Genomic DNA, 72,089 nt, shown 5'->3' with positions numbered 1-72,089 from the left:
GCTGTCACAAAACCTCTCTTTTACGAACCCTCTTCCTACACATACATTCATACAAATACTACCTTAATCATACAATCATAAAACCCCCCAAATCCCCAAATTATGGTTTAACCAAAATCAATGAAACAATATAAAAATGGTACAAGGATCTTACCCATAACACGACGGTCTCAACGGCGTAAAGAACTTAACGATCCGATGACTCTAGCCATTAGGATTTGCCAACAACGCGACAAGAGAGAATTACGTAACTTCTTTTTCTTTTGAAAGGTTTAGAGAGGTGAAAAGTGATTAAAGAAAATGACGGAAGCCTTTTATATTAATTTCGCGTTATTAGCAAAACCCGTCAAAACAGACCCGTAAAACACACTTACTCGATCGAGTAGGGCACTTACTCGATCGAGTGCCTCCTACTCGATCGAGTACCCAACTTACTCGATCGAGTGCCCTACAGGCAGACTACTGTTTTGTGTCAAAAACTACTTACTCGACAGAGTAAGCCCCACTCGATAGAGTACCCATAGACTCATAAAACAGTAGTATTACAGTCTTCCCTCCTTAAAAATAACTTCGTCCCCGAAGTTCAACCCATACATAAAAACAAACCTACCAACTCGATTAAGACACAACAACGCAACTAAGAACTCAAAACAAACCTCACCCTATAAAACATGAACTCTTAACACCAACTCCACCAACTACGCCTACCTCCACAACATGTCTCACGATATCGTATCAACTACATTATATCTCTCTCGACACTAACTCCATACACTACCAACACAAACGCTGCTAACTCCGTAACATATCATCCACTAGAAAATCCAATATCAAGATACTGATAACATCAAACGGAATGTTGCATTCTACCACCCTTAAAAGGAACTTCGTCCTCGAAGTTTACTCACACTCATAAACATCATCATCCAACTGCCAAAACTATCGAACTCATAATCATCATCATCCAACTGTTAACACTATCGAAATACTCTCGCACTCCTAGACATCACACTACTACATGCACGGTCATGACCTTTAATAAAATCAATCAAAATAAATATCCGTCCTTTATGCTACACCAACACTCTACTTCCAATTATATTACAATGCACAACCATCAAAATCTCTTTTATCGCATCCTACTCCTCTTAAGATAAATGTTATGTCCTCGTAACCTATACCTCCAAAATATTTAGCTTAACCAAAACTTCAATTGTTCCCTATTACTGCCAAAACGACATAATCCTCTATACCTACACCTATCTCCATACTCATAACTCACGATCCACAATTATTACATACACTCACACTAGATCCTCAAGTTCTTTTCTTTCATTACCGTAAAACTCATACATAACTTAACATGACACTAATTCCCGATACCCTACACTCACTGTCTCAACGAAAGATTATGAACCACCTGCAGCTTTCAGATCATTACCACACATGTTCTACGAATCACTTGCCATGACTATGTGCACCGATGCCTCATCTACAACAAGATCAAATGTACTGTAACAATTTCTGACAACTGTGTCCCATCAACAGAATATCACTATACCATGACAACAACGAAAACATATACAACTCTCTTTCATATCATACTCTACCCTCATTCCCAAAATGAAACTGGTAAGAAACATCAACAAACAAAACAACAGTCTACATGTTCAACCAAAACTCACAAGGAACAACATCAAACAAAACAACAATCTATGTTTAATTGGTATGTAATTTCGAAAACTCATATCATAATCATCTCGCCTACTCCACCACAACCGGTGACGGCATCGCAACACCGCCACCAACAGCCACACCGCAGTGCGAAAATACCCGCAACACAACACTAAGTACCGTGGCCGGATCACCACCCGAGGCACCACAACCACACCGATAGACATCGCAACATACACAATCCCATAAACACTGACTCAGAAATAATTTCTCGGACAAGAAAACTTACTCAAATCCACTTTACTAAATCACAACGCTACATATTATGTGAATAAACGGATAAGCACCTCATGAACATCATCCCTACCATTTCACGGAATACACACGTATTATAAATACACATACAATTATAACTAACCATGCCAGATCAATCAAACTATTACCATTTTTTTTATATCATTCAATTAGGTTAACGTACTCAACATATAGAAAATTCAGATAACAACTTTATAATTATCACACCATACTACTTCTTGTGAGGTCAAAACCTCACACAAACATTTATACAAATCATAGACCCGTAATCACAACCAACTAGTCAATCCTGATCACGTAAGTTACCATCTGATAAAGGTTACCTCTCGCCTGAGCTTAACTCGTATGCCCCTCATAACATATTCTTCCATTCGCATAACCAGCACCTTCTGCCATACATAACCATACAGCTAACACTCATTACGAGAAACCGCCTCCTAAGACTACGTCTTATACTTCCTCACGACCATACATATCAATTCGGTCTCTACAAAATCAACCTCTTTTGAATTGCCATCTTTCCTATTTATCATCACCCTTAACCACTAGTGATAGCACCTCCACACTACCACCGTTCGTACATCAAACTTCTTACACTCATCTCTAAACATCACAGTTTCTTTCCTATCTTTGGTTACCATCCCAAATAACGAACATCAAATACATCAACAAAAATCATCTCAACACTATTTCCAATTCCGTCCTTAATTGTATCGTCACCCGACTCACCACCAAGATCTCATATCGTGCAAATTCTTTACCCAACTTTTACTTTACTTAATTCCTCGAAACTCGTGATTATCATGTTGTCCTGAAACTCCTATATAACTATTAACTTAAATCCTCATGATAGTATCATACATCTCGACGATTCCTTACTTTTATATCACATAACTCCGGTGAAAATTTTCCTAGTTTTACTCCCCTCATTCTTCTCTTTTTACACTCAACAAAAGCAATTAACCATTCAACTCCTTATCACTTCTACCTAACTCTTTAGTGCTCCGGTTACCTTCTCATTGCTCCAAAACTCACATCTCATTATTTCATATCGATATCATCTCACTCTTTCTTACCATAGATATTCTCTTATTATGCTATCACTCACCCTTGCCACTAATCCATCCATAGAATCAACGTTTACTTGTTCAAACAATTGCATTTCCCTTTTTACATCTCTAGAAATCAAAATTCATTTTATACCGTTAATTGCCCAAGGAAATCACACATTAGTTTCACCTATTGATAACACAAATCCCCAAACTCACTCACTATCTGCAAATCCACGTCGCGACATGTCTCCATTAAGTTCACGATATACCACTCTTCTCAATCCCTCTAAAACGACATTTCATTATATATATTCTTAACCAACACAATTCCTAACCATCTCCCTCCATAATTTTTTACACATTTCAAGTTGCTACTATCCACATTCTTCCTTTCAATCTATTCATTCTCACGTTCCTTAGACTCACATCATCCCTTGCCCATATTTACTTACTTTTACATTACTCAACACAAAATCATATCACACATCTCTTCTCACAAAACATGTTCCATGCCTTAATAAGCCTTACCAATCCTTCTTTTCTTTTTCCACTATTCATCACAACCACATAAAACTCATGTCCTCCCACCGAATTCATACCCACCATAAGGTGCCACTCACTACACCACAATATTGGGTAACTTACGCATCAAGACCAACATACATGTAAAACAATGCATAAAGAAGCAAAATAACACCTTTGAATTAAACATAATATGCAATGAAGTCAAAAGATAAGCATATGACCCAAAACAGGGGTCACTAGATCGAGTACAAGCCACTCGATCGAGTAAGTGACTTACTCGATCGAGTAGGTGAAGGTCAGAAGCACGTAAAACAAATTACCAGGACTACTCGATCGAGTACCAAGAGGTGCACTCGATCGAGTGAGGGCCACTCGATCGAGTACCCTACGCATTTCTCAGCACTGTCCAGTTTTCGTAAAACGGTCATAACTCACTCGTTTCTTGGTCGTTTTGGGCATGTGACCTATTGTTAGAATCGTAAAAGAACAAGCTATCACCTCCAATTAGAATTACATTAAAATAATTTATGCATCTAAAGTTATAACAGTTTAAAGACAACTTTGTTGTAATCAGACGACATAACTATTTGATTTTTTCCTTTCAAACAACTTAAACATCAACAAGGTGAACAAAAGCGACTCGATACTTGTAAAACCACTATCCCCAACCACATGTTACTACCTACCAAAAGCCAGACATTGACATCTATCATGCTCATATAACACTCAACTTATCAATCATGTACTACCACATACTTTAACTTTATAACTTTTCGTAAAATAAAACATACTCATACATTACAAATCCTATTTCCATGTTACTATATATTACAAATCCACTTTGTCACCTAAACGTATATTCATAATCACGAAATTCATATTGTCATGCAATTGCTACTTCATCTTTTCCAATCAATTCACCTAATTCAATCACATTCTCCATCTAACAAGTGCATATGATACCACAGTAGACAATTATATGAACTTATTATATAACTTTACGCAAACAAAGTTATGTAAAGTCATATCAAATCCCCTAATCACATCTTACTAGTATAGACATATTAAAAATCATTCATCCTGCAACATCATTATTCATCATATATTATCATATATGAAATACTTCCTTTTTCCACCACATCATTCATCATTCTCATGTACTTTTCCAACAATTCAAAACAACATTGTAAACCAACCATCATGCAATTCATGTATTCAATCAACGACAAATATAATCATATCATCATTATCCTTCACTACATATCTCAAGTCCTCCACATGCACGCATCCATCGATTCATACAACATCTTACTATATAGATACACAACACACAAGGTAAACACATAGCGATCCCGACTCATATCCCACGTGACCGGTTCAAAATTGTAGGGCGAGTTCGCCACTTTAGGACGTCTCCCAAGCCTTTGCATTAGCTCCTACAACTTCTACCCCGGATTCATTTTAATTTGACTCCCTATATTCATTAGGTTCATTGGTTACAGGTTTCAAGATCGTCGCTCTGATACCACTTTGTGACACCCCCATACTCCAAGTACCTTACCAGGACCACTTAAGGTATAAGAGCGTCACCATCTCGGTTACCCGAGGCAATGATAATCAAATGACAATGAAGAAACATAATTTAAATAACAATATAGTTTAAAGTGATTACATGATCAAAACCAAAACTGTTAAACTGAAATACAAGGTTCTCAGACGATCTACTGATAAAACTATCAAAGCTATAAAACATCGTCTGACACAGCAGAAGACTTCTAATCGCCACATGATGACTCATCCCGGCTATCCCATACGCGTCATGTCATACCGCTCAATAATCGCTCACCATCCCCGAATGGATCACCACGCTTTTAAAACATTTAAACGGGTCGATTACTAATTACACAATCAAAGCCACACCGAAACAATCATACAAACAAACTCACACACAATCCCGCCTCCACCTCCAATCACCTCATAATCGACTACACACTAAAGTGTGTAGCCCCGCCAGAGTACCCATCGCAACAGATACTCCTCGCCGCCAGTGGGGGACCGCAGTCGTTCCCACCTAAGCCCCGCTCATCTCCATCGAGCGATAAACCCATGTTCATTAATGTGCACATCCCTTCTGTGGAGGGTTCCACACTGTAACAATCATACAAACAGCTCACACACAATCCCAGTCTCCACCTCCAATCACCTCATAACTGACTAAACACTAAAGTGTGTAGCCCTGCCAGAGTACCCATCGCAACAGATACTCCTCGCCGCCAGTGGGGGACCACAACCGTTCCCACCTAAGCCCCGCTCATCTCCATCGAGCGATAAACCCATGTTCATTAATGTGCACATCCCTTCTGTGGCGGGTTCCACAGAAGGTGAATCAAGGGCGTGAAGCCACTCCCGCAAGTGACTCCACTCAGCCAGGGACGCACCCCGAAGAACACAGACAGATAAACAGTAATCACAATACAACCTCAACAACCGTCTGAAATAATCAACAATATGAAATCACAACCGTCTGAATCAATCAACAACATGAAATCACAACCGCCTGAATCAATCAACAACCATTAACTACAGCACAATCACCACACACATCATGTAACTAATACTAAGTAGGGAAACCCTACTTGGAACAGCAATCACAGAATCAGACGATCTAGCAGATGTCACAAAACCTCTCTCCTACGAACCCTCCTCCTACACATACATTCATACAAATACTACCTTAATCATATAATCATAAAAACCCCCAAATCCCCAAATTAGGGTTTAACCAAAATCAGTGAATCAATATAAAAATGGTACAAGGATCTTACCCATAACACAACGGTCTCAACGGCGTAAAGAACTTAATGATCTGACGACTCTAGCCATTAGGATTCGCCAACAACGCGACGAGAGAGAACTACGTAACTTCTTTTTCTTTTGAAAGGTTTAGAGAGGTGAAAAGTGATTAAAGAAAATGACGGAAGCCTTTTATATTAATTTCGCGTTATTAGCAAAACCCGTCAAAACAGACCCGTAAAACACACTTACTCGATCGAGTAGGGCACTTACTCGATCGAGTGCTCCCTACTCGATCGAGTACCCAACTTACTCGATCGAGTACCCTACAGGCAGACTACTGTTTTGTGTCAAAAACTACTTACTCGACAGAGTAAGCCCCACTCGATAGAGTACCCATAGACTCATAAAACTGTAGTATTATAGTTTAAAGAAGGCGAGACGGTCCTCCTATTCAACCAACGTTTGAAACTCTTCTCGGGAAAGTTGATACCAAGATGGTCGGGACCATTCATAGTGACACGTGTTTTTCCCAATGGCACGGTGGAGGTTACTAGTGGTGATCACACTTTCAAAGTCAATGGACAAAGGTTAAAGCACTACATAGCCGGGTCACCTTTGGTGAATGAAGTATGCACATTAAATACCCGCCTGGTCTTATTTTGACGTGAGCTCCCATCCTTTCTAATTGTTAAGCTTGTACTTGAATTGTTTGCTTAGTAACTTGGTCGAGCCTACGACATAAAATAAGGGCGCTTCATGGGAGGCAGCCCATGCAATAAATTCTTTGCAAAAATTGATAACTCGACGAGGGAATATTGGTAAATTGTTTTAAGGTGAGTTCGTCGTCTAAGGAGGGGATTATCAAGTCCCGAGTGCTTGCTATTTGGCTCAAAAAGCAAAGGGAGAAGAAGGCACCATAGGTGGAAATACTTTGGAGGGGTTGAATTTTGACAAAGGAAGCAGACTTGCTATGGAAGGGTGCAATTTCATAAACTTTGCAGCCGAGAGACCTCATGATACCCGGCCGGGTATAATTGTACCCGACCGGGTAAAGTTCACTCCCTCGGCAACATGTCGAAATTCAAAAAACGGACCAAAAAGCAAAGATGCCTGACCGGGTACAATTGTATCCGACCGGGTGAAAATTGTACCCGACCGGGTACAATTGTACCTTGCTGGGCGGAGTTTACTCCCTCGGCTGCATACCCGATTTTCCCCTTATTCTTTCAACTTTTATTCAGTTTTCCACCTACCAACTTTAACCTTATCACTCCCTCTATCCTCTAAACTCAAAACACCATTAAAATACCAACAAAACTCAACATTCACCCACTATTTTTAACTACTTCCCTTTATCAAAACCTTCCCAAATTTTACCAAAATCATCCTTGCACCTTCTATTTTTAAATTCCCTAAAAATAAATCGAAGTCCACCACTCGATTTTTTTTTTATATTTTCGGGATTTGTGCTATTGTCCGGGTTGGTGAAGCTTCGTATTTTTGGGAATTTCAAGTTAAGGAAGGGGTTATAATGGCAACTCCAAGTCAAAGAGCACTTTTGATGGATGCACTCACATCCCATTCTAAGGTAAACAATCCTCCTCGCTTTACAAATAATGAGTATAATGTTTCTTTTAGCGATAAGAAACAACTTGCTTCGTTTAATAAATTTGTGGGGAAGAATTGGGAACCTACTCTGTGGCATGTGGCGCAACAATGAATCGTATGGGTATAAATAAGGAAGTAGAGGTACTATGTAGTAGAATTGGTATTTCAAAATTTTTTGATGCGGATGTTAACCCTTACCCCACCCTTGCGGCGAATTCCTCGCTACTTTTGAGGCGGTTATCGCTAATGACTATGGGGACTCGACCGTCTCTTTTCAACTAGGAGGGGTTTCGCACCATATGACTTTGGAGGATTTTGGAAACCATTTTGGTTTTAAAATTTGTCCTTGGGGAGGGTATAGACCGACTCAATCTTCCGATCACTTAAACTCCCATAGTGCCTTTTGGAAGCAAATAACCCGTAGGACGGACTTTAATAGTGGAAAAGAAAGTTCCGCGAAAATTATAAACGCCGTCCTTAGGTATTTCGCTTGGATTTTGGCCTCCTCACTTTTCTCATCGGCCGAGATACACCACAATTGTAGTGTCTTGACCCTACACTTAATATAAGACGACGTTTTCCAAAGAGAGCATTCTGTTGACCTTACAACCGCACTAGTCAAATACTTCCTTGCCATAATAGCTAAGCCTAACCCGACCATATCTTGTGGGGGTCTTATTATCATTTTGGCTAACTCTCTCGGAATTGAGCACAACCATAAAAGTGTATAAGGAAGGATATGGCTTGAGGAGACCCATTTACCTTAGCTAAGGGAGGTTAAGAGGCGTTTAATGTATGCAATTACCGAATCTCACTGCCTATTGTTACCCGATGAATTGGCCACGACCATTACCAACCCCTTGAATTGGGGAATGCCCTACCTTGAGAATGAGTATGAACTTGTGAATAGGAAGTGGAGAAAGTTAGCTCATGAGGGGGAGGATGGATTTATTTTACATGGACGGGGGATAAGGAACTCATTCAACAAGTTCTCGTCGTACCCCAACCAGAGGTTTTCCGAGATGACTTAGGGGGAGGGGGCAACCAAACCCAACCCGAGGTCCACGAACAAGAACCTAATGAGCACGAGAGGGGAAGGGGTTCACCACTCTACCTTTGATGTTGGGGGGTCTTCTAACCCCATCGAGACCGACCAACATCCAAGCGCCTCTTAACCGACGCAAAGTGCCTCCTTTGATTTCTTCTCCGACTTTGACTTTATCAACTGTGGACGTAGGCCCACCTGCGCACACTCGCTTCGATCTGCGGACAATGGCAGCGGTCTTTTAAAAGCACGCTCGGCGGCGTAAAAAAATGCTTTCGACCGGATCGTTTTAGATCGGTCGGTTTCGTCTCGGTAAGGGTCTCGAAACGATTAGAGATGTTCGGAGTCGCCACCAAGCATTTTTGGGATGCTTAGAACTCGTTCGAATCCACTTTATACCTCCGTCAAATGAAGCACAAAGCAGGGTTTGATATAGGTACTAAAGATAAGGAATCGTCCCTCTTTAGCATCTTATCTCTAGAATGACTCTCGTACACCCTGGATAAGGTCGTCCACTATCCAAAGTTTCTGAGTAAGAGGTGAAGGTACGTATTGTGAAGCCCTTTAATCAGACACCCAATCCCGCCCGCGGTAGCGGCCTCTACTGATCGATCTTGGTTGGTTGAATGCAAAAGTTGATAAAACGGTTTAAATGCATGAATGCGCATCCAATAATTTAAACCTAACATGTGAGAGCTTTCTAAGTCGGTTGATTTAATCCAAGTATCAAGTAGAAGATGTCGAGTTGGATTAATAGTTGATTTGCATGCAAGACGGAAATTAAACATCCATTTACCGTATTAGGTTTATGGTGCATAACGTGATCCATTTGTCTTAGTAAAGCATTTTGCAAATATGATTTTGAAAGAGCGAATAGTCATCTGATCCGTCCTATATCCGGGTTGGCCGGAGTTGGGATCATCCTAGACTAATGCTGGAAAGAGAACAGGCCCTTTACCAGGCGGCTACATGAGGCGCGAGCGAGTCGGCGGTATAAGGGGACCTCCCATGGTTTTGAAAATGAGAAATGAAAGGCCTGTTTAGGCGCGGGTCAACCAACGGCTGTATGCCGTGTTCTGACCATTTGGAAAACGTTGTAAATCGTGTTGAAAAACGAGTATTTGACCCGATTTGGTTTGAAAGGGTCGTTTAGACCGTATTTGTTGATTTGAAGAACGAGACTTGAATAATCCTCATTATTTTGATAATATTCGATGTCGGGTTCGACTTGACTAGCTTGACATGAATAGTTTTGAAAATAATCCCCCTTATACTAAAAGAATAAGAAAATTGAAAATTTTCCCGCTTAATGTTTTTAGCTAGAAATTGGGCCTAACTTTATTTAGATATGTATTGGACCTAATATATGGACTTTATGTGTCACAGTATCTCATTAAACACGGCAGCTTTTATAGTTGGGTCAAATGTATTTTATTCATTATTTTCTCATTAGTTCAATATATGTATTTTAAATATCGTAATATTATATTTAAACATATGCAGATTGTACTCATATTATTAAAATCAGTGTGTGTTTTTCAGTTTTTTTATTTTTTAAATTTTTTACTACGTTTAAATTCTTACTTCGTATGTTGTAACAAAAATAACAAAAATTACAAAAATAGTTATATGCCTCAAATGCGTAAAAATATGCATAAGTTTTTGTAATTAAACTAAAAATCTTATTTTTTTAAATCATGAACTTATTCCGAGTAAAAATGTAAAATTCACTCTATTTAGATTCTTAGTATTTTTACACATTAACAATTATAGATAGTTAAAAATAAAATTCACAAGTTCATTTATATATGATTATTAGTTCTAATTGTTATGTTCTCTACATATGACAATCTAAAATACCGTGCATTTGCACGGGCTCTATACTAGTTATGAACTAATTGTTTTAAGTTCATTTGAATATAATTAGTCGATACTCATCATCGTACCCGGGTTAAAATCCGGCATGGTATGTAGAACCAAGGATGACTTTGTGTTGGTGACTAATACATTTATTTGAAAATGTAAAGAAATGATGAAAGACTTTAGAATACCTCCCAAAATGTAAAGAAATTAAATAAAAGGCTTTAAATACCTTTTAAATGTTATTAACCAAATATTATCACCGAAACACGGATTTAACCGTCATGGTATTAAGAACCAAGGGTGAAAAATGTTTTATGGTTAAAACTCGTAAAAAGGAAATAAAAAGGTTTGAAAATATTTGAAATAGTAAAAACCGATTACAAATATGAAAACGGATTAAAGGGCAAAGACGAGAACAAGCACGGTTGAATTCTGACCTGGGTACCCCATTGAGGTGCGAGCCTATGTGAACAATAAGGGGCTTCTGCCTTAGGCCAAAACTCAGTTTTGGCTCGTTAATCCCATGTTTTGGATCGTATTAAGCATGTTTTAGATTGTTATAGTCATGAAACAAATAAAAACATGATAAAAGAAGGATTTTTACACCCTCATACTTACATGTTTGGTTATGGCGAGTGACCGACGTAAGTGTAACAACTCGTTTGGTCGGAAAAAACTCGGTTTAAAACCGTTTTGGTAAGTAAAAAGGGTGTAGTGGTCGAAGTGGTCGGTCAAGTGATTTAATGCACGATGACGGTACCAAACAATGTGTAAGGCTTGTATTTACGATCGGTAGGTCGTAAATACGCGTCGGATTGTGACTTAAGAAGTCGAGTCGAGAATTTTAAGGTAGAAAAGAGGGGGCGGACACTCGCGTAAGTTCTCAAATGGGGGCATTTGAGGGGTATTTATAGGAAAATGAGTGGTTGTGTGAGTTTTGAGCGACGTGACCACCTGGTCCGCTCAAAGAGGCGCGAGCCACGTCGCGGTTCTTCGAGTTGTCCTGTCACTTTCACACAAGAGCAATCATGATTTGTTCTATCCTAGGATTTATTGTCACATATTTGGTACTTGCCCATTCATGAATCCGGGAAATCTTAGTATAGAAGGCTTTGAATATTTTGTTTTTGGTGGTTGACTCGGTTTGACTCGTTGTTGGAGTCGGAATTTGAATTTTTGAGTCGGTTTTTGGTCCGGTGTCGGTTTTGACTCTAGTTAGTGTCGTTGCGACCCCGTCGTCGTGCATTAAACACTCCATGTACTTTTGAAAAGTTTTGAAATGCTTTATTTTCGAAATCGTTTTAAGTTTTCCGACGTAAAGTTGTACACAAACTGTCGATCAAACGCCGTGATTCCAAAGTAAGTTATAGTCCGATAATCATCGGGTGTTTGTTGGAGTCTCAGCAGATACTGGGTATCTACAGAGCCCCCACTTTGACTGTGGCTTGGACAGGGCAAAAGTCAAAGTAGAGCCCCCAGGTCAATCGAAGATTACAACTTGGAGACCCAAGCGACGTCGAGGCTGCTCGAAAGGATTCGGGCCAAGGACCTGCCGTCGGGAAGGGCGGCGCCAAGGCGACTCGAGGGTACGAGTCAAGAACCTGTCGTCGGGAACAATATAGAGTCTGTCGACTATCCGCGCGAGTCGTTTAAAGTCCGTTAGACTACGTACAAAGGCTCGCCAGCCATAAGAAGGAGTCATACCTGTGGCATCTTCGGATATGTCCTCGCACGTATGCGGACAAAGGCTCACCAGCTGTGATAAGGAGTTGTACTCGAGGCATCTTCGAGATATGTCCTTGAGTTGTATCTTGTTTGCGGGCAAAGGCTCGCCAGCTGTGGTGCGTATGTGAGGGGGGGCTCGCCAGCCGCGATGCGTAATAAGGCTCGCCAGCCATGGTGCGTAATAAGGCTCGCCAGCCATGATGCGTAGTAAGGCTCGTCAGCCATGATGCGTTAAAAGGCTCGCAAGCCATGATGCGTAATAAGGCTCGCCAACCATGAGCCGGTCGGTTAATTGACCGTGAGAACAGCCGCGTCGGATGGGCTTGTTTTTTAAAGTAGCGGACTCATGATGCCGCCGTGGAAATAGTGAATTTGAATTTTCACTATCACTGTTTTTGAAATAAGCGGGTTCCCCGAGGAAGCCCCCCTGTTGACATCTTTGAAGGAATAGTGAATTTTGAATCTTCACTACTCGTTTGAAGTGACGGTTTATGTGCCGCCGTTGACATGTGTAGGACATAGGGAATTTGGAATCTTCACTATTACGTTTGAAGTGACGGTTTATGTGCCGCCGTTGACATGTGAAGGAAATAGCGAATTTGGGATCTTCACTATTACGTTTGAAGTGACGGTTTATGTGCCGCCGTTGACATGTGAAGGAAATATGGGAATTTAATTTTCGACTATTATTTTGAAATTGGCAGTTTTAATTGCCGTTTGTTTGAATTTTGAAGAAATAGTGAATTTTAAATTTTCACTATTATTTTGAAATTTGACGGGAAAATGGCGGTTTTGATCGCCGTTTGTTTGAAATTTTTGAAGGAAAATAGTGAATTTTGATTTCACTATTTGCTTTTGTATTTGAAAAAATGGTGGTCCTTAATATCGTCATTGAAAACTTGAAGCTTATCACGGGAAATTGGGCCAAAGCCCAAAATTTGCTGAAAGAGCAGGGGAACGCCTGGTTTAGGCGTGAGCTATCTAGCGAACCAAGGGAGCTTCCCTATTTTTCTGTAAAAGACGCGAGGCTTGTTCGCATATCATCCTCATTCATTGTCTTCAACCTTTCGCAAAAATCCGCCATTGAAGGACCTTTGTTTGCTTCCATTCGTGCTATCAACAATAATGTCATCTCAAGGTATGTAATTCCTCTTGAATCCATTTGAATTTGTTGGTTCTTTAGCTACATTGAATTAGGGCAAAAATTTACCCTAGAAAATCGATTTGGGCATTTTTGATTGAGCCCATTTCGAGTGAAATTGATGATTGCATTAGGTTAGAAACCTGTTTAGGAGTATAGGGGTGATTTTAGTTTGCATTTTGGTCCCCGTTCCCGCTCCCTATGCTCGAAAAATGTGAGTGAGGTGGAGAAACCGTCTCATCTCACAATGCCGAGTTTATTTGCTTGGGTAGTGGGTTTCACTAGGTTGCATTGTAGTCGAGAAAGACCGTATTTGCCATTATGGACCTTTGTTGGGTATTGTGGGCAAAATTGGAATTTTTGTCTTTTGTGACTGTCTTATGTCTGACAAAATAAGCGTGTGTCTGGGCTTGAATTGAGTCAGTTTGCCTTGAAATGGACCTTATTGGTAGTTTAGGTTGCCTTGAGGCGTGATAAAATCACGTTTGCTTTTGCGGTCGTTTTTTGAATTTTTGACCGGTTTGTGCTCATACTGGCGTATAAATTGCCTTTTTGAGCCGTAGAAAATTTCCCCATTGCATTGGGAATGCATTTTGGTTTGTTGGCGGACCTTGTGTAGGTCTTGGGGTGCCGTTTTTTTTGTTGTGGTTGTTTTGACTCGTCTTTTGCTTGAAAAGAAGGGCGAGTCGTTTTTTTTGTGCGGTTTTTTTGTGAATTGTTTTTGTTTGGCTGGGTTTGGGCAGGATTGCCCTTGTTTTGCTTTGCAGGTTGTTGTTTGTTTTTGGATTTGTCTATGCGCCGTCGTAATGCCGAAATTTCGGCTGACGTTCTTTGTTTGCAGGAGAGTGTTCGGGACAGGCTGGGTCCCTTGCTGTGACTTTTGAGGAGTTGTTCGAGACGGGGCCTGTTAGTACTCCGGTCAGTGTACTCGCCGCGGTGGTGGAGGACGCTTTCGAGGAGGAGGGACCCCCTACAGAGACTGTTGGGGTCGGGAGGGTCGTTGAGGAGCCCGTCGTTGGGGCCACCGGCGCTACGAGAGCTCAGACTGGGTCTAAGGCTGGTACCTCCGGGAGGAGGGTTTCTACGAGGAGGCAGACTCCTCGGCCGACCAGACGGACGTTACAGAACGTCGTTAGGGTCGTTGAGATCCCTCCTCTCCCCCATGTCGAGGCGCGTGGTTAGGAGAGACGGAGGGCGGAGACAGTTGAGGATGACGCCGACGTCGTGAGTTAGAGAGCTAGGCGGGCTACAGTCCCGCGGGGCTGAACCTGCGGGCGGCGCCTGCTTGGGCCGAGGGTTTCAACGGTAGCCGGTTGTTCCTTCGACTGGACAGGCACATCTCCTACCGTGATCATGAGGGCTTGGTGAGTCGTGTCCCTTGATTGAACTTTCGTCACTTTTGAAGTGTCAGACCTGAATAGGTGTCCTGACGGTGTTTGTTTTTGATTTCAGGAGATCGGCACCATGAGGACTTTCTCGGGCTTCACTACCTGCTTGGGCCTTTACGACGTTCTCCGAGCCGGGACGAGGGCGTTGATAGAGAGGTCGGCTTTTGGGCCATTGGTGGCCGCTTGACGGGATATTCACAGGTCTTCAATTAGGTCGAACCTGTGTCTGATCCGCGCCATGTTGGACCGATACTAGGATACGACGTCGTCGTTACACATGGAGTTTGGGGAGGTCGGTGTGACCGAGACGCCGGATAGAGTGTCTTCTCCTGCGGTTACTCATCTGATCGGTACTGTTTTGCCGGAGCCTTCTGACATTACTCCGTACCTGATCGCGAGTTCGTATCTGAGAGACCACTTCAGTGAGAGAGTGGCGGGTGTTGTTCCGGGGCCGTTGGAGAGTCCGGAGGCCGAGGCTAGGGGTCACGCGTAGGAGGTGCGGTTGTGGTTTTGGTACTTTCTGGGTGCCACGTACTTTGGTGACAAGGGCGAGCGCTTGTCAACCAAGGTGCTTCCCCTCCTTACTGACCTTGACACTTTGGGTCAGTTCGACTGGGTTACGCCGGCCTTGGCGAGTTTTAGCCGGTACATGCATGCAGCGGTGCGTCCGGAGGCAGTGGGGGATGGTAGTGCCCCTGCTTTGGTTGGTCCCGGCCTCATCTTGAAGGTACGAGCATTTTTTGTAGTTTTTTTTTTAGTTTGATTTTGATTTTGATTTTGGCAATTTTTGAGAAATTGGCTGATTTGTGTTTGCTGTGTTTGATTACAGGCTTGGTTGTACGCTTACTTCACCCCTCTGCGTCCGGGGACTACAGGCGGCATCCCCTCGACCTACCCTGCTGTGAGGGGTTGGACGGTGGCTCGGTAGAAGTTGATTAAGTCGACTTACGAGGACTGCAGGCGTCGCGTGAACAAGCTTCGAGTTGCTGACGTAAGTTGTTGTTCCTTACTCTTTCGTCTTTGTAGAATTAGATAGAGATAGAATGACTAGGTAGCTTAGGAAGCCCCCAGCCGGCTGAGTAGCTTTGTCTTGAATGCAGTTTGTCGGGTGGCCTTGGGAGCACTACACAGGTGTTTCGGCCGCTGTCAGGGAGCGTTTGCGACCTCGCAGTTCTTGGCGTTTGTACTTGGCGACGACGATCGAGCCGGTTTGGTACCTGGGTGAGCGTTTAGCTCGTCAGTGCCTTACTGAGATCTTAATGGTACCGGTCGACCCGCCTAGGGTGTTGTTCCAGGAGTCGACCCCCAACGAGGTTGAGGAGCACCTTCACGGTCAGGGAGGTGAGGCGTTGTTGCCGCGGGACGTCGACTACGATACCTTCCGGTTGTCGAGGCTTGCCTGGTACCCAATCGAGATATATTTTCCTCTGTCCTTTTGTTTTCCTTACTTCTTTTGATAGGAGGATTTGTTATTTTTTATGCGGATCCAAATTGCAGGGAGTTGGCCTGTTGATGAGGACTCAGCCTCCAGTTTTCCCGGCGGAGACCACCTTTCAGGGGCCGGGTGGTGAGGAGCTACAGCTGCGTTTGCCAGAGCCTGCGGTTGCTGAGGTGACCGACTTTGGCATGGAGTGGAGGCTGATCGTTCTGAGGGTGAGTTTCTAATTTGGACATCTTCCTCATTTATATTTTGCCTTGCATTGTATTGAAGGACATTTTTTGGATGTAGGTGACGACCGTTAGTCATCAGGCTTTGCGGCGGATGGCTAACCGCTGGAGGGCGCTTGCTGGTGACCTGGCTGCGAGGGAGGTTCAGCTTTCTCAGGTATTTTAGTGTGTTGTATTTGTGTATTTTGTGTTGCATTTCACGTTTTTAGATCTTGATGATCTGTATTGTGTTTTGTAGGGTACTGCGGATCCAGCGGAGCTTGCTCGGGTCCGCGCTGAGTTGGATGCAGCTAGGTCGATGATCGAGGCCCAGGGGTTGGGGATCACTCGTCGAGACCAGGAGTTGAGGCGTCGTGAGGACGATTTACGGAGCCGAGATGCGGAGATTGCCTCTCTGAGGGCTCAGTTGGCTGCAGCAGAGGAGCTTCACGTCGAGATGGAGCGTGAGACGCTGGAGAGTTCTCCGGAGAGGGAGTCTGAGCAGGTGGTAGTGTCTGCGTTGGCGGCGGCTTCTCGTGAGACCGGGACTGGTCCGACGGGAGGCGCTGAATAGTTGTAGTAGCTTGTCCATGTCTTGGACTCTTGTTTGTATATATTTACATTTTGCGTGAGGCAGTTTGTATATATGTGTTTTTGGATTGTGGTTCATTTTGTGATTTTTGGCTTTTTTGTGTTGTGTTTCGGAGGAGCACTGTCGGCTATCAATTCCCTTTTTTTCTTCGCACTAGTTCCTGCGTCGTTAGTGTAGAAAACAGGCAACAGGTAGCACGTATGCATAAACGCAAACACGTAAAAGCATTTGATTGAAAAACAAAATTAAACCAAGATGACTTGAGGTTAAAAATTTGAATTTTGAAAATTGAAATGAATTTTGAAAATTTTCGCGACAAGTCGTCACGTTGGACTTCAAAAGGAATTAATTTGAGAATTGAGCAATTAACTCATGTCGTGAATTAAATTGCGTCGGAAGTTGTTGAAATTGATTTGTGACTCGAAAAAATTCAAATTCAAACCGTCGGGGATGAATTTTAGAAGAGATTTTTACGACTGTATTTGATTTGATGAGGCCAAGACTCGAATTTGTGAGTGCTTGAATTTTTGAGGAAAACTGACGTCGTGTTATCAATTTTCGATTTATTTTTGCTGGGAAGTTGCGAAAAAACGAAAAAATTTCGGAATTTTGATTGACATGGAAACGATCCGTCGCGGTTCGGGGCGACTAGCCCTTCCCCTTAAAAAAAGAAAGAAAAAACCCTTATGTTTAAGGCTGCATCATAGAAACCGTGTCGGATTTCGTAAAACGCGAAAATAAGGAAATACGAGTGTGAGGAAACACAAAATGTCCTGGATCATCCCGAAGAGGCGCGAGCGTCCTGGCGGGAGGTTTGAGGTGTCAGGAGAAAACACAACTTGAAAGAGACAAGTCAAAAGCGGGAATCCTGGGGAAGGCCTAAAGAGGCGCGAGCAGGCTGGCGATGGGAGCCAGCTTCCCCTTTTTCTGAAAAACACGCTGATCATTTTTGTATAAATAGTGATGTTTGCGCTTCATTGTTTCATCATCCGAAACACAAAATATCTCTACAAAACTTCTTCTTCTTCTTTCACAAAAATATTTCATGGATGCTTTTGAGAATGCATTGCGACAATGGTGCCGGGATTTGTCGCCTCCTGAAAAATATCAACACATTTGTATGGGAGTTGGTCAATTGTTGGTGCTCCGCCAAGTCAAGGTGCAATCCTCATTTCTCGAAGCATGTTCTCGGTTTTGGGATTCGAAACACCATGTTTTCGTCTTCCCGAAAGGTGAAATTTGTCCTCTTACCAAAGAAGTTGGAGCCATTGGTGGGTGGCCGGGTTGTGTTCCGGTGCTTCCTCCGACTCGGTTGTGCTACAAGGAGAAATTCCGTTCCATGTTGGGTTTGTCGACAAGTCAAGTCAACTTTCTTCTTGCTCCTCATGGTGTGGATAAGTTGGCTCTTATGTGGCTAATGGAGAGGCTAAGGTATGTAAAGCCTCCGGTTGATTCTTCTTCTTATTCCTTCCGTCACCTTACTCTGAGGAAGAAGTTGTACTCGGATAGTTTTCCTTCTACCGAGGCTTATTGGGCCGCAAGATTGGCGGAGGAGGGTGGTTCTCACATCCGTTGGGTGGTGCTATGGTGGCACTTGAGGTCCTTCATGGGGTTGCCCGCTTCGGGTGCTAGTCCTCGTTCTTTGATTGTGGTGGGTTTGAAGGTTACTTCCTTCATTTATCCCAAAAGGCTCATAAGGCAAATGGGGCATCAACAAAAGGTGCCCGCTCAAGATACCCTTGTCCAAGAGAATGTTTTCCGGAACTCCGAGCTTGTGGAGGTCTTCGAAAGGTGGTGGGCCACTCGGCCGCTTTGGAAGGTGCCAAACCCCGTTGCCACGACATGGGTGGCTCCCGCTTATGTCAAGTGGTCACGTGCTCCGTCCTTGGAAGAGAGGTCCAAATTCCGTAAGGACGAGGTTGTCGATTTGAAGTATCGAGAGGTTGGCAAGGCCAACCGTGCCTTCTTTGAGGAGTATATTGATGGAGCTAGTCCCGATGTGATGAGGCCACCAAAGAGGAGAAGCTCGGGTCTCAAGAATATGGCGGGCCGTGCATTGGCTCGTTTCGGGTCGAACATGGGGTCGTGTGCTAGACTGGAGGCCGTCTCTGTCTTAGATCCGTTGAGGATCCATTCCGAGGAGGAAGTCCATGCTAGGAGGGCTAACAAGAAGAACAAGGGGAAGATGTACCCCGAGGGAAAATGCAAGGGTAGAATGGAAGAGTGAAGACCTCTATTACCCACTTTATTATTATGTTGTATTAGTGTTGTGAGTTTTTATTATGTTGTACTAGCTATGTATTGTAAGTTTTGTGCTAGTTTTATTATGTGAGGTGTTTTAGTCGACACCTTAGCTTTGACAAGTTGTAGACTCGTGAGCTTTATTTGTTGTTGAAATTGTAATCCCTCCCATTATTAATTAAATAAGAGGGTTGCCCGTGTCAAAAATTGTGAACGCTTGTTTCTTCCATCCATTTTGTAAAGGCAATTCGGTTTGAATCGTCCTAAACATTTGCACTTGGGAAATGGGGTTTTTGGGGGAAGGGAGAAAGGCTTATTTTTGTATTTTGTGGGAAAGAGAATGTTTTTCCCTTTTCTCTATTTTTGATGGGGATGTTTTTTTTTTTTGTATGTGGGGGTTTTCGTTGTATGGGGATGGTTGTTTTTGATTGTGGGGATGGTTGTATCCTTCTTGTGTAAGAAAGGACTGCCTATGTATCCACCTGAAGAGGTGAAATCAAACCATGACCGTAGTTCGAAATGCTATGTAAATTTGATTGGGTTTTGTGGTTGTATCCCTCATGCATAAGAGGGACTGCCTACGTATCCACCTGGAAAGGTGAAATCAAACCATGCTCGTAGTTCAGGGGTCTTTTTGTTTTAGTGCAAATGGATGTTGCCTTTGACTGATCAAAAGACCTTTGAAACGGGTAAGGTGTCGCAACTTAGACTCGATAAAATATGCAATTTCAAATCAGAACGTGATGAGGAACTTGACTTGAAAAGGGTTGAGGTGGTTGCTAGTTGTAAAACTAGGCTGAGGTTGTTGGTTACTATGGTTCAAGGGTAGTATTTCTTGAGTTGGTCTAGGTTGGTCGGGTTTGTAAAATCCTCCCCATCTAGGTCACTCAGTCTCACTGCGCCCCCCGAAAGTATTTTCTTGACCAGGTATGGCCCGACCCAGTTGGGTTTGAATTTTCCCCTCGGATCGACGGGTAACGGTGCTCAAACTGACTTGAGGACCAAGTCGCCTTCTTTGATGTTCCTGGGTTTGACTCTTTTGTTGAATGCCCGTTGTATACGTCGTTGGTATAGCTGGACGTTGTGCAAGGCGTTGAGTCGCCGTTTGTCTAGAAGAGTGAGTTGCTCGTACCTTCGACGGGTCCATTCCGCCTCAGGGACTTGACTCTCCAGTAGGATGCGTAGAGAAGGGACCTCTATCTCTACCGGTTGAACTGCCTCCACACCATATGCTAGATAGAAGGATGTGGCGCCTGTCGGTGTTCGAATGGAGGTTCGGTATCCCCAGAGTGCGAATGGGAGTTTGCTCGGCCAATCGCGGTAGTTGTCTTGCATTTTCTTGATAACGGTGACAACAGTTTTGTTAGTTGCCTCCACCTCTCCGTTGGTTTGGGGACGGTAAGCGGATGATCGATGTCGTTTAATCTTGTATTTGTCCAGCAAGGCTTGAGTTTCCGCCCAGAAATGAGAGCCTTGATCGCTGATGATATCATGGGGTACCCCATATCGGCAGATGATGTTGTTTTGGATGAACTTGGCCACTTGTTTGGCGGTCAAGACTGCATATGACTGCGCTTCCACCCATTTAGTAAAGTAGTCGATGGCGACGAGGACGAAGCAATGCCCCTTGGTGCCTACCGGGTTAACTTTCCCGATGATGTCGATGCCCCATGTTGAGAAAGGCCACGGCGACGTCATGGTGTATAAAAGGGATGGTGGTATGTGTTGTATGTTGGTGAAGATTTGGCAATTATGGCAATGTTTGACGTAGTTACGACAATCAGCTTCCATGGTGGTCCAGTAGTAACCTAGCCGTATAATTTTTCGGGTAAGCATCATTGCGCTCATGTGAGGGCCACATTCTCCGTCGTGGACCTCTCCCATGACTTTTTTGGCTTTGTGATGGTCAATGCAAAGGAGGAAAATCCCTTGGGGTGTTCTTTTGTATATTTGATTTTGGTTTATCACAAATTGTGATGCGAGTAAACGGATGGCTCTTTGCCCTCTTTAATCAGAGTTATGAGGGAATTCGTTTTTGGTTTTGTAGTTGAGGATGGCTTGTTACCAGGGTTCATCATGGCTTTCCTCGTCGTTGTTGATGGCACAAATGTGAGCTGGCTCGCTCCTTCTCTCGATACATAAGGGCATCGATGTCATGTCGTCAGGTATGTTGACGAGCGCGGCAAGTTTTGCTAGGGCGTCAGCAAACTGATTTTCCTCTCGTGGCAAGTGGAAGTAGTCGATTTGGTCGAAGAACTCGGCCTCTTGATTGATCTTTGTTCGGTAGGGAGCCAAGCTGTCACTTTGGATTTTCCATGATCCGGACACCTGGTTGATGATGAGCGAGGAATCGCTGTGGACCCTCAGTCTCTTGATGCCAAGTGTGATGGCTGCTTGTAGGCCGATGAGGTATGCTTCATATTCGGCGGCATTGTAGGTGACGGCGAAGTCTAGCTTGACCGAGATCGGGACATGTTCTCCCTCTGGTGATATTAGAATGATTCTTACCCCGAAGCCTCTTAGATTAGATGCACCATCGAAGTATAGGTCCCATGCGTCGGAATCGGCACAAAGGATGTCTTCGTCAGGAAGTGACCATGTGTCGGTCGTTGGATCCTCGTTGACGGGATTCTCTGCAAGGAAATCGGCAACTGCTCTTCCCATGATAACCTTAAGGGGTACAAATTTGAGATCGAACTCGGACAGCATGAGTGTTCACCTAGACAGCCTTCCGTTTAGTACGGGTTTCTCGAAGATATATTTGTTCGGGTCCATCTTGGAGTAGATGTGGACCGTGTAGCTGAGCATGTAATGCCGCAACTTCTTTGTTAACCATACTAGGGCAAGCCATGTCTTCTCCAGTTGGGTGTATCTTGTCTCGTACTTAATAAACTTTTTACTGATGTAGTAGATGGCTCGTTCTTCGCCGTCGACTGTTTGTGTTAGCATTGCTCCCATGGCTGTGTCGGTAACAGTTAGGTATAGTGATAAAGGAATCCCCGGTTGAGGTGGCATGAGGACAGGAAGTTTGGATATGATTTCCTTTATCCTGTCGAAGGCCTTTTGACAGTCGTCGTCCCAATCGGTGTGATCGGAGGTGCGAAGTTTCTTGAAGATTGGTTCACAAATCATGGTGAGCTTGGCAATGAAGCGGCTGATGTATTGGACCTGACCGAGAAATCCCCGAATCTCCTTCTCGTTCTTAGGCCGAGGCATTTGTTGAAGGGCTTTGATTTTGGTTGGATCAATCTCAATGCCTCTTTTGCTGACACATGGCCCAAGAGTTTTCCCGGAGGTGACCCCGAATGCACACTTCTGAGGATTTAGTCTCATGTTATATTTCCGCAGACGAGCGAAGAATTTTCGAAAGGCGTTGATGTGGCCGTCCCGTTCTCTTGATTTTACGATCATGTCATTGATATATACCTATACCTCCTTGTGCATCATATCATGTAGGAGAGTGGTAGCGGTTCTTTGATAGGTTGCTCCGGCGTTGATGAGGCCGAAGGGCATGACCGTGTTGCAATATGTACCCCACTGTGTAGTGAATGCAGTCTTGTGCATGTCCTCCTCAGCTATTTAAATCTGGTTGTACCCAGCATACCCGTCCATGAATGATAGGAGAGCATGTTCGGCAGTATTGTCCACCAGAATGTCAACATGTGGCAAAGGGAAGTCGTCCTTTGGACTTCCTTTGTTCAGATCTCTGAAGTCGATGCAAACCCGAATTCTTCTGTCTTTCTTCGGTACAAGCACGATGTTGGCCACCCAATCGGAGTAATCAGATACTTTGATGAACCCAGCGTTGAACTGTTTGTCTACTTCTTCCTTGATTTTCAGGGCCCATTCAGGACGCATCCGGCGTAGCTTCTGTTTCACGGGTTTAGCTCCGGGCTTAATGGGTATCCGGTGCTCTGCAATTTCCCTGTCAATCCCAGGCATATCTCTGTAGGACCAGGCGAACACATCCTTGTATGCGTGGAGGAGGTCAATGAACTGTTGTCTTTCCGAGGGGTCCAGGGTTGTCCCTATCCTAAGTTCTTGAGGTGTGTTGTCGGTTCCTACGTTAATAGGTTCGGTTTCCTCAATGATGGGGGTTCTGGTTTCCCGTTTATCAAGTTCTTTGGCTAAGTGAGGTGGGTAGTCACTCAAGTAAAATTCCTTATAGTCATTCAGAATTGCATTGTAGTTAAATTGAGACGAGTCATAAGCAAACTTAGCATTCATTAACTTGACACGAGCGAAAAGCTCGGAGAGGACAGACATCTCGTGGCCAGTCATAAGAAACACAACAGAGGAGGCGGCCCCTGGAACAGGCTCCAGGTTGTCACCTTTCATGGGAGTGGGGGTGACCCTAGTAGACTCAGCCTCCAAATCAGCCACGACATTGTGATAAAAAGTGGGAAGGGGACCTTGACTGGGACATCAGGAGTGTTAGGAGCTATGACAGACTCTGACTCCGACTCAGACTCAGATTCATATTCTTCTTCACTTCCCTATTTGAACATAGGGCCTTCTTCAGTTGTGATCTTGAGAATTCGGCCTCGGCGATCGATCCATTTCACGGTCTTCCTCCAGCCTTGGGTAGCTTTCTCCGGGTCAGTGTCGGAGATCAAGGCGGTTGTCAAATCGATTGTCCTTTAGGGCGATGTTGATAATGTCCTCATAGTCGAGGTGCTTGATGTTATCTTTTCCAAAGAGGAGAGTGACAGCTTGTCCATCGAGGCACGACGATGGCTTAGACTCGGTTGATGCAGCTTCGGTGTTGTCGGGGATGAAGTAGCAGTCCTGGAAGACTTCCATACCCGGGTACCTGACCTTCGCCACAGAGTCATAGATCGGCTCCGGAAAGCCATGGTAGAGCTCGGACTCTCCCTCGGGGACAAAGTATCCATTGAGGGTCAGATGATAGGGACGGAGGATAACTCCGTGCTTCTTGCGTTTTCAAATTAGGAGGTTCATCTCCTGGATATCTTCATCGGTTGGTTCATATCCCAGTCCGAAGGGAATGTTGGGGACCTTAGCCTGTTTCAAGGGAGGCAAGGTGTTCTTCAGTGGATTGAGGGGTAAACCCGGAAAGTAACCCTGGCGCGTCATGATGCGGTTGACTGTGAGGTTAGCAAATGGGTCACAACCAAAGGGTGTTGATTCATCAGTTATGGCATTCACGACTTGGAATCCCCACATTTCATTGTCATCCTCCTCAATGGTTTGGGAGGCTATTCCCTTTCTCATAACAGCTTTGATCGGGGAAGCAGGAATTGTGATTGTTTTCCCGTTGAAGGGGACCCTGATCTTCTGGTGGAGAGTTGAGGTAACTGCCTTAACGGCGTAAATCCAGGGACATCCCAAGAGCATATTGAAGGAGGTGTCGATGTCGACCACCTGAAAACTGGTTTGCCTCTCCAGTGGTCCGGTTGCGACAGTCAGAATGATGAGCCCCGCGACCTTGCGACGAGTGCCGTCATAGGCGCGTACTCCTTGGTTTGTTGGGACCAAATCGGCTTCCTCAATACCCAGCTTGTGAGCAGTCTTGAGTGGAATGACATTCACAGCGGATCCGTCGTCTACAAGGACCATGGGCACATTCTTCTTGAGACATTGTACGGTGATGTACAGGGCAAGGTTATGATTGGCTCCGAAGGGAGGGATATCTTCGTCAGAGAAGAAGACTAAGTTGTTCAAGTCAGAGGCGTCCCTTGTCATGTGTGCCACTATTTCTTCCGGGGAGGAGGTGGAAGGCACAGTTAATTTTCCCAAAGCCTGTAGCAAATCCTGTCGATGCTCAAAGGATGTCGCGATCAGTTGCCAGATCGAGATTTCGGCTTTTGCCTTCTGAAGCTGTTTGAGGATTTAATTCTCAGGAGCCCTTGGTTGAGTGTCTGCGTCCGGGACAACTTGGTCATTCGTTGTTGGAACGACCGTTGGATTGTTCGGGTTTTGATAGGGGCGTCAGGACCGGGTAAGGTGGCCGATCTCTTTCGCCCATTTCTCTTTCCTGGGACGATATAGACATCTTCAACATCATCTCTCCAGATTCCATTGATTTCAGGATCTCGAAGGCACCTTGGAGGGGTATTTCTTGGTGAGCAATTTTTGTGAGGGATATTTTTGTGAGGGTAATTTTTGTGAGGGTAGTTTTTATGAGGTTGATTATTGCGAGGGTGATTATTGTAAGGGAGATTATTGTGAGGTGCATGCCAGAATGGTCGCGGGAGCAATTCGTCGTGGTGAGGGTAGTTTTGGGCGCTCGGGGGACTCTCCCTCGGGCGTGGTGACAGAGGATTGAAGATAAGTCGGCGGTAGGCATCGTCAAGTCGGGTGATCCTCTTGGAGAGGCTGGCTATGGCTTCCTCAACCTGTTGGAATATGGTGAGCATAGTTGCGGCACTGAACACAAATACCCCGTCCGAGGGATCTTTCTCCAAGGCATTCACCTCGTCATCAACAGGCATGATGAGGTGTGAGCAGTCTAGAGTTGGCTCATCGTTGGAGATAGCGTGGATTCCGAGAGGATTTGTTTTGTTTTTTGGCTTAGTCGGCGGGGGTAAAGGCAAATCCCCTTTCTCAATCATGTCTTGGATGATATGTTTGAGTTTGAAGCAGGTTTCTGTATTATGCCCTTTCCCTTGATGGTACTGACAGTAGGCATTGGGGTTCCAGAAGCGGGATTTCTTAGCATCGGTCGGATCCGGAGTGGGTCTGATTGGTTGTAACTTTCCCTGGTCCATGAGCCTCTTCAGGGCACTTGCATAAGTTGACCCTATATTAGTGAACACTCTCTGGGGGCGCTCAGCTCTCTTAGCGGATGGTTCAACGACGTTGACTTCATCAATTTTGTTCGTTTGGCCGTAAGGGCGGGATCCGGTTGAGGTGGATCCTTGGTAGCCTCTGCCAGTAGTCTTGGCCAAGACACCCTTCTGGAGGTCATCTTCAATGCGTGTCCCCAGAATTTGCAGATCCTGGAAGGTTTGAATATTCTGATACCTCAGTAAGTTGGCATACACTGGGCGGAGATTGTTGACGAACTTTTCCACCAAAGTTGATTCACTCGGTTCTTGACCAAATTGAGTACTTACCCTCCTCCAACGAGTTAAGAACTCGGTGAATCCCTCCTTGTCGTTCTGGGTTAGAACCTCGAGAGTACGGGTATTGGCTTGGATTTCAACATTGTCGGTGTATTGTTTGGTGAATTCAACTACGACTTCATCCCAAGTAGTAAGGTTTTTCGGATCGAGGGAGTAGTACCACTGGCGAGGGATCGGTTCCAAAGAGGACGGAAAGATCCAGGTGAAGAGCTTCTGTTTGACCCCTTTAATGGCCATGTAGTCTTTGAAGGCACGAATATGATTGAGCGGGTCCTCCACTCCTTTGAACTTAGGTACATCAGTTAGGGTAAAGTTGTCGGGTAATTGATCCCCAACAGGTTCGAACCTTCGGTTGTTCTCAAGATGGATATTGTTACCCCGGGCTAGGAGCTGTTCTTCCAAGAGCTTTAGCCTCTTCTCAGTTTCAGTCAGAGATGGAGTATTATGTTCTCCAGCTTCCTTGTTTTTAAGGGCGTCGATACGGGTCTCGACACGATCCAGGGTGACCTTAAGAGCGGTGAGCAGGCTGGCTAGTTGATCAGTCGTGACATCTCTGTTGTTATCATTGTTGTTGTTGACCGACGAAGTTGAAGACGGAGCCATGGCTCTGAGGCAGAAAAATGGCTCACATTAAAACTCAATCCGACACGGTCCAAAGACTGAACGTAGATAACACGAAGGACGAGACAAAGATCAGACTCAACAAGACGAGGGTGACCGTGTATGGTTCCTCGGTCCTAACTCGATTTACGACGTGACAGTGTTGATTGAACTTTTAACACGCGTCCAATGTAGTGGCGTGACGCCATTGGATGAGTCTCGTGGTGAGACGACTCATAAGTAAAGACCCATAAGTACGTTTGCTTCGACTCGATAGACACGAGGCGGAATTGGAATGGCGGACTGAAGTTTTCGAAAATAGAATTTTTCAAAAAGATTCATTTGTCACTTTGTGGACGGCTTCGGAAGATAGAAATCATCGCAAGTCGGTCGGTTGAAATGGTTATCTTAAGTTTATTTGCAAAAGACGGTTTGAGTTTGAATCGGCTCAGAAAACAATGTATTGTCTCCCAAGACGGTTTTGAAATTCAAAATTGTATGTTTTGAAAATCGAGTTCGAAATGTTTGAAGAGGTATCGTGGACGGTGCATGGTCCTCGGGATCTCGAAAGTGTCTCGAGAAAAGGGTGTACGCTTTTCTCGGGTTTTGAAAGAGCCATTGTCGGCGCGAAACGGGTTAAAGTCCGTGTCTAGACGTGGCGATTATAACGGCGTAAAAAGGTGATTTGAAATGGTTGTAAAAAACCGAGTTTGAAAATTGTCACTACGACGATCTAAAAAGGCGTGTTGAAATGGTTATAAAAAAAACCGGGTTTTGAAAATCGTCATTACAACGGCCTAGAAAGGTGTGTTGAAATGGTTAGTGAAAACCGGGTTTGAAAATCGTCATTACGACGGCCTAGAAAGGCGTGCAACGGTCGGCAAAAGACCGAGGTTTGAAATGGCCATTATAACGGCGCAAAAAGGTGTTTTTGAAAGTTTGAAAATGACACGGAAGGACTTATGATCAAGTAGCACATAAGCACTCACAGTTAATTATATTATGCATTATGCTGACACGTGGTTTGGCTTAGAAGGGTAGGTTACACACCAAGCAATCAAACCCCGATTTGCGAGAGGGATACCAATCCAAACAAAATGTGTAAGGAGGGTGCCCTAGCCTCGTGCTCGAAAGTGATGAAAGCTCTTTGACGAAACAGAAATGTGTAACGTCAATGGTATGCTTGACTCAATCGGGATTCGAAACGCGGGGATGAAAAAACTCACGCCGACGAGACGGGCCAATTGGTCGATAAAGGTTAGGTTGTGGGCCCGGACAAGGAACCCGACCGTGACCGTAATATCAATTAATGCATTCCAACCAAGACCTCGTTCGAGTCTCACCATCTAGAGATCACAAAGACGTAAGTGTCCTAGTATTCCCCAGCGGAGTCGCCAATCTGTGGACGTAGGCCCGCCTGCGCACGCTCGCTTCGATCTGCGGACAATGGCAGCGGTCTTTTGAAAGTCACGCTCGGCGACGTAAAAAAATGTTTTCGACCAGATCGTTTTTGATCGGTCGGTTTCGTCTCGGTAAGGGTCTCAAAACGATTAGAGATGTTCGGAGTCGCCACCAAGTATTTGTGGGATGCTTGGAACCTGTTCGAATCCACTTTATACCTCGGTCAAACGAAGCACAAAGCAGGGTTTGACATAGGTACTAAAGATAAGGAATCGTCCCTCTTTAGCATCATATCTCTAGAATGACTCTCGTACGCCTTGGATAAGGTCGTCCACTATCCAAAGTTTCTGAGTAAGAGATGAAGGTACGTATTGGGAAGCCCTTTAATCAGACACCCAATCCCGCCCGCGGTAGCGGCCTCTACTGATCGATCTTGGTTGGTTGAATGCAAAAGTTGATAAAACGGTTTAAATGCATGAATGCGCATCCAATAATTTAAACCTAACATGTGAGAGCTTTCTAAGTCGGTTGATTTAATCTAAGTATCAAGTATAAGATGTCGAGTTGGATTAATAGTTTATTTGCATGCAAGACGGAAATTAAACATCCATTTACTGTATTAGGTTTATGGTGCATAACGTGATCCATTTGTCTTAGTAAAGCATTTTGCAAATATGATTTTGAAAGAGTGAATAGTCATCTGATCCGTTCTATATACGGGTTGGCCGGAGTCGGGATCGTCCTAGACTAATGCTGGAAAAGGAACAGGCCCAGTACGAGGCGGCTACATGAGGCGCGAGCCAGCCGACGGTATAAGGGGACCTCCCCTAGTTTTGAAAATGAGAAATGAAAGGCCTGTTTAGGCGCGGGTCAACCAACGGTTGTATGCCCTGTTCTGGCCATTTGGAAAACATTGTAAAACGTGTTGAAAAATGGGTATTTGACCCGATTTGGTTTGAAAGGGTCGTTTAGACCGTATTTGTTGATTTGAAGAACGAGACTTGAATAATCATCATTATTTTGATAATATTCGATGTCGGGTTCGACTTGACAAGCTTGACATGAATAGTTTTGAAAATAATTATGAACTAATTGTTTTAAGTTCATTTGAATATAATTAGTCGATACTCATCATCGTACCCAGGTTAAAATCCGGCATGGTATGTAGAACCAAGGATGACTTTGTGTTGGTGACTAATACATTTATTTGAATATGTAAAGAAATGATGAAAGGCTTTAAAATACCTCCCAAAATGTAAAGAAATGAAATAAAAGGCTTTAAATACCTTTTAAATGTTATTAACCAAATATTATCACCGAAACACGGATTTAACCGTCATGGTATTAAGAACCAAGGGTGAAAAATGTTTTATGGTTAAAACTCGTAAAAAGGAAATAAAAAGGTTTGAAAATATTTGAAATGGTAAAAACCGATTACAAATATGAAAACGGATTAAAGGGGAAAGACGAGAACAAACACGGTTGAATTCTGACCTGGGCACCCCATTGAGGTGCGAGACTATGTGCACAATAAGGGGCTTCTGCCTCAGGCCAAAACTCAGTTTTGGCTCCGTTATCCCATGTTTTGGATCGTATTATGCATGTTTTAGCATGTTATAGTCATGAAACAAATGAAAACATGATAAAAGAAGGATTTTTACACCCTCATACTTACATGTTTGGTTATGGCGAGTGACCGACGTAAGTGTAACAACTCGTTTGGTCGGAAAAAAACTCGGTTTAAAACCGTTTTGGTAAGTAAAAAGAGTGTTTTAAGATTAGTGACGGTGTAGTGGTTGAAGTGGTCGGTCAAGTGATTTAATGCACGATGACGGTACCAAACAATGTGTAAGGCTTGTATTTACGATCGGTAGGTCATAAATACGCGTCGGATTATGACTTAAGAAGTCGAGTCGAGAATTTTAAGGGAGAAAAGAGGGGGCGGACACTCGCGTAAGTTCTCAAATGAGGGCATTTGAGGGGTATTTATAGGAAAATGAGTGGTTGTGTGAGTTTTGAGTGACGTGGCCACCTGGGCTGCTCAAAGAGGCGCGAGCCACGTCGCGGTTCTTCGAGTTGTCGTGTCACTTTCACACAAGAGCAATCATGATTTGTTCTATCCTAGGATTTGTAGTCACATGTTTGGTACTTGACCATTCATGAATCCGGGAAATCTTAGTATAGAAGGCTTTGAATATTTTGTTTTTGGTGGTTGACTCGGTTTGACTCGTTGTTGGAGTCGGAATTTGAATTTTTGAGTCGGTTTTTGGTCCGGTGTCGGTTTTGACTCTAGTTAGTGTTGTTGCGACCCTATCGTCGTGCATTAAACACTCCAGGTACTTTTGAAAAGTTTGAAAAGTTTTATTTTCGAAATCGTTTTAAGTTTTCCGACCTAAAATTGTACACAAATTGTCGATCAAACGCCGCGATTCCAAAGCACGTTATAGTCCGATAATAATCGGGTGTTTGTTGGAGTCTCAGCTGATACTGGGTATCTACACCAACTCTATGAATCAAGATGCCGAATTTCATTACCAACCCGAACTGCAACCACAAGCACAACAACCTAGCCAACAATCTTTCCACGTACCCTCTTCAAATCAATGGGATGATATGTTTGGCTTAATGAGGGAGACTAGAGATTTATCTAGGGAGGCTCGGGACATTGGTACTAGTAACCGTGCTACAATGAGGACACCCAGAGCATCATTCTTGAAAACCAAATAATTTTTGCGGAAAGTCGTGGCTATTCTAGGGATATTCGGAATATGGCCATGACTTCCCTCCTCTATAGTAGACGGAATTTACACCGTCTAAACGCTATCTCCGGGGTACAATCCGATATGTTGAGGCAATTGAATGAGCTAAGATTAAGGATCTTTGACGCCCGCTGAAACCCTTCTAACCAACCACCACCCGGCTTGCAATAGGTGGTGTGTTATGCGGAATAGCTATTTAGTTGTCTTTCTGGAATTTGTGATCTACTCCGACTACTAAAAAACTCGTACAATAAAAAGACCAACAACCTACTCCGGTTGTGACACAAGTTCAAGAACTACTCCGTCCTAGAACAAGGTGACTCGCAACCTACTCCGGTTGCCAAAGAGTCAAAGGACTACTCCGTCCTAAACTCTACACACTAACTTAGAACGTTTTTATGGATCAAGTTTCCACGGACTGATTCTTTAACAAGAATTGATATGGACAACTTTACAAGATCAAACAGTTCATAAGTGAGAGAGTTTAGTACTTTAAAGCAACAATGGCTATGATTGTAACACTTGAAGACGTTTTAAAGCTTTGCAAAACAATGACACGGTTTTTAAACTTTGAAAACAATTTTTGCAAACTTGATTAAATTCTCAGGAAAAGTCTTGAGGAAATGATGAGATGAGGCACTCCTTTTATAGAGAGGGCAAGCAAGGTGGTTGATTTAGGGTTTTGAAATTCAATGTCATCACATGTGGTGAAGACCAACTCTTCCCCAAACTTGCACAAAAGAAGGTACTCTTTCAAAAAGCAAAACAAGAAAAGAAGGTTTGTAATTAACCAAAAGAAGCCTTTGATTTTTCAGAAAACAAAGAGTGGAAAACAAGTCACATGATGACAAGATTTCACAAAAATGGCAAAAAGCAATCCTTGTTTTACAAAAGACCAAGGAGTCAAATTGGCACAAAGAGGAAACAATTTGAATTGATAATTAACTAAACCTTTTTTCTAGAAACCCAAATCCTTAGAGAAAAATCTGAAAGTTATCTTTTAAGTCCAAGTCACTTTTAGAAAAACAAAAAGGATTTTTGAAAAGTGAAAATGAATTTAATGTGTTACGGACCATGGCGACAGTCCAGGCAATTGTTACTTGCAAGGGTAACAGTAGTCTTAACTGTTTCTATTGCTTTTAAATACTCTACTCCCTAACTTGTACATTAGATGACACAAATGACTCTATACTTTGGGCGATCAACAATTCAACACATCTTAATCCAAGCTTGATTTGATCATAAAACCTGAAAAGGTAAACTTAAGTGAACACACATTAAATGGGCATGTTATCATCAATCAAGGGAACCCAACAAATTCCCCCTTTGATGATGACAAGCCCTAAAAACGAATGTTAAACATAAGAGAGAATCTAATTACAAAGTCAATAAAGCAAACTCATATAGGAGAAGGGACGATATTACCTTATGGAGCAAGAGCCTATATCAAACTTACCAAGACAAGTTTACATTGCCCCAAAAGAAGAGTAAAAGTTGTGAAGGTTAAGCCTAGTTATGAATTAACCAAATTGCAAAGAAATTAATAACATGAGTTTACCTTTTCCCCCTCTTGACATCATCAAAATGGGCAGGGATGTCAATGTAATTCAAGAGCAAACACGCATAACAAAACACAAAAAGATACGCATAAACGTGACAAGATAACAAAGTCAACACAAACGTTTGGTTCAACAAAGTATAGCCAAAGTTCACCAAGGCTCAATAGAGTTTAAAATACACCACCAACCAAGCAATTAAGAGTGAAAAACCGGCAGTGAAAGGGTAAAAGGGGGCAGGATAAAACAGCTAAAGAGTGTGCGGGTTAGGGGTTTCAAGGGGATGAAGCTTGGTCACCATCCGACTCATCACCCAAGGGATCCTCATCCAACGGGTCAGCCACACCATCATCACCATGCTCCTTGGTTGAGACAAGAGTGGAGATGATACCCACTTCATCACGAATCATATCCATGGTGGAGGCAAGAGCCGAGAGAGTCGCATCCCTTTGACTTGCATCTTGCTTTACCCAAGCACTCAAGTCCGCAATAGCTTGAAAATTTTCCCTTATACTACCCGTTCCAACATGACTAGAAGACCCACCCTCCGGATCCGACTTGATTTTCACAGAAATTAATTCATCATTTTCCACTTTAATCAACATTTTTCCCATTTGACCGTCAGTCATTGTATCACACATGTCCAAGGACCCTACACTAGAGCTAATAAGCACCCCATGTGCCTTAAGCACCACTGACAACCACATTCCATAGGGGAGATGAAGCACACTAGTTGAGGGTTTTCGGAGCTTAACCGAGATAAGGGCAAAACGCTTGAACATTAGCCCAATTAGGTTGATCTTTTTGAGAGTGGCAATGTGATAAATAAGATATTGTTGGGCTATGGATAATTTTGACCGGTCTCCCGAGGGGTAAAGGGAACGACAAAGCATGTTGAAGATTAATCGAAGAGAAGGGGATATGGAGGTATTACCAACTGGTCCACATGTCACGGCTTTGGGGTAAATTGCCTTTGCAACGGCCAAAGGTGAGGCATAAGGTAAGGCAACCCAAGTTTCAGCAGGGAGATCGTCATAATCTCCGGTTGGGATTTTAAGGGCAGTGGCAAAATCAGATTGAAATAGTTTTAGCGGCTTACCATTAACCTTAGCATTGAGAAAATCACCCGTCTTATCCACTCGAACCGTCGCAAAAAACTGAATCACTTCACTGACAAACACCGGTTCATGAATTTCCAGTAAACTCTCCCATCCTTGAGCAGCAATCATGTCTCGCACATCGTAAAATGCGAGAGACTCATACCAGGACTGATTGTAGACCCGAGGAGAGTGAATTGCTTTGGGGTTCATCAATTTCTCACAGTTTTTGTAGATTGAAGTAGGGAGATCCAAATCTTCGAGTTGTTGCCAAACCCGCGCTACATCCCATTTGGAGATGAGGGACACAGAGTCAGAGGGTAAGAGGTACACCAATGGTTTCTTTGAGGATTTTGATTTTTTGGAAGGAGGTTCAAGGCAGGGTTCATTTGGGGAGACAGTGGTTTGATTTGGGACAGTAGATCCGGTTTCAACTTCACTTTGTTCAACACTTTCAGTGATTGGGGGTAAGGATGATGAAGAAGCTTTCCCTTTTCTTTTGTTATTTTTATTTCCCGGAGTCGGAATGGGATCGGCAGACTTAGTCAGATTCACACTATCATCAAACGGAGATATTTCCTCGTTTCCATCATCAACCACTGTGACTATTTCGGTGGAAGAGCTTGAGACAGTAGTACCCTTTTTACGACCACCTCGGGTTCGACGCCCAACCATGGTGGAGATCGGAACATCGTTAGATGGGAACGTACTTGGAGGGATGACGGTGATAGGAGTTGGGTGAGGTTTTACAGGTTCTGGTTTAGGTGTAGTTGATGGATTTTGGTATCGAGGAAAGGCATAAGATTCTTTTTGAGGTTGAGTGTTTTTGGAGGTAGGTGGTGGATAAGTTGATGTGGATAGGTTTGTCATTTTGGGGGTTTTGATGGGGATTCAGGTGTTGAAGGACGTTTTGACCATAGTGGGTAAAAAGAGAGGTTATAAGGTAGGTGAGGTAGAAGGAGGGTGGAAGGGGAACGGTTTTGTGGGTTATGGAGTTTTGGACGAAGGTTTTAGGTAGTATAGAGGCCCAATAATAAATGAGGTAAGTGGTAGTTGGTCGGCCGAATAAATGAGGTTGATCACTCGAAATTAAAAGCAAGGTAGTATAATATAAACATAAATTTAGATATGAGGTTGAGTGATTATCGACTCACGAGTATGGTATCAATTTTTTGGTCAAAAAATGATATGAGTGCACTTAGAACAAGCAATAACATATGTCCATTTTAGTTAATCATTTAGAGAAATTAGCATGACTCACATTAAGAATCACAAGCAATTAATTAACCCAATTTCTAGTCTAAATTTCTAAAAATGTTCTCTAGCAAGTGGCTTAGTAAAAATGTCGGCAATTTGGTTTTCGGTCTTACAAAAAATAAGTCTAACATGTCCTTTTTCCACATGATCACGAATGAAGTGATGACGGATATCAATATGTTTGGTTTTAGAATGTTGAATAGGATTTTTGGATAAATATAGCACTCGTATTATCGCACATTATGGGAACGGAGTCAAAAATAACACCAAAATCAAGGAGTTGTTGTCTTACCCAAAGAAGTTGATAACAACAATGTGCGGCACTAACATACTCACTTTCGGCCGTTAAAAGAGCTACCGTATTTTATTTCTTTGAGCCCCACGAAATCAAGCAAGGACCCAAGAATGTTGCAATTCCGGAGGTGCTCTTTCGATCTACCGTGCAACCCGCATAGTCCGCATCCGAAAAGCCTATGAGATCAAATGGACAATGTAAAGGGTACCACAAGTAGAGATCTTGTGTTCCAATCAAATACCGAAGAATTCGTTTGACGGCTTTAAAGTGGGATTCTTTTGGATTTGCTTGGAATCTAGCACATAAACAAACACTAAAGAGAATGTCGGGACGACTTGCGGTCAAGTAGAGAAGTGAGCCTATCATACCTCTATACACCTTTTCACTAACATTCTTACCGAGTTCATCTTTGCCCAATTTGGACCCGGCTACCATAGGTGTATCATGAGACCTACCATTTGTCATCCCAAATTTCTTAAGCATTTTCTTAATGTAATTTTGTTGATGGATCGTGATTCCATCCTTTGATTGTTTGATTTGGAGCCCAAGGAAAAATCCTAGCTCACCCATCATGCTCATTTCAAACTCCGATTTCATTAGTTCCGAAAAGTACACATAAAGGAGTTCATTTGTTGCACCAAATATAATGTCATCAACATATACTTGGACAACCAACAGTTCAGCAGACTGTGACTTTAAGAACAATGTTTTGTCAACGGAGCCTCTTTTAAAACCATTTTCAATAAGAAATTTAGACAATCTATCATACCAACACCTAGGTGCTTGTTTTAAACCATAAAGAGCTTTGTCTAATTTGAAAACATGGTTAGGCAAATCATTGTCTTTAAAGCCCGGAGGTTGCTCCACAAATACATCCTCTTCCAAATATCCATTTAAGAAAGCGGTTTTAACATCCATTTGGAAAAGTTTAATGCCTTTGTGAGCCGCAAAAGCTATAAGTAATCGTATGGCTTCAAGTCTAGCTACCGGTGCATAGGTTTCATCGTAGTCAATACCCTCTTGTTTGTTATAACCTTGCACCACTAGTCTAGCTTTATTCCTTACGATTTCTCCCGAGTCATCAAGCGTATTGCGAAAGACCCATCTAGTACCAATGACGGTACGGTTAGATGGTCTAGGGACTAAGTGCCAAACCTCTTTCCTCTTGAATTGGTTGAGTTCTTCTTGCATGGCAAGCAACCAGTCAGCATCAGTGAGAGCGACTGTTACATTGGCAGGTTCGATTTGAGAAAGGAAGGCATTGTGGGCACAATACTCATCAAGATGAGCAAGATTGTTGAGGGATGATCTTGTTCGAGTTCCAGAGTTGAGATCGCTTGTGAGATTTGAGACTGGATGAGAGCTTTGATATTTACACTTCTTTAGAACAATGGTTTCTTGTTCCCCCTCAGCAGTGTCAGTTTCAGTGACTGTTTCTTTTTGTTTAGAGAGGTCCTCATCAGCACTGTTTTGAGTTGATTCATTTACGGAGGTGGAGGCAACAGTCGTTGGGTGTGTTGCATCCTGAGAAGAAACAGTGCCAGGTGTACCACGTGTTCCCCCTGAAATGTTGTTTTCCTTTGAAGGTGACAGTCCCTGAGGTTGTTGCTGATCAGCGTCATTATTCATTGTTTCCAGTTCCTCAAACACAAAGTCCTTTCGAACAAGACCAATCTCGAACTCATCATCGTCTTCTTCCACGTTTTTTACCTGTCCAAGCATACTAGATTCATCAAAAATGACATGGATACTTTCTTCAATTAACATAGTTCATTTGTTGTAAACTTTATAAGCCTTGCTATGGTCAGAGTAGCCAATAAACACCCCTTCATCACTACGTGGATCAAACTTACCCAAGTTGTCTTTACCATTGTTGTGAACAAAACATTTGCTTCCAAAGCATCTAAAATATGAAATGTTGGGCTTTCTTCCACGTAATAATTCATAGGGAGTTTTATTTAAGATACTTCTTATCATGACACGATTATGAATATAGCAAGCGGTATTTACCGCTTCGGCCCAAAAGTTCTTAGGTAACTTACTACATAATAACATTGTTCTAGCCATACTTTCAAGGGTCCTATTCATCCTTTCAACCACACCATTTTGTTGTGGGGTTCTAGGAGCCGAGAAGTTATGATCTACACCATTGTGATCACAATAAGCACCAAATGATGAGTTTTCGAATTCGGTTCCATGATCGGTTCTTATGGAAACAAGTTTTAAGTTAAGTTTATTTTGAATCTTTCTTAACCAAATTAGAAACTCATCAAATGCCTCATTCTTAGAGCCTAAGAAGAGTGCCCAAACGAACCTAGAATAATCATCAACGATGACACACACATAATGACTACCACCTCTACTTCTAGTTCTCATTGGTCCACATAAGTCGATATGTAAAAGTTGCAATGGTTGAAGTGTGCTCACAATTCTTTTGGATTTAAGGGAACTTCTAACATGTTTGCCTCTATCACATTCATCACACACTTTATCAAAATCAAATTTCATATTGGGAAAACCCTCAACTAAGTCGAGTCTTTTAAGGGTGTTAAGAGTTTTAGTACTAACATGTCCAAACCTTTTATGCCACAACCAAGGATCATTATTCATTATACTCATGCAAGACATGGTATGACCGGATAGGGTGTTCAAATTAGTTAAATACACGTCTTTGACACGTCTTCCTTCGAGAATTAATTCATGAGTGGTGACATCAATTATTCGACACAAATTAGCACTAAATTCTACAATATTACCCTTATCACAAAGTTGAGAAAAGCTAAGGAGATTATGCTTCAAACCTTTGACAAGCCGCACGTTGTCCACATAAAGTAATGGTGACTTACCAACCTTTACAATGTCAATTACTTCACCCTTTTTGTTGTCACCAAACCTTACCGTACCACCATTATATGCTTTAAGTGAGAGGAATTGGCTTCTATCACCCGTCATGTGACGAGAGCATCCACTATCTAAGTACCAATTGCGGCCGCCTCTCACCAAGCCCTACACAAGATTAAACTTTGAGTTTAGGAACCCAAACAAAATTGGGTCCCCTTTTGTGATCAACATATCTTACGGTGTCTTTCCTAATCCATATTTGCCTTAAAACTTTGATGTTATTGTTAATGTCATTAAATATTTTTCTACAAGCATTGAAGACATGACCATTCTTACCACAATAGTTGCAAATAATGTATTCGGGAAGACCAACATATTTCCTTCTTCTAAAATCAGTTTTAGGCTTCTGGATGCAACAGTCTGTCTGACTGTTCCATTTGAAGCCCAAACCGGCAACTTTGTTACATCTTTCAGTTTGACTTGTGAGGAAGTTTAACACGGTTTGACTTCCTTCCCATTTCTCAGTGATATTTTTAGCATTCACAAGTTCTTTAGTCAAATAATTGACTTTGGTAAGGAGATGCAAGTTCTTTTCTTTCTCCCTTTTGAGATCATCATTTTTCTCATTTTCTATGGACAACCTTTTCTCAATTAAAAAGTCATGGGTGTAACACAAGATTGTTAAATTCATTAATCTCATAAGTTTACATATTCATATATGAATCAAATTTATTTAGTCATAAAATAAATGCTAGATCTTATGCATGCAAACTAAAACAAGATAACAGAAAAAATCATCAATCTTACTATGTGATTTCGGATTAAAGGGCACCAACAAATTTACCTATTTGTTAGTTCTTGAGCTTTCCTTAAAATGGATGAACAAGGTTCAAATTAGAACCTCTCCCAAAAGCATATACCCAAAGAAATCTCTTAATAACTTATATATTTATGAACTAGTAAAAATATAAGTTTTACTTAAAATATGACACAAAATACTAATTTTGTTCTCTTGTAATTTTCGGCCAAGAGAGGAAGAATTTGAGAGATTTTATTTCTCTAAGTTTTCACAATTGTAGAGAGAAACTACTATTTTCTTACACTAGAAAATATGTTATTGAAGTAGTGTGAATAATAGAGGAAAAACTCTATATTTCCCTCTTAGAAAAACCGGTGGGGAGGGGTGTGGTGAGCCAATGCATGGTGCTCATTTTCTTCCCAAGAAAGTAGACTTGTATGGCTACAATTAGGTAGCTAATCATTTTGTTTTCCACTTAAAATAATTAACACAATTTAAACCTTATACTCCCCTTATTTTCGGCACATATGACATAAAATGGAAGATCAATTTTATTTTGTCATTTGTCAATTGTAACATATGTGACATGTTATTTGACATGTGAAATTGTAATGTGTTTTTAACATATTAAAAATCAACATACTCATAAAATATGTCATATACAATATTGACTAGTAATTCGTAATTACTTGTACCAAAACGGTTTATCAAATTATAAATTACAACGTCTTGTATTTATAATGAATTATTCATTCAATTTCAATTGTTTCGTAAACAATAATTTTATCTAAGTAATAAAACAATTCGATTACTTAGACCTTATCCAATTTAATCGAATTATAATAAGACACGTTAATCTTACTCACAAAATCATCCGTCAATTTTAAGTAATTTAATTAACTCGTATCGGCATACGAATAATTAAATAATCAATTAAGAGTATTTCCCTATAGGTATGACCTAAGGGGATCAACTGATCACCACCGTCGCACGACAGTAATGTCAAACTCTAGTCAGCCAATCATTACCGATATGTGTGGACCAGTTGACTGTAAACATTACATCCCACATGTATTCTTAAAATGAGATTTAAACATGTGATCATCATGATCGACAGTTGTGATCGCATTATTGTCGGAGGACACATGTTCCAACAATCTCCCACTTGTCCTCGACAAGTGTGCGTCACCAATTCTCTTGTCCTATTACTATCTCCCACTCAATGCAAGGTGTCTTTCAGGTCGTACTTGCAAGTGATCATATCGAGAGTGGTTTCCTCGTTCTGGAGAATAACTGATTGACCGGAATTATCTACCATAGATACCTTCCGAGCGTGGCCACGCATTTCCAGTTCATTACTCCTCGAGTGGCCCTGAGATATTGTTATAACCCTGACAAGGGGTGGACAATTTCTATCGCACTTATTCCCTTCGACTAGCCACAGCCATCATAACCCAAAATATGCCCATTTGACCCCATTTACGAAGGTCGTAGTAACATAAATCAAAGTTGATCTGAAACTGTGCCACCTTAGGCGAACAGTCTTTAGTCAAAAGAATCGACTCATTAGAATTCTATAGTAGCTCTCGCCACGACCAGGCTATATAAATTTGCCAGAACTCTATAAGCGGTCATTAGCCCGACAAAGTGTTCCTAACAGTCTGCCTATGTGATCGAATAGTCATTCTCATATGACTCTATGGCACTTAAACTTGCCATCAATCGCATCACACTCTAGTCACTTCGAGACGTCACCTCATACAAGTGACTATGGGCGATTACTATGTCAATTTAGTTCACTTTAATGGGGTTCAATCTTGTCTCCACAACCCATTTGAATATGACAAAGTAATGGAAAAATAAAAGACAAATGTGATTATGCATATGATCAAATAAAACAACTCTTTTATTTCATATCAAAATCTAACATAAAACTGGCATGCGTTTAAGTCCCATGGACGCAACATGTCCATCATGCTTAGCCTGCGATAAAGGCTTGGTGAGCGGATCAGCTATGTTATCATCCGTCCCAACCTTACATATCCAAATTTCCTTTCTATCAATGAAATCTCTAATTACATGATATTTTCTAAGTACATGTCTTGATCTATTACTAGACTTTGGCTCTTTGGCTTGGAAGATTGTCCCACTATTATCACAATAGAGAGTGATGGGATCATTGGCGGTAGGTACTACTCTTAGACCTTCCGTGAATTGCCCGATCCACACAAACTTCCTTGGCGACTTCGATCTTTGCAATGTACTCACCCTCCGTTGTTGAATCATGATCCACAGACTTCCTTGAAGCTTCTCCAGCTAACAGCACCACCATTGAGCATGAAAACAAAACCAGCTTGTGATTTCATGTCATCTCTATCCGTTTGAAAACTTGAGTCCGTGTAACCGTTAACACGGAGCTCGGTGTCTCCTCCAAACACTAAGATAGAATCCTTAGTTCTTCTCAAGTACTTAAGGATGTTCTTGACGGCTATCCAGTGACTCTCACCTGGATTTCCTTGATATCTACTCGTCATGCTCAAGGCATACGAGACATCAGGACGTGTTTATATCATGGCGTACATGATTGATCCAACAGCGGAAGCATAAGTGATCAACTTCATGCGTTCAACATCATGGGGTTCGGTGGGCGATTGAGACTTGCTCAATATTGTCCCACTTACCATAGGTACCAATCCCCTTTTGGATTTGTCCATGCTGAAACGTCGAAGAATCTTATCAACATAAGATTCTTGACTTAGTGCCAATATCCTCTTGGATCTATCTCTATGGATCCGGATACCTAATATGCATTGTGCCTCTCCTAAATCCTTCATTTGGAAGTGGTTACCTAACCACTTCTTAACCGAAGACAACATTGGAATATCATTTCCAATGAGTAGTATGTCATCGACATACAAGATTAGGAACACAACATTGCTCCCACTAAATTTCATGTATAAATATGGTTCCTCAACACTTCGAGTGAAACCATTCTCTTTTATCGCATGATCGAATCGATGATTCCAACTTCTTGATGCTTTCTTAAGTCCATAAATGGATCTCTTAAATTTGCATACTTTGTTAGGATTTTTAGATTCAACAAAACCTTCGGGTTGTATCATGTACACCTCCTCTTCTAAATGCCCATTTAGAAAAGCGGTTTTGACATCCATTTGCCATATTTCATAATCATGAAATGCGACAATCGCTAACAAAATCCATATGGATCTTAACATGGCAACGGGGGCGAAGGTTTCATCATAATGAAGACCTTGGACTTGGGTAAATCCTTTTGCCACTAGCCTGGCTTTGTAGACATCATCATGTCCTTATAGGCCATTCTTGACCATGAAAATCCATTTGCATTGAAGAGGTCTTGCCCCTTTAGGCAAATACAACAAGTTCCAAACTTGGTTTTCATGCATAGAATCCATCTCAGACTTCATGGCTTCAAGCCATAAGGAGGAATTTGGACTAGAGATTGTGGCTTTGTAGGTGGAGGGCTCGTCACTTTCTAAAAGCAACACATCGAGTGTTCCATCTTCTTCGATAAGTCCCACATATCGATCGAGATGGCGAATAACTCGGCCCGTTCTTCTAAGTGGAGGAGGGACAACCGTGCTAGACGACGAAGGAACATCTTCTTGCGTCTCTACCTCGGTTTGTGGCTCTTGAACTTCATCAAGTTCAAAATTTCTCTCACACTGTCTCTTAGAAATAAATTCTCTTTCTAAGAATACAACCTCGCAAGACACAAACACTTTATTTTCTTGAGGTTTGTAGAAGTAATATCCTCGAGAGGTTATGGGGTAACCTACAAAGATGCATTTTTCGGATCTTGGGGCAAGCTTGTTGTCGGTCTTTGCCTTGACGTAAGCATCACATCCCAAAATCTTCATATAGGATATATTGGGAACCCTTCCCGTCCACATCGCATATGGAGTCTTTTCGGTTGTCTTTGTGGGACTATTATTCAAAGATCAAATTGCGGTTTGAATCGCAAATCCCCAAAACGAGTTTGGTAGCTCGGTTTGACTCATCATTGATCGAACCATATCAAGTAGGGTTCGATTTCTCCTTTCGGCAACACCATTGAGTTGTGGTGTTCCGGGTGGACATAGTTGTGATATTATGCCACAACCTTTCAAGTGTGAATCGAATCAATGACTAAGATATTCTCCACCACGATCGGATCGTAGTGTTTTTATCCTTTTGTTCAATTGGTTCTCTACTTCATTTTGAAATTCCTTGAATTTCTCAAAAGCTTCACTCTTATGCTTCATTAAATAGACATACCCATGTCTACTCAAGTCGTCGGTGAAGGTTATGAAGTAGTCATAATTTCCTCGAGCGGTGATACTTATTGGTCCACACACATCGGTATGTATGAGTCCCAACAGTTCACTAGCTCGTGTTCCTTTTCCGCTAAAAGGATTACGAGTCATCTTGCCAAGAAGGCAATATTCGCATGTTCCATATGATTGAAAATAAAATGGTCTAATCACATTAGTCGAAATTAATCTTTTGATGCGATTCTCGTTTATGTGACCTAATCGACAATGCCAAATGAACGATTCATTTAGATCACTTGATTTGAGTTTCTTTGATTGAATGTTGTAGATGTCATTAGTTGGATTCGAGGTTTGTAAAATGTAAATGCCATTAATGGAAGGAGCTTGGCCTATAACCAAGTCGTTCTTTGAAATAATACAACGATTGTTTTTAATGACAAAACAAAAACCGTCCATGTCTAACATGGCGATAGAAATAATGTTTTTAGAAAGTGTAGGCACATAAAAACAATTATGTAAATACAATTCAAATCCATTAGGCAAAGCTAATACATAAGTCCCCTTGGATTCGGCCGCTACTCGAGCTCCATTTCCAAGGCGTAGATCCACATCTCCTTTGCTAAGCCTCTTCGCGTCTCTTAACCCCTGTAAATGATTACAAAGGTGAGAACCACAACCGGTATCCAGTACCCATGTCGTAGTGGAAGTATAATTTACATCAATAACATAAATTTCCTTAGGAATTGTACCTTTTGGAACGATGATTCCTTCCCTTATATTTCGCAAATATATAGGACAATTCCTAAGCCAATGTCCCATGCCATAGCAATAATGGCATTCATCTTCAACTTGCTTGAAGTTTTTCCCTTTCTTTCCCTTCTTCTTAAACCTTTTGCCCTTAGAAGCAAGAGCTTGATTGCTTGAGCTCCCACTAGTTTTGGCATCTTTCTCTTCCAAAGATAAAGATCCTATAGATTTTATGAGGCGATCTTTCTGAGACCGGCTCACAAGAGATCTTGTAGTAGTAGGTGGTCTAGAAGAAGTGATGAAGTTTATGTTTCCATCCGAACCTATCCCAAAATGAAGTTCTCTAGTAGTGTCGAAATCATTGTTGAAGCAAACGTCGTCAAAAACATTGTGGCAAGACTCAATAGTTATCGGTGTAGTAGCGTTTGATGGATTCATTGTAATGAACTACAAGTATGGAGGAAAAGGAAATATTAACATTTGTCTTTTTAATCATACATGTAAATAATTTAACAAGATATGAGCATTTATATAGTGACCTCTACCCAACTATAATAAATGATTCCAAGATCTAAATTCATATTAACTTGGGCACGGTAGGGCCGATTCATCCCTTATCAATATAACTCGGTGGATTAACTCTTTAATCGATTCTAGTTTTAGAATTCTTGGTCGATAAAATTACATTAATATTTATCTTTAGCCCAAAACACACCCGGCAATGGTCGAGAATACTTTTGTTGAGTTCAATCCAAATTTCGAATAAATGTGTCCATGATCCAAATCCACATCAACTTGGGCACGGTAGGGCCGATTCATCCCTTATCAACATGAATTCGGTGGATAGACATTTATCACCCACTTCCCCTACGTAACAAGGTTTGTACCCCGGTATGGCCGAGCGCACTCCCTCATGAAATAGGTTTTCATGGTTTCTACTTTTTGGTAAGGCTAAGTCTCAATTGTTTATTTTAGCGAGAGGTCATGTCAATTTATTATCTATCACGTTTTAAGTGAACTAAAGCGGTGAACTACGATAATTGTAATTGACACAGTCGATAAACTCGATTTAAAATGCATGTTTAGTTATGGCGATTTAGCGATGCATGCAACATATAAATAAAATGCAAAGCTTGAAAATAAAATCCTAGTATGGCCTTCCTAAAAATAGTAAATCTAATAAACTATTACAAATTCGGAAACCAACTCCTTTGGTCCCTTGAACTTCGGTCTTGGCACGCACTTTAAGGCAACACTTTCTTTGATGGATCGCCTTCTCGAGTGGCACCGTCTTTAAGGAACTCCGGAATAATTAAATTACAAAATGAATTACATAATTTCCTATTATACATTTGTAATTAAAATAAAATAAATCTATTAAATTACAAAACGGTGATACGAGATCACAATAATTACAACCGAATCGATATTCCCATATATTTCGGGTAATACCAATTAAAACTAAGGCCATACTAAGTAAAATTACATAATTCAAAAATTACATAAAATTAAAATATGACAATCATAAATAAAATGCAGCATTATAATATGTATGAACATGCTAGATTTTATGCTAAATCGCCTTTAAAGAGCCAATATCGTATATTTATCGGTTTTCATGGATTTGCGTGATTATAACTTGTTAAAATCACAATAATTACATAAATTCATATTTATGTACAAGTTAATTACCCTAACCATATTAGGACTCAAAAATTAGTCTCCACTAACATTTTGACAATAATTAACCTTGATTTCTTAATATTGTTCATAAATGGACCTAAAAATACAAAAAATATGCTATAAACTTCAAATTAAATTATAAAAATTTCAAATAAATTCGAAATTTGAAATTTAAACTCATGAACATTCTGAAAAAATACCATGACACTCATAATGTTCAAAACTTAGGTTAAAAATTTTGAAAATTTATCGAGAAAAACAATGTTGCGGTTTATCGATTTTTAACAATTATGACCATAAAAATATGAGAAAAAATATTTTTATCAACTTTTCACTTTTAGATCTGAAATATAAGATAAAATGCAACATCTGACATTTTTTCTTTAGTCATGAAGTATGTTTTAGTATTATTACCAATTATAGTCACTATTTATGTGATTTTTCATCAAAAATTCATAAATCATGCATAAAGACTTCATTATAGTCAAATATTTTACACACATTTTGTAAAATTGCATGTGACAACATACTAAATTTTCATGACCAAATTCGAAATATAACTCATATTAACCTATTTACCCATTTAAATACGATTTTAACTTAAAAAATCCATATTTCGAGCAAAACAACTCAATTTATCATGAAACTTTACAAGTAATCAGTAGATAATATATGTGAAAACATATCCAAAAACCACTAAAAAATTCTAAGTTTAGCTATTTTTCGTCCAAAAATGACATTTTTATCATAAAAATCACATTTTAATGTCAATATTATAAAAAATGAACAATAAAATCCATAAATAAACCAAAATGTCCTAAAATCACTTAGGACCAGAAACTTTTAACATGCAAAGTTGTTTTTAGGTTTATCTTCATAAATCCAAATTAATTAGTTTTGTATGTTAATCTTATAACTCGGAAAAACTATAAACCGATTTGCATGCAAACAACCTAAAGCTCTGGATACCGCTTGTTAAATTTATTAATCTCATAAGTTTACATATTCATATATGAATCAAATTTATTTAGTCATAAAATAAATGCTAGATCTTATGCATGCAAGCTAAAACAAGATAAGAGAAGAAATCATCAATCTTACTATGTGATTTCGGATTAAAGGGCACCAACAAATTCACCTATTTGTTAGTTCTTGAGCTTTACTTAAAATGGATGAACAAGGTTCAAATTAGAACCTCTGCCAGAAGCATATACCCAAAGAAATCTCTTAATAACTTATATATTTATGAACTAGTAAAAATATAAGTTTTACTTAAAATATGACATAAAATACTAATTTTGTTCTCTTGTAATTTTCGGCCAAGAGAGGAAGAATTTGAGAGATTTTATTTCTCTAAGTTTTCACAATTGTAGAGAGAAACTACTATTTTCTTACACTAGAAAATATGTTATTGAAGTAGTGTGAATAATAGAGGAAAAACTCTATATTTCCCTCTTAGAAAAACAGGTGGGGAGGGGTGTGGTGAGCCAATGCATGGTGCTCATTTTCTTCCCAAGAAAGTAGGCTTGCATGGCTACAATTAGGTAGCTAATCATTTCATTTTCCACTTAAAATAATTAACACAATTTAAACCTTATACTCCCCTTATTTTCGGCACATATGACATAAAATGGAAGGTCCATTTTATTTTGTCATTTGTCAATTGTAACATATGTGACATGTTACTTGACATGTGAAATTGTAATGTGTTTTTAACATATTAAAAATCAACATACTCATAAAATATGTCATATACAATATTGACTAGTAATTCGTAATTACTTGTACCAAAACGGTTTATCAAATTATAAATTACAACGTCTTGTATTTATAATGAATTATTCATTCAATTTCAATTTCAATTTCAATTGTTTCGTAAACAATAATTTTATTTAATTAATAAAACAATTCGATTACTTAGACAGTATCCAATTTAATCGAATTATAATAAGACACGTTAATCTTACTCACAAAATCATCCGTCAATTTTAAGTAATTTAATTAACTCGTATCGGCATACGATTAATTAAATAATCAATTAAGAGTATTTCCATATAGGTATGACCTAAGGGGATAAACTAATCACCACCGTCGCACGACAGTAATGTTAAACTCTAGTCAACCAATCATTACCGATATATGTGGACCAGTTGACTGTAAAACATTACATCCCACATGTATTCTTAAAATCAGATTTAAACATGTGATCATCATGATCGACAGTTGTGATCGCATTATTGTCAGAGGACACATATTCCAACAAAGATATCCAATTTTCTCTTTAGACTCCTCATACTTAGATGTCATTTCATTGAGACGTTTGTTTAGATCAACGAATTCCTTGAATCCTTGGTGAAGGTTAGATCTAGAGGTACTACATTCGGGCATACCCTTTTGAAGAAAGGTAAGTCTTTCATGAAGGACCTCTATTTCTTTCTTGAGACTGACTACATCACCTTTTAGACACTCGTTTTCATTGACCAAACACTTAACGTTCTCATTTGACTTGTCTAATTCTTTGTTGGATGCAACAGTTCCAGACACTGTTTCTCTTAAGTCTACAATCTCAACTACAAGGTCATACACTTCATTTTCGAGAGCATATTTGTCCTTTAAAAGGTCATCACGTTCCTTGGTTAGTGAGGAGACTTGCATCACCAAGGTAGTATTGACATTTTCAAGGTCAGAGACGTCTGTGGGGGTCATCTTAAGACGCTCTAATTCTTTAGTCAATTGTTTGTTCAATTTGTTGACTGATACCCGTCGTGAGGTGTCAAAAATAAAATTTATAATTTCCAACTAAAACTATAGCTAGCGGCAGTCGGGTCGAACCACAGAGAGGCAGATGTAAATTCTAGTTGTTTAAATTCAGTCTAAAGTAACGAATGTGGGGGTTGATTTGGTTTGATCTATAGCTAAGAATAAATAAAGACAATAAACTAAAAAGACGGATTAAACAGATAAAGAAGGGGTACTAGGATGGTCGGTTCATTAAAGCTTCGGCGGCAGCATACTAAATCGGTCTGAATCAAACACAAGTGAGGCGGGAAACAAGAGGTCCTCTCGGTCCACTCTTAACAAATAGCATCTTTCGATCTCGCTATAGGTCCCTAATATCACTAATACTGACTCTCGTCCTGAAAAGTGACTAACGGTCTAAACTATACCTATCTTTCGATCTCAGCACAGTTTAGTCATTTTAATTGGTGGTCTAACAACTTTCCCTATCTTTCGATCTAATGGGTCAGTCATAAATTAAGCATCTAACTAGTTGCATGCATTCGATTCGTTAAATACAACATTAAAATCAATTAAAACGAAGGGTAACCTCACGAGGTCAGTCGATCGACCGAGAATGTCAGTCGATCGACTAACACGCGAATCAGGCCGTGTTCAATACTTTGCCGCCTACGTTATAATTCGCCTACATCCTAGCACAAACTATTTAGCTACTCATACTGAAAGTGATAACAACAATAATACTAGGGCAATAAAGTATTGAATTCATGAGTAAAGCGGTAAAACAAACAATTAACATGCAATAATAAGATGGTTTCGGGAATCTAACTATCAATTCTATACTAATAACGAAATAGAAGTAAATTGAAATAGGGCAGAGTAATACCAAGATTGCAGAGGAACGATTAAGAACAAGAACGAAATCCCAATGCTAACAATATTCCAAACTAACCCTAATTCTAAAAACCGTATGTAGAAAATTAATGTCAAAACTGAATGTGAAACTTGGATCAAAACTGGATGTCAAAACTGAATTCCTAGGTTACGTTATATAGCAAATAACGTAACATTATTTCCTAAACCTAACATAACTTTGGGCTTCAAGATTCACGGTCTTTTAATTCTCGTCTGGAATAGCAACCTGGTCGATCGACTGCTAGGACTGGTCGATCGACTGGTCTTCAGTAAACAGTAGCTTCTGGAACCCGATGGTTGGTCGATCGACTGAAGGTAGCGGTCGATCGACTGCTTGAGCTGCTACTTGACTTCTTTAAACTCGTGGATTTGTCTTTTGGGCCTTGAATTGCGCACCAAGCTCGTTCCTCGGGTGAATACTTCACGTCATATGCAACGCAGGATACTCAGGGACGGATTTAGCTCGATTTCCGCTGGATTCTTCACATTTCTGCAACAATGTACAAAAATACGGAAGTAGACGGAAATAGGGAGAAATGTAGCATAAACTACATAAATGAGCGCTGAAATGCGTGTAAAATGGGATGTAAAACATCATATAAAAGACACGCATCAAACTTCCCCAAACCAAACCCTTGCTTGTCCCCAAGCAAGAACTAGACTCGATCTAATGACCTAATGGAACGAGTTCAATCTCAGAGCGAATTGCAACATGTGAAGCCTAAACCATTTTAATGCTTTAACCAACAATCAATTAGCAATGCGAATCATGCAAACGAGTTATGGAGTCGTTAAAAACATGCTGAACCGTCAACTGTAGAGACTTATCAAATTGGACTCTCACGGGTCGCTCAAATCACTCAATAAGTACAGGTGAATATATGTAAGATAGAAAGAAGTAATTGTAATGACGCTCACCTAACTACGACCTATAAGAACATGCCTGCAATATAACATGAAAGCAATCTCTACAACCGTACATACGCATTCCAACCAACAAGAGACCATGACACATGCCGAGGTATATATGTGGATATGTGAGGTATGGGTAAGAAGAGGCAAAACATTTATGGTAAAGTGGAGGTACAGGTGATCAAGCTAGTACCAAAACGGAACCAAATGGAAACATCCAACTTCTTGCTCATAAACAAATGGAACGGTGCTATAGCAAGCACAAATCTCACAATCTCCAAAATAGTAGTAATCAACCAACTCCCCATAAGATATACATGGAACATGGGAGAAAAAATCGCCATAAGATAAAGGATTGAATTATGCGAATTGATTTCTTTCTCTTTCTCGAATCTCGGTCGATCGACCTATAAGGACAGTCGATCGACTGCTTAAACAGTATAGAACTCTTTTTTTTTTTCTTTTTCGAATCATTTTTCTTCATTTTTCTTTTTCTTTTTTTCTTCTTTCTTTCCTTCTTTTCATCTTCCCAATACTATCTCAAACATGAGCATATGCCACCAAAAATGAGTAACAACCCCAAGAACACAGACTACTAGCTTGACAAAGGACAGGCTAAATGTAGGATGTAGTAATTAGGACAAAAAGGGATATTTTTGGCAGTGTGGAGTTCATGGGCAAAAATGAGAAAAGGGAAACCTCTACCACATGTGTCAACTAACCACAGACTGAATGCGTACAGGTATTAAGCAGATTAAGTTCATATTTATGCACATTTAAGTGACATGTCTCATAAGGAGTACTATTACTCACATTCCTAAATAAACCGGTCATAGATGTCACCAGTTATAAGCTCTAGACCTCAGAAAATGATGTAGCTTGCCAAAAATCTAAGTCAAGTCTCAAGTTCAGCAAAAAATTTAACGAAAACTCGTAGACTATGCATATACGATTCTACTAATAACATGTCAATTTAGCAAGGTTCAGGCAAAACAGGTGCAAATGCTATATCATCCTTGAAATACTACCGTTCCGACTCGACCTATATGCTAAAATAAACGTGCATTTGATGGAAATTTTTTTGAAATTTTATCAATTTTTTTTTTTTGATATTTTCTGTATATATGAGAGAAATGAAATAAACAATGCAAAACAAAATGTAAACGTGAATACAAGCAAATGATATGCGACGCAAAACCCTTCCCCAAACCAAATCGCACAATGTCCCCATTGTGCAAAATCATGTAATGAAGAGAAGAGAAATGGGAATTTGCGGGAAAATGAAATAAATAAGACATGAAGTGAAAATCGGGAACTTACAAGACTTTAAGCGCAGCAAAGGAAACCTCCCCAAACCAGCGTGAGCTAGGAGGTTTCAGTAGCCAGCAGTGCTACTAAAAGGTACCTGAAAGACAAGCAAAACCACGCATAAAACCGAGAAAACAATTTTGAAGCGGTAAAATTGTGCATAAATGAGAAAATAGAAGAAATAAATAATTTGACGGAGAGAAAAGTGGAGTAGAAAGCTCCCTTAAGTCCGCATATCGACCAAACACAGCAGGGGAGAGGTCGTGAACAGGTACAGCAGCGTCCTCGGTCGATCGACCAACGATGGCAGTCGATCGACCGATGTGTCAGGAACAGTAGCTCCTGGAAAGTGCATCTCAGTCGATCGACCAATGTGGCCAGTCGATCGACTGAAAGTACTGCTGTACTCCTTATTTCTTCGTATTTGCTCAATTACTTGAGCTAATGAGGTCTAAAAACCTGCAAGTGCACAAAAATACGCGCCCAAAATTTGCGCAAAACCCAGAACAAAGTCTCAAACGTATAAAATCCTAAGCAAGCAAAATAAAATGCGTAGTTTTCGCGCACACAAAAGCAATAAAAATTGTCTAACAAAAGCAAATGAAATGGAGTTTATAAAGAGTTCGATCAACTAATAGTTGATCAAGAATGACCACGGTATGGCCCACTTCGTCGGCTTCTGGCTACTAGAAGTAGCCTCAACGGTGCTTATTTGAGCAGCTGCACCCTTCTTAGCTTCTACGTCCGTATGGCTCAACGGATCAACATTCTCATCATCTCCCCAGTCAAGGATCTCTTCGGGCTAGTCAGAATTCAAATCAGACTTTCTGGCTTTGACCGGCTCGTCATCAACTACCTCATCGATTCCATAGCTCAGGCAACTAAGACCTCCTCTTTGAATGATCGGCTTCTTTACACTGAACAACTTGCAAAGACTTCCTTCCCAAACCAGCTCCCGCAACATCTAAAACAACAGATTCTTCCTCCTTTTGCTCCCATGCCTGGGCGGAGGGGTTAACACAGGAGTGATAATAGAGACAGGCAATTCAGGAAGCACAAAGTACGATTTCTTTTCAGAAACCGTATTACAAGTCACAGACCACATGGGGTCCTTTTTCTTAGCAGGTTGGGCAAAGACAATAGAATGTTTTCCCACTTTTAAAGTCAAGGTTCCTAGACCGACATCTATGACTTGCACCAAAGCGGTGTGCGAAATGGCCTACCCAAAATAATGGGTATATGAGCATCCTCGGGCATGTCAAGTACAATAAAGTCAACGGGAAAAAGAACTTCCCTATTTGGACAGGGGATGTCCTCTAAGACCCCTATTGGTGGACCGCAGATCGGTCGGCCATCCGAATCTGTCATATCATCACTGCGAACCTAGTCAATTTAAGCTTCCTAGCTAGACTCAAAGGCATGACGCTTATGCTGGCTCCTAAGTCACATAATGCCTTCTCAATAGAGAAGGTACCTATATTGCAAGGAAAGAAAAAAGCTACCCGGGTCCTCTAGCTTATGGGGTGCGGTGTGAGACAAGTAAGAGCATGACTCTTTAGTTAATGCGACAAAGTGGACATGTTCAAGCGACTTTTTCTTTGACAGAGTTGTTTCATGAATTTAGTGTATGCCGCACTTGGTTAACTAACTCAAGGAAGGGTACCCGTACATTCAAGCTACGAATAACTTTTTCAAATTTACTTGAAAGATACCCGTTCCTTTGTTGGCACTAGTCTCTCTGGATATGGGGCTGTAAGAAGTACCTTAGCCCTCTCCTCTAAGTTGCGCATGCCGGCATCCGTGGACTTAGGCTGGAAGTCCACTGCTTTCTCCTTGTTAAAGCTCGAATCCTCCTCAGACCGTCTCAAATGTGAGCCATTAATCGTCATCGGATCGAACTTCGGAATTGGGACGGACCCATCAGACTCGGTCCGCCCTAACACTTTCGGAGTCGTCGTGCCCCGAAACAAATAGTCCCTCAAGTTATCGGGCATCGGAGGACGAACAATCTCGCTATCGCAGATAATCTTGGTCGATCGACCACTATCCTCGCCGATCGACCAAGGTGTACATTCCTGAAGCTGTTGTAACCCGCATATCGATCGATCGACCAAGGTGTATCGGTCGATCGATCGATATAACTGGTACACGCCTTTTTCTTTGAATTATTCGTTTCAGCTTTCTTTTGACTCGGATCTGCCTTATTCTTTTCAACAGCATCCTCGACCATGGCAGGCCCCTTCAGGGTGGACCCACTCCTCAACGTGATGGTGTTTAGGGTCTCTTTTTGGTCGGTAAGTGTCCCGGAGCTCGAGAGGTACTCTTACTAGCCAATTGAGCAATTTGGCTCTCTAGTAGCTTCATCCCGGCCTCTCTTGCTTGGGACTCCTTCATCAACAAGTTCTTAAACTCAGCAAAATCAGAACTATGGGATTGTTGTTGTTGCTGCGGCACATAAGGAGGCTTCTGATATTGTTGTTGCTTTTGATGAGGGGGCACATAGGGTTGCTGCTGCGGAGGTGGAGTTGGATTTAGGACATTCTGGCTACTCCACCTCAGGTTGGGATGAACATTAGGCTCATAGTAGGTGTTTGTCTGCCTATAGTGTTGAAAGGCAGCACAAGACTCAAAAGGACTAGGGCAATTCTTCGAAACGTGTCCCTCAGCTCCACACCTTTCACAGACGAAAGGACCGTCTGACACATCATTTACTTGGTACATCCCACCTTTAGAAGCTCCTCCCAATTCATATTTGTCAAATCTCGCAGTGAGAGCTTCAAGTGCAGCAACAGAGGAAGATTCAGCAGCTCTCCTCTGGTTCCCTCTGGAATTCCCATATTCAGCCTTGTGGGTGGCTAGATCGTCGATTATCTTCCACCCCTTGGTCTCTCCCAAGTTCTCAGCAAATCGACCATTGGCTGCAACATCTAAAATAGCCCTCTGATCGTCATACAGCCCATTATAGAAATGATTGCACAAGCTCCATTTTTCGAAACCATGGTGCGGTATGGTTCGCACCAGCTTCTTAAATCGGACCCATGCCTCGTGGAAGTTCTCATCCGGCCCTTGTTTGAAACTTGTGATTTGGGCTCTAATAGCAATCGTCTTAGAAGCAGAAAAGTACTTCTTGTAGAATGCCAATGCCAAGGAATTCCAGTCAGTGATCCCATGAGCAGCTCGATCCAGATCTCTATACCACTCCCTTGCAGCATCACGAAGGGAGAAGATAAACATGGTCTCCTTGATCTGGTCTTGGGTCACACCGGCTGGTGGGGGTATGGAACAACACTAGTCAATAAATGTTTCCATGTGCTTAGCTGCATCTTCATTTGCAGCTCCCCCGAACTGGTTTCTCTCAACCATATTAATGTATGAAGGCTTTGGTTCGAACTTCCTGGCATCTCCTGGTAATTCGAACCCCTTATATAAATTTGCAGCTGTCGGCTCAGAATGACTAGCTATACTCGCTTCCTCGGCCATGACTGGAATCTCTGGAGAAGTGACTGTCTCGGTACCAAGAAGTGGAAACGGGTGAAGATCAGGGGTCTTCCTCGAACAGCTCGTTCTCGTGATAGCTTGACAGAGTACTCAGCTCTTCCTCTGTCGGTAATACCCTTTGTGTTCGTCTCAACTCGCGCAAAGATTTCTCTATCTCAGGATCAAATGGTACTAGTTCACCACCCTGTGACCTGCGCATAAGAAGAAACTACAAAAAGAATATAAGAAAAGTTTAAGGAACAGAAGTCCCTTAAACTAAGAAAGACTAAAAATAAAACAACTAAAATTAGAACTATTGCCTCCCCGGCAACGGCGCCAAAATTTGATACCCGTCGTGAGGTGTCAAAAATAAAATTTATAATTTCCAACTACAGCTATAGCTAGCGGCAGTCGGGTCGAACCACAGAGAGGCAGATGTAAATTCTAGTTGTTTAAATTCAGTCTAAAGTAACGAATGTGGGGGTTGATTTGGTTTGATCTATAGCTAAGAATAAATAAAGACAATAAACTAAAAAGACGGATTAAACAGATAAAGAAGGGGTACTAGGATGGTCGGTTCATTAAAGCTTCGGCGGCAGCATACTAAATCGGTCTGAATCAAACACAAGTGAGGCGGGAAACAAGAGGTCCTCTCGGTCCACTCTTAACAAATAGCATCTTTCGATCTCGCTATAGGTCCCTAATATCACTAATACTGACTCTCGTCCTGAAAAGTGACTAACGGTCTAAACTATACCTATCTTTCGATCTCAAAGACATTTAGTCATTTTAATTGGTGGTCTAACAACTTTCCCTATCTTTCGATCTAATGGGTCAGTCATAAATTAAGCATCTAACTGGTCGCATGCATTCGATTCGTTAAATACAACATTAAAATCAATTAAAACGAAGGGTAACCTCACGAGGTCAGTCGATCGACCGAGAATGTCAGTCGATCGACTGACACGCGAATCGGGTCGTGTTCAATACTTTGCCGCCTACGCTATAATTCGCCTACGTCCTAGCACAAACTATTTAGCTACTCATACTGAAAGTGATAACAACAATAATACTAGGGCAATAAAGTATTGAATTCATGAGTAAAGCGGTAAAACAAACAATTAACATGCAATAATAAGATGGTTTCGGGAATCTAACTATCAATTCTATACTAATAAAGAAATAGAAGTAAATTGAAATAGGGCAGAGTAATACCAAGATTGCAGAGGAACGATTAAGAACAAGAACGAAATCCCAATGCTAACAATATTCCAAACCCTAATTCTAAAAACCGTATGTAGAAAATTAATGTCAAAACTGAATGTGAAACTTGGATCAAAACTGGATGTCAAAACTGAATTCCTAGGTTACGTTATATAGCAAATAACGTAACATTATTTCCTAAACCTAACATAACTTTGGGCTTCAAGATTCACGGTCTTTTAATTCTCGTTTGGAATAACAACCTGGTCGATCGACTGCTAGGACTGGTCGATCGACTGGTCTTCAGTAAACAGTAGCTTCTGGAACCCGATGGTTGGTCGATCGACTGAAGGTAGCGGTCGATCGACTGCTTGAGCTGCTACTTGACTTCTTTAAACTCGTGGATTTGTCTTTTGGGCCTTGAATTGCGCACCAAGCTCGTTCCTCGGGTGAATACTTCACGTCATATGCAATGCAGGATACTCGGGGACGGATTTAGCTCGATTTCCGCTGGATTCTTCACATTTCTGCAACAATGTACAAAAATACGGAAGTAGACGGAAATAGGGAGAAATGTAGCATAAACTACATAAATGAGCTCTGAAATGCGTGTAAAATGGGATGTAAAACATCATATAAAAGACACGCATCATTGACTCTCTTTACTTCATCATAAGCCTCAGAGGTGACAGTGACGCTGTCAGTTGCTTTTAGTTCATTTTTAAGGTTAAAGTTCTCTTGAGCAATTTCCTCAATCTCATTTTGCATGACTTCAAGTTTATCATTTTGAAACCGACACTTATCAAAAAGTTGGTCAAGAAACTTACATACTTTCTCTTTGGAGTAAGTTCTAGCCTTGGCCTTTAGATGATTTACCTCATTGTCGGAATCGGATTCGGAGTCATCGGGATTAGCCATGAGGCATCTAAGGTGTTCGTTTTTTGAAGTTTTTAAGACTTTGTCCTTAAGATGACTTGTAAGACACATTTTAGCCTCTAGCTCCTCCTCGATGAGTTCCTCATCTTCCTCGGAGTCGGACATTCCCCGAATAGCACTCATGACTCTATGTTTGTAGTCCTTCTTAACCTTATCTCGTTTTTCCTTAGATTTGATTTCATCCCACTTGGGACATTCTTTAATTTGGTGAGTTTTATCACCACACTTAAAGCATCCCACAGTGGAATTAGATCGTTTCTTAGGAAAGCGTTTTTTCGAGTAATTATTATTGAACCTTTTATTTCCTTGACCATTGACTAACCCGGCTAAATTCCTAGAGAACACAGCAAACTCGTCTTCCTCCTCATCTTCTCCATCACTTGGAGAGGATGTGAGGGCGAGACTCTTTCCCTTTGAGGACTCACTAGAATGCTTATCGAGATTAAACTCGTGAGCCATTAGTGATCTCATTAGTTCATGAAGAGATAGGGTTGACAAATCTTTGGCTTCCTCTATGGCGGTAACTTTGGGTTGCCACTTGGAGGTTAGACTACGAAGGATTTTTCGAATGATGTCCTCGGACTCGAAATTCCTTCCTAGACTTTTTAGCTCATTAATAATACAAGAAAAAGTGAAGAAAAGCTATTTATGGACTCGTCCTTTGACATTCTAAACATCGCATATTGTTGTATGAGAAGGTCAATACGGTGTTTTCTAACTTGGGAAGTCCCCTCATAAGCAAGTACAAGAGAATCCCAAATTGAAAGATAAGTTTGCTAAAGTCTGAAGATAACAATGGTTCTGACTGTTGCTATTCATTTCAGCGTATGGAGTACAGGCTACAGACCGAATGTGACAGTATGTGGAACTGTTACTCAAGAGTTAAGCAAAGAATAAAACTAAACAATATAAAAGCAGCGGATTAAAGAACAAATGAAGATCAAACACGAGATTTTTGAATTGGTTCGGCAAGAACTCAAGTGCCTACGTCCAATCTACTTTTTATTGATTAATTTTAGTGATCTATTCCGACTACTAAAAAACCCGTACAATAAAAAGACCAACAACCTACTCCGGTTGTGACACAAGTTCAAGAACTACTCCATCCTAGAACAAGATAACTCGCAACCTACTCCGGTTGCCAAAGAGTCAAAGGACTACTCCGTCCTAAACTCTACACACTAACTTAGAACGTTTTTATGGATCAAGTTTCCACGGACTGATTCTTTAACAAGAATTGATATGGACAACTTTACAAGATCAAACGGTTCATAAGTGAGAGAGTTTAGTACTTTAAAGCAACAGTGGCTATGATTGTAACACTTGAAGACGTTTTAAAGCTTTGCAAAACAATGGCACGGTTTTTAAACTTTGAAAACAATTTTTGCAAACTTGATTAAATTCTCAGGAAAAGTCTTGAGGAAATGATGAGATGAGGCACTCCTTTTATATAGAGGGCAAGCAAGGTGGTTGATTTAGGGTTTTGAAATTCAATGGTCATCACATGTGGTGAAGACCAACTCTTCCCCAAACTTGCACAAAAGAAGGTACTCTTTCAAAAAGCAAAACAAGAAAAGAAGGTTTGTAATTAACCAAAAGAAGCCTTTGGTTTTTCAGAAAACAAAGAGTGGAAAACAAGTCACGTGATGACAAGCTTTCACAAAAATGGCAAAAAGCAATCCTTGTTTTACAAAAGACTAAGGAGTCAAATTGGCACAAAGAGGAAACAATTTGAATTGATAATTAACTAAACCTTTTTTCTAGAAACCCAAATCCTTAGAGAAAAATCTGAAAGTTATCTTTTAAGTCCAAGTCACTTTTAGAAAAACAAAAAGGATTTTTGAAAAGTGAAAATGAATTTAAAGTGTTACGGACCATGGCGACAGTCCAGGCTATTGTTACTTGCAAGGGTAACAGTAGTCTTAACTATTTCTATTGCTTTTAAATACTATACTCCCTAACTTGTACATTAGATGACACAAATGACTCTATACTTTGGGCGATCAACAATTCAACACATCTTAAATTCTTAATCCAAGCTTGATTTGATCATAAAACCTGAAAAGGTAAACTTAAGAGAACACACATTAAATGGGCATGTTATCATCAATCAAAGGAACCCAACACTTTCCATGTCCGTCCTTACTCCCTCCTAGTCTCGTTTGTGGTCATGGTTGTGTTGGTTTTGTTAGTTTGGTTTCTTGCTTTTCTCATAAACTCTTTCGCCTTGATTTGCATTGCCTTAATTTATTATGACTTGGTTTGGTGTATTCCACTTAGCACCTAGCACCCTTGACTTATCGGGTGTCTTTTATCGCTCCTATTTGCAAAATCCAAAATCGTAGGCTTGCTCCTCATTACTCAATCCAAATGATCACTATGTCTCCCTCAAATCCAAATAGACATAGTATTCTAGAATTGCTATTATTTTCTTAATATTTTTGTGGAAAATTCACGTGGTACCCTTGAACTTTGCCATTTTGCACTTGGTACCCAAATTTTTAAGTTTGTGTACATGAAACCCTCCATGTTTGATTTTTATGCACAACATACCCTTTTTGTCGCTATAAAAAAACTCAATTGTGCATAACTCCTAGACCGGAATTCGGAATCGACCAATTTTTTTCCTAAAATGATTATCTCGTCATAATCTACGATTTGAGAAAAAAAATTGCCGACTGACATTTTATAGGGTTTTTTTAAAGAAAATCTCAAATCAATCATATCATCGATCTTAAATTTCCGAATTACCATTTTTGTTTAAGCAATTTATGATCTCGAAGAGGTAATCAATTTGAAAAAAAAAAAATTAGTCAATTCTGATTTATGGTCTATGATTTATGCTCAATTAAAAATTTTGAAAACGATAAAAATGGCACATTGTGCTTGAAAATCAAAACCCAAGAATATAATGTGCACAAACATAAAAAGTTGGGTACCATGTACAAAATGACAAAATTCAAGAATACCACGTGAATTTTCCAATCTTTTTAATTAAACGATTCAACTCTTAATCATTTTCCTGGAATCGTGAACAGTGGTGTGACATTTCCTTATGAAAAATAACGGTTCGGTTCACCCAACCGCTCTCAAAGCTGAAAAAAGTACTCCCTCCAAGTTTTTTCAATCCTCCCTTTTACTTTTTGCACCAAAAATAAGGAAAACAATAAAAAATGGATAAAGTAGTGTGAGTTGTGGAGAGAGAAAATAATAAAGAATGAATAATGGATAAAAAATGAATAAAGTAGGATAAAGTAAGGAAAATTGTTGACTTTTTAGGAGAGATGATGAATAAATAATGAATAAAAGATAACCAAAAAAGGAAAGGGGAAGATAAGAAAATAAGCTCAAAAGAGAAATAGGGAAGATTGATCAAACTTGGAGGGAGTATGTATTTTTTCTTAGGGTTCAATATTCATATTATCTACCCATCCATCTCCTTCTGTGTTTGAGAATTGAGAGCAGTGAAGCTCAAGAGCAATTATGGTCCACGTTAATTTCTATCGCAACTGTATGTTCCCTCCCTCTCTTTCCTCTCGTCCCATTGTCCAACTCATTTTTTTCAATGCATTTCATTTTAAATTTTCTGGGTTTTTGTCATTTTCTTAAATTTCCTCCTTTTGTACAATTCTCATGAATTTAAAATGTTGTATCTTTGTTTGTATGATACTCCTATATTGTTAGACCAAAAAGAAATTGTTGATGCTGCGATGATCATATATGCATAAAGTTAGGAGCTTTGATCTATGTCGATTACACCATTTTTAGGGTTTTAATGCCTGATTGTTCTCTGTTTTGGTTTACTGCTTGATTATTTGAATTATAACTTATCATATGGTATTAGTATGTTTTAATGAACTGTTTCTAAGGGGGCGTTTGTTTCGTGCACGGGTATGGGGTTGGAATCAGGAATCATACCCGGGTGGTATGGGTTTGGAACTTGATTCCTCATACCTTGTGTTTGGTTCATTTTTGAGTGGTATGGGTTTGAACATCAATTAAGGTTAAAATGCGTAAATTAAAGTATTATAAATAATATTTTTCAATATTATAAAATCATGAAAATGATTAGTTAATCAAATAAGTATATAAAAAATTGGATTTCAATATGCTATAATTTGTTTTTTCATATTTTTGATCAATTTAGTTTGATACCCGTGGGTATCAATCTCATACCCACCCCCCTCCTTGGGTATGAGAAACCCATACCTCATGGGTTTGAGGTATGGGTATGAAACCCTTGTATTTGCCAAACAAACACTTGGTATGGGTTTGGCTCATTCCAAACCCATACCTCATACCTTTTTTGGGTGAACCAAACACCCCCTAAGAGGTTTATCGCCACGCTGTCGGTAAGAATGACATTGCAATTTCTAACAAAGTGGGGGAATGCTGGCATTCAAATGAGAGGGCACAACACATTGTCAACAAATTTTACTTAGAACTGTACCGTTTTAGGAGAATCAATCCCCGTCTCCCTTGCGAGGTATTAAATGAATGTTACTTTTTACCATCGAGGCAAACATCCTTTAGTGAATCAGTTTCAGCTAATATTATTGGGAAAATTTGGGAGATCTCTTATTCTTTTAGTATAAGGGGGATTTACGGTATGTTATGGTGATTTGTGTGAATGTTGAAGAATGTAGTATGACTATTGATTGTTGATTGGTGTAATTGTATGGTTGGATAGATGGAAAGACCTTTAAGAAGCCACGCCGTCCTTATGAGAAGGAACGACTGGATGCTGAGTTGAAGCTTGTAGGAGAATATGGGCTCCGAAACAAGAGGGAGTTGTGGAGGGTTCAGTATGTGTTGAGTCGTATCCGTAATGCTGCTCGTCACCTTCTCACCCTGGATGAGAAGAACCCTCGTCGTATCTTTGAAGGTGAGGCTTTGCTTCGTAGGATGAACCGTTATGGACTACTTGAAGAGGGTCAGAACAAGCTCGACTATGTCTTGGCTCTTACTGTCGAAAACTTCCTTGAGCGTCGCCTTCAGACACAAGTCTTCAAGTCTGGAATGGCCAAGTCTATTCATCATGCTCGTGTACTTATCAAGCAAAAGCACATCAGGCAATTTAATACTGGCTTGTTTCTTTCTTTCTGTCTTTATAGTACTTTAGTTGAATTAACATTTCAATTACGTAATCATCTACCCCGTAGTTAAATCTTTTGCATTACTTATTACTCGCTCCATTCCACTACGGAGTTCACACTTCTCAAATTCTCCGTCACATATATTGGAAAGTGTTAACTACCTCGAGATGCCTTGAGTGATGGAGAAGTACCACTTATAAGCTTCTTCTGTTAATAAGTTTGGATCTCGGTGTAAGGATTCGCTCTTGTGTACATCATGAGCTACCTAATGCTTATTGTATACCTGTGCGACCATGTCTCATTGCATCGCACTCACTTTTTTGTTTGTGAACCTACAGGGTAGGAAGGCAGGTCGTGAACGTGCCATCATTTATGGTGAGGGTTGACTCGCAGAAACACATTGACTTCTCGCTCACCAGCCCGTTCGGAGGAGGCCGTCCAGGGAGAGTGAAGAGAAAGAACCAGAAGGCTGCTGCTAAGAAGGCTTCTGGTGGAGACGGAGACGATGAAGATGAGGATTAAGCATTCAACTATTAGAAGAATGATGCAGTTGGCAGCCTAAACATGCTTTCCTCGTAGCTTAGGAATACAGCTCTATTGTTGCTTTATTTGTCATTCATTAAAATGTAGTCGTCACTCGTCGTTCTAGTCTTGTTCTAAGAACATAGTTTTCTTGTTGGTTCTATATGGTACATGCCTAATTTGAAAATAAATGACAGTGCCGTACGAACTTTATTTTTCAGAAATATTCCGCAAAATTGTTTTACATTACTATTGTGTAAAACAGATCATACCAACGTGGAAATGACCCATAAATATTAACACTAGTTATAAAAAAGAATCCGGTTTACGCTATGGTCGCCTACACATGAATTTGTAAGAAAGCTATGGCAACATGTCAATGAGTTATTAATAGAAGTCTTGGAGTATCTACAAGACTACGACAATATTGCAGAGACAGTACAGTATAGTATCAACTGTGACGATCAATTACGAAACCAGGACTCGATCATATGTATTCAATACCATGCATATAGATTTCAGGATGCATTTACATGAGTGTACTCTAGTATTCTTGATTGTGGTAGTACCACAATTATGCTACGAGCCTTCGACCACATTATGAAATTGTAATCAAATATTAAATTAAATTTGGTGTGCTAGTAACACAGTTATGATGAATATGGATGTACAAACAAAAGCTTGATTAATTGAAAACAATGGAGGAGCCAAACACGACAGATTTGAAAATCTAGCTAGATCAAGCAACAAATTTCCATGCTTTTTGATAATCTTCGGATGTCTTGTCGAGTTGTCGGCCCTTGCCTCTTCCACCAAGGGTTCAAACCATGGAATATCATCTAGACTACACTACCAAGGAGGATTACTCACAGCAATGGTGGATCAAATTTCAGAACTGATGGGACGGGGTCAGTCTTGCTGGTTAAGTTCATAATCATTTTAGGGTGTAAATTATTACTCGGACCTCCTTGGCACAACAATTGGTTGATATTAATTCGAAATTTAGGTCAAGGATTTGAACCTCAGCCCCCCTTCGGTAACCTAGTAACCTTGGTGATGAGCAAGAGAATTCAGGAGATTCCAACTCCTTTGCATGTGAGAAGGCAAGGGAGCTACAAAGTTAAGGTTTTCCAACTTAGAGAAGTCATACTCACAATCGGAGGACACATTCTCGAGAGCTGTAGATATGTTGGGTAATATCAGCTGCTTACAATGAAGATGTAGGTGAGGTTGCTTCTCTGCTATGCTTCCACAATCCAAATCACGGCCAAGGGTGTTTGATTTTGTTTCCCCGAGTTCACTGCTATCACTTGGATTTTTAAATGACATTGGTTTCCATTTCTTGTGAGCTTGCCATCCGTATTTGTAGTCTCCTACAATGGGAGTTCCCAGTACCTCGGCACAGTGCACTCGAAGCTGTTTTTTGTGCAGAAAATGACAGGTGCAAATGTGAGATTTAGAATGAAATAGAAGTTCACATTGGTATTTTAAGGTTTAAGCTAGTTTCACTTGAGAGGTTAAAGGATAATGGTGATCTTAAAATATTGTTTTCCATATTTCGAATTTTAACTAAAATTTCTTAAAACACTGTATATTTTTAAAGCAAAAAACAGCTTTTTTTGGGGCATAATTATGTGAGAATTCACCTCAATAGAAAGTTGGTTATGTTATACCTTAGGTCACCAATTCACCATCAAGGCACCAAAGTATAAAATTTTCCAGGAGTGTACTGTAAGCACAGGGAAGGAGACTTGGGAGGGTATGGTCATATTTTAAAGCTTTTACCTGATGTTTCCGGCCAGTAATTGGGGCAAGCTCTAACCATGTATACCCTGGATAAAAATAGAGGCCCAGAAGTTAGAGCTTTAAGAACTGCAAATCTAAATATACGATTGCAGCCATTCAGAACGACGCCTTAAACACAAGATTGTTACAGATCATCTCACAGAAGAAAACCACCATAGCAAGAGATGTAACAAAAGCGATATTTTCTGCCAAAATAGTGAATTAGTGAGCAATATTTGACTGACCATATTTAGAGGTCTGGATGACCTTATACTCTGTCATGGCATGCTGAGATGATGGGGATCTGCTATCATCAACGGTGATTCTTTCTGACTTTCCATCATCTACCACTACCTAAGATAATACAAACACAGCAATTAGTCAGATAATCAGTCATCCTACTCCCTCCGATTTATACATACTATCCGTAAATGTAGGAGTGCAAATACCAATACTTAAGTTTCTATATGTTATTTTGCACATGGATGAATTTCCACTTCTTATAATTAACCGTGTTCCGCCAGTGCTATCATTTTTAAGCCATACCATGCCAACTCGTACGCGCAGAAGCTTCTGTCTTTGCTAGTGGTAATGGATTAAATCTACATAAAACTATAGGGACAAGGCTAAGCGTTAAAAATACTGCCTCAATTCTCTTGAATCCACCACATTTGCTTTTTGGCCAATGTTTTAGTAGAAAAAAATGTGTAAAAGAATGGATTAACACTCACATAGTCACATGGGAGTGTTTTTGCGCGGTCTTTCTTACCCAAGATGGATATTGGGGTGAACTAACTTAAATGTTGTAAAATGAAAATTCTAGTGAATCCAACAAGGATAGAGGATTTAGTTTTCTTCTTACTGACAACAAGTGGTATTCTCTACATATACCTAATGTGATTGAGAAGCATAAAGTATAGGTTCTTTGACATGAATGACATTACATGAGAAGCTAAAGTTCATGAAGCAAATTGAAGATCAATGATGGATGAAAAAAAAAAAAAAAAAAAGACCTTGGCAAGTGGCGCTGAAACCATTCCACTCAATTGGTTAGGGACACCTAAAACAAGTGCCAAGTATCTTTTGTGTAGAACCCTTTTCTTCCAGTCAATCTCTATCTGTAAGCAGCAAAGAAATTGAGCTTCACTATCACAGGACATGACAATATAAAATATCTTACCAAACAATTAAAGACTGAAGTGGCTCTGACAAGAAAGAGACACAGCTGCGAAGGATAAGTTGACTTACATAATCTAGCCCACCGACAGTCTTCTCCCGGAAAATCGAATGAAGCACAGTTGCGGTTGTTCGTGTTCTCCCCATTACCAAGATACCACTGCTATCTTGATCAAGTCTGTGGACCTTAACAAATACAGCGACACTTCAGAAAAACAGGATAGTAAGATAACAATTAGTCCCCTAGAAGATGGCCTGATTTTGATCTATAAACCATTTAACTAAAAATAAAATACCGATATACCTAATAACCCTCCAAAAAATTGACATACAAAGAAAGAATGAATAACTTCCCAATATGTGCGTCACTTTCATATGAGAAAATGTGACAAGTTAATTACAGTACATCTGAACAAACAATATGTAAGTCAATAAACACATTTCTAGGGAAAATCTTAGCTGGGAAAACTACTTTTATGCATGTAGTAAAATGAAAGCTTATAGTCCTCGATCTTCAAGCGTAGACAAGAACTCACCAGCCGAGGAGGATCCTCATTGTCATATCTAAGATACGAACCAGCCAGCTCATCTACACTCCTTTTTATTCCAATACCACCCTGTAGATAGCTTAACATAGTTACAATGGCATTTTGACAGAGGCATTTCCAAAATGAAGTAAATGCAGGGCCGATTACCTGTACTGGCAATTTTGGGGGCTTATTGATGACTATAATTGCAGAATCCTGCATTCAGTAACAGAAAATAAACAAAAGTGAAAACTGCAAAGATTAAATTTTTCAAAATACAACAATCAAGCACCTTATACATCACAAGGCTACGGGTAAAGTGCTTGTCTTGATCATTACAATGGTACCCAGGTTTCTTGACAGGGGATTCCTGTACCGATAGAGGAAGAAAGATACGCTCTCCTTGGTTCATCATGTCCTTTTCCCCCACCTTCCAACGAAAATAAGTGTTAAAAACAGGGAGAATGCTTTTACACCCATAATTCCTGACTTGTACAATCCAACATTATGTCAACACTTACCCTTTTCAGCCGGAATTCCTGGTCCTTAGCACCATTATTAACACCTTCTTCGTCTAAGCACTCTCTTCTAACCTGATCATTGTTTCAAAAAGTGAGTAACTTTTTTATGGCCTTTGCCTAGAATTACTTAATATAAACCTAAAAAAGGCAATTCTTCCATGCATTAGTGATCTCTCCCCAATATTCGTTCATCATCAGTAGAATCAACATCAAACGACACCACCACCAACAACAACAACATCAAGATAGACCAATGCGACCTTGTAGAAATTTGTTGCTTGCTACTACAACAAATCTTAATAAGGCATTACATTAGCACAATCACACAATCAAATTTTATAAATATCATTTTTCATTTTTTTCTTAATTCTTAGAGAGTACTCCGTATAACCTATATCATACTTTTTAGAGTTTACTAGCGGGTTTCAATTTACAAATGCCAACCATTGATACATTCTCATGCTTTCAGCAAAAATTCAATAACTACTTAGCATACATGAATAAGTAGATGCTCCTACCAAACAAACTTGACCCATATGATCCAACCATTGTGTTACATTCTCATGCTTTCAGCAACAAAGTTAAACAACACTAATAAACAGCTACCAATTACTATTATATTTTGTTAGTTGATTATGTTAAACTCACAAAAAAGGAGCCTAGCCACACCCATAAGGAGGAAAAAGAGTTTGTTACATACTCCCATTGTCCCAATCAATTGTTTGCCTTTTTTATTCTTAGTGAGGCGTATTTTAATCAAAGGCAAACAAATGATTGGAATGGAGGGAGTTCTTCGAAAAAGAACGCTCCATCTTAAAACCAATTGACTCCTCGCCTTATTAGCAGGAGTGCAACTTAAATGAGTCGGAATCAATTCTTAGTGACATAAATCCAAACACTCCTCAGAAAGTTACAATTTTTTGCCAAAACCAACCTCACAACAAAAAGCAATAGATAACTATTGATTGGGACGGAGGTAATATCAATAAATCAATAAGACAGTAAAGAAAACAAACCTGGCGAAGACGAAAGAGCTTATGAACAAGTGAACGAGGCAAATGAGGACAACAACGAAGAACCCATTTAAGAGCAGACGGCGTCGTTTCAATACTCTTTTTCTCTTCTTCTACTATTCTACCTCCTCTACTTATCTTTCTACCCAGTGAACTTCCATTAACAGTAGTAGTAAACGGCGGTAAAATCACCCACTTTCCTTCCTTCTTTTCTTCATTTTTCTCCGTGAACTTGCCGTTTTCCTTTTTGACGGCAGCGCTGGCGGCGACGCTGAAGTAGTTTTGCTTGAGGAACACGGCGGCAGTGGCGGCGGCTCGTGGGCGGAGGAGTCGCCGGAGAAATAATGCTTCTGCCATTTATATTTTTTTCTTTTTTATTAATCAAAGGGTTTTGGGTTTATCGGAGAGTTGCTGAATTGTATGTTGTTTGATTGTCTCTGTCTTGCAAGTCCATGAGTCATTTGGCACAAGATCCGATATTCCAATGGCCCATGATTTTTTCTATTTTTGGATTCTCCGATGCTACAAGCTCGATCTTATAAATTTAGTTCATATTTTATAAATTTAATTCAGATTTTATAAGTTTAGAACTGAAATTTTAAATTAACTTATGCTCCGTATTAGGTTATGTTATGCTAAAGTTGTTAAGTTAAATTACTTTAGCTCAATATTATATTATACGGTAGTTATTATTAGAGTAAATTAATAAGGGTTATGATAAATACAATCCAATGAGTTGTATTTAAGCAACTAAAAGAGAAAATAAATAGTTAATATATGTATTAATTGCATTGAGTTATATGTAATTTACTCTCTAATTTCTAAATTAATACCAAATATAGAAGGCTATTAAATATTTAAATACAACCCGGTGGGTTGTATTTATCATTTCCCAATTAATAACTACACCCTTTTATAAATCACTCTTCTAAAATTACTCCATTTTGAAAACATTTTAATAATTTACTCACATAAAATATTTTCAGGTAAAAAATTACACCCATATGGACTATAAAGTGAAAAGTCATGTTTTTCGACCGTTTTGCCCCTGTTTTATTATTAACCCAACCTTCACCTGTTTGGCTCTTCACATTCACTTTTTACATCTCAGTCTTCACTCTCTCATTTTCATCGTAATTCAAATTCAAATTTTTACTCTAAAATTCTCCCCTAAATTTGAGCGCTGGTGAATCCTTTCATAATTTGTGACGATTCCAGATTGTTAACTGTAAGTTTCCTCCCACAACTCATGTTGATTGTTTTAATTTGTTTGTTTTAAACCCTAATTTGTGGGTTTAATTGCTTGTGTATTCATTTCTGGGTTTAATTGTGAAGCAATTTCTGGGTTTAATTTGCCATCATTTTATTTATCCATAGCCATATTTTGTGTGTTGTTCAATTTATAGGTTTAATTTTGGAGAATTCATTTGTTCATTTCCCTAATTGATGTGGTTTTAAATCAAATTTCTGGGTTCATAACCCAAATATTTATGTTTGAAACCCTAATTTCTGGGTTTTAAACCCCAATTTCTGAGTTTGAAACCCTAATTTTTGTATTTTGAACCTCCAACCGTAATTGCTTTGTCCTAAACACTATTTATTGGTTCACATCCCTAATTGAAGAGGTAACATTGTAGGAAATGACCTCAAAAACAACTCACAAGAGGGTAATTGTTCGTGCCTTTCATGGGGGTGATTTTGAGTGTAAGAAAGGGAAATTTGAGTATGTGGGTGGTGTTGTACACCTTAAACATGGTATTCTATTAAATCATCTGACTGTTGATTTTTCAAAGAAATTGGCTACTAGCTTAACTAGGAGGGAGCACTATGAGATTTTGTATAGAAGGCCAATGAGCAGTATTAGTGATGCACATGGGAGGGGGTTGTTGGTTTCCAGTTTTTATCTTGTCATATTTTAAAGACTGTGTGCAAGACTACCAATATAGTAAGAGTGTATATTACTCTACCAAGGACATCATCTAATGCTTCAACTATTGTACAAAATACAGAAAGTGTGAGTGCCAAAGTGAGCCTGGGGGAAAAAGATTATGAGGAGGGAATCAATACTTTATCTGGAAAAAAAAAACAGTTGATGGGAGTTCGCAACCGCCTTAATGATTTTTTACAATTCAAAGCACCGAGACAAAACATTTGCTACTTTTATGCAATCTAATGATGGTGAGTTTGAGGTTGAGCTGAAAGGGGAGCAATTTGTTGTGAATTTTAACACCGGGTCATGTGGGTGCAAGCATTGGGACTAAGCTAGTCTGCCTTGCCCCCCATGCAATGGCGTGCATGCTTGAAAAGAAAATGGACCCCAGAAACTATGCTGATGATGCTTACTCAAAGGAGAGGTACATGCTCACCTATGCCCACTCTCTTTCTCCTATGTCTGGTGTCAAACAATGGGAACCAACTGATTTACCAGAGCCGCTACCACCATCAATGAGGACTATGCATGCTTAGAAGACCAAAATCAAAGAAGAGAAGGAAGTCACCTGGTGAAAAGGAAGACCAACAAGTCAAAAGGTTGAAGAGGACCAACAATTGTAGCCACAGTGATGGCTCAGATCATTACAAAAGAACCTGCAAAAATCCCCCTGCCCCTCCAAAGACAATTGCAGCTCCTGGTGGAAGGCCCATTGGCTGAAGTGAGTGGGCAAAGAATGTATGGGAGAAAATGCAGGCAAGGGCTGCAATAAAGGAGACCTGGAGAACAGCACACCATACTGGCAACTCCCCAAGTATCTCCACTACTGCAAATGCACCCAACCAAGCACCACCCACTTCAGTGTCATTCACTGAACTTTTATCCCAAGCTTCAGACATTTTTTTTATCTGATCTACAGTTGTTGTCGCTGAACTTTAATTATTAGTGTGCTTTTATTATTGTGTTTGAACAATTTAGTTTAATTAGCAGTATCCTCTGAACCATGTTCTCTTTGAACAATGAAAAATTTATGTGGTGAATGTCAATTTCAGTCTTCTCAGACTGTTTGTTGAAACAATGTGTGTTGCAGGTGGTTTGTTGTTATATTAGAGCAATTGATGTGCTTTGATCAACTGTGGCAGCATTAGCCTTTCAAGTAGTAGCATTTTTTGTGCTCTGCAACATGTTGTGTTGTTTAGATGGCTGTTAATTGAACAAGCCCTTCTGAATTTCTGGTAGAGGTAGAGGGCTTATGTATGCTCTTAACATCAACTCAGTTAGATGTTGTTACAGTGAATTCATTTCATATCCTTCTATCAAATATTAACTCAAAGAAATAATATCTTACTAATTCGTTAGCTATCTAATCAATATTTACACTTGTGTAAATTTGAGAATTGAACAAGAAAACCAGAAAATAAGTTAAAGGGATTGTGTATGCAAATTCTATCATCCAAACTAATACCAATTTGCCATTACGCCAAATGAAAGCATTGTCATTACGCCAAATTCTTCAACATTACATTCATCCAAACTAATACCTACTTACTATATACTATTACGCTTAGAAAACAATGAAAATGGCAGTAACAATTGCCAATGGAAACCCTTTGCAATAACTAACCCTTTCACACTTTGACATGAATGCTTTGTTCTTCAAGTTTTCCATCTCAAACTGAAGCATCTTCCTATCATCCTTCAACCATTGAATTTCACGAGACAAACAACCAACTTCATACTCATTCACTCTTTTCTCCATCTTTATCTTGTTGATTATGTCATTCTGCCACTCTGTTTGAACACGATCGTGCCAACGAAACCAACGACAACCTCCCATACCAGCTGATGGGTTAGAAAACTTGCACCTTTCAAACCTTCTTCCTGGATTGTCATGTGTGGAAGACGTTATCACGGCAGTAGGGACACCGCACAAGCACTACTTGGGCTGCCCATCAACAACACTATGATGACTTCTTTCATAGCTGCTTTCCATTGACATGTT

The 72,089-nt window shown here is 40.4% G+C and overlaps 2 protein-coding genes across 2 annotated transcripts; one reads left to right on the top strand and one right to left on the bottom strand.

Annotated features, from left to right (window-relative positions):
- Positions 1–60,884: 60,884 nt before the first annotated feature.
- Positions 60,885–63,359, top strand: LOC141599407 (small ribosomal subunit protein uS4y-like). Its single transcript, XM_074419401.1, has 3 exons — positions 60,885–61,028; positions 62,208–62,589; positions 62,952–63,359. The coding sequence occupies exons 1-3, from the start codon at positions 61,001–61,003 to the stop codon at positions 63,133–63,135; spliced, it is 594 nt and encodes a 197-aa protein (XP_074275502.1). The 5' UTR covers positions 60,885–61,000; the 3' UTR covers positions 63,136–63,359.
- A 268-nt stretch (positions 63,360–63,627) lies between these two features.
- On the bottom strand, positions 63,628–68,609 carry LOC141599406 (RNA pseudouridine synthase 4, mitochondrial). Its single transcript, XM_074419400.1, has 10 exons — positions 68,161–68,609; positions 67,145–67,216; positions 66,916–67,053; positions 66,792–66,839; positions 66,633–66,713; positions 66,169–66,282; positions 65,934–66,038; positions 65,166–65,274; positions 64,921–64,967; positions 63,628–64,551 (listed from the first exon to the last, which is right to left on the bottom strand). The coding sequence occupies exons 1-10, from the start codon at positions 68,512–68,514 to the stop codon at positions 64,177–64,179; spliced, it is 1,443 nt and encodes a 480-aa protein (XP_074275501.1). The 5' UTR covers positions 68,515–68,609; the 3' UTR covers positions 63,628–64,176.
- Between the last annotated feature and the right edge of the window lie 3,480 nt (positions 68,610–72,089).

This window comes from Silene latifolia, chromosome 9, assembly GCF_048544455.1.
Source record: "Silene latifolia isolate original U9 population chromosome 9, ASM4854445v1, whole genome shotgun sequence".
Classification (NCBI taxonomy): domain Eukaryota; kingdom Viridiplantae; phylum Streptophyta; class Magnoliopsida; order Caryophyllales; family Caryophyllaceae; genus Silene; species Silene latifolia.
Note: the sequence above shows the minus strand (reverse complement) of the source record. Positions and strands in the feature narration are given on the sequence as shown.

Coding starts and splice junctions, on each gene's coding strand:
- LOC141599407 (XM_074419401.1), top strand. CDS start 61,001: ATGGTCCACGTTAATTTCTATCGCAACT. Junction 61,029..62,207: donor CGTTAATTTCTATCGCAACT/GTATGTTCCCTC, acceptor ATGGTTGGATAG/ATGGAAAGACCTTTAAGAAG. Junction 62,590..62,951: donor ATCAAGCAAAAGCACATCAG/GCAATTTAATAC, acceptor GTGAACCTACAG/GGTAGGAAGGCAGGTCGTGA.
- LOC141599406 (XM_074419400.1), bottom strand. CDS start 68,514: ATGGCAGAAGCATTATTTCTCCGGCGACTCCTCCGCCCACGAGCCGCC. Junction 66,840..66,915: donor GTAGCCTTGTGATGTATAAG/GTGCTTGATTGT, acceptor TACTGAATGCAG/GATTCTGCAATTATAGTCAT. Junction 66,714..66,791: donor CCCCAAAATTGCCAGTACAG/GTAATCGGCCCT, acceptor AGCTATCTACAG/GGTGGTATTGGAATAAAAAG.